The sequence below is a fragment of the Amblyomma mixtum genome, chromosome 4, assembly GCF_055824585.1.
Source record: "Amblyomma mixtum isolate Tamu chromosome 4, ASM5582458v1, whole genome shotgun sequence".
Classification (NCBI taxonomy): domain Eukaryota; kingdom Metazoa; phylum Arthropoda; class Arachnida; order Ixodida; family Ixodidae; genus Amblyomma; species Amblyomma mixtum.
In genome coordinates, this window is record NC_143015.1 from 15,188,159 (window position 1) to 15,260,247 (window position 72,089).

Here is a 72,089-nt window from a genome sequence, read left to right on the forward strand (position 1 = left end):
TTGTTAAGATCCCTTTCAGAAGCGATGTGTGATGGTAGATTATTCCAGTCGACTATAGTACGTGGTACGAAAGAGTTAGCAAAAGAAGAAGTGTGGCATGATATGCGTTTAACTTTCAGCGGGTGGTCGCGACGTGGAAAAAAAGATTCAGGTGATTGAAAAAAATCGTTATGGAGCGGAACATGATGGTAAAGTTTATGGAAAAGGGTCAAGCGTGATAGTTTGCGGCGATGTGATAACGTATCAAGTTCGGCGCGAGCCTTTAGTGCGGTGACGCTAGTATGACGAGAATAATCAGAAAAGATGAATCTAACGGCACGGTTTTGCAAAGATTCCAAGTCATCTATAAGGTATGCTTGATCCGGGTCCCAGATGGCCGACGCATATTCGATTTTAGGCCGTATTAAGGTAACGTATGCTAGATTTTTTAGGTGAAAAGGCGCTTGTTTAAAGTTACGTTTTAGAAGACCCAGAGAGCGGTTAGCAGCTGCAAGAATATGGCTAATATGGTAATTCCATGTTAAATTGGACTGAAGGTGTAGTCCCAAATACTTGTAGGAAGTAGAAAGTTCAACCGGGTTATTAAGGAGAGTGTAAGATGTCGGGATGCGGCAAGACTTGCGAGTGAAAGAGACAAGTTTAGTGCAAAATGCGAATGTGCAAAAGAAGTGTTCTCATAAGTATCAATCCGTTACCACAGAATCTTTCCATGTCATACTGCATCTAGCGCAAGAAGTTCGGAATGAAGGATTCCGCGAAAAGTGCTCATATTATGCACACGAAACCTACTAACGTACGTTCTATAGGTCCACAGCCGGAAATATGGAGGGGATCTTTTCAGCAGATTACACTACTAACAAAATATGAATACGGAAAATGCGGGACTGCGCACCAATAAAAAATTTTGAAGCCTGCATTTTTCTATACGTCACTATATTTTGAGCTTTTAGTGCAGTTTACGTAGCGCCTTTTTACACATTTTGCTAAAGTAAGGAATTTCAGCTTGAGATGATTTCGGTGTTCACAAGCAGCCGTCTTCTCAACATCAGAAAGCCTTAGGGCCTAATCATCAGTTCTGTGTGAAGTTAGTGACTGTAATCTTTTTTCAGCCCCACTAATGATCAACTCCAAAAGGAAAACGGCAGTAGAAGAAGCCAAAGACCCTGTGAAAGTCACAAAGAAAGCTTTCAACTCGGCAGTTTGGTTCACTTGAGGATAGGCATGTCCATAGTCACCGTTATCTGAAATGCACTCTCGGAGGCCCAAATTTGCCATTTCCAGCCGTGAGGCTTCGTCCACTCTCCGCAGAAACTCGTGGTATCCACGCCAAAAGGGATAATTCTTGCGGACGGGAGTTACAAACCAACTTGTGCTTAAATGTTCCCTCGACTGCACCATATCACATCCCCATTTAAGCACAAAGCACCTAGGCCACTTGAGTGCGAAGCATACATGGTCCTTGTGTTGAGCGCATGAGAGGCAGTCTCTTACATGTTGTGGGGATACACATGAATCCCCTGCCCCATTGTAACGGCCGCGCGTAATTATCACGCGATGCTATGCGCGCGCCGTTCGGTAGGTTTTGCGAGGGAGGGCACTCACGCCACCTCGGCTTCCTTTCGCTCCCCGCCACGACGCCGCCGCGCAGACTTTCCCTCTTCCCCCTCTTAGAACGGAGAGACCTCCTCTCCACAGCCCGGGAGGAGACGCGTTTCTCCCGAGGCTCGCTTGTCTTCTGGCGGGAGCCGTGCACACGCACGGATCAGAGATCTGCCACGGAGACCGCTGCCCTTATCGCCCGGCCACCGTGTGTGACTTGACCGCCGCGGGCCGTGAGCGAGGAGCCACGCGAGGTGAGCGGAACCGTCTTCCCCCACATTTTTGCGTGCGTTCTGCCCTTTGTGTTTTTCACCCCCGTACGCGAGCGGAACACTCTCCCTCGTTACGGCGGTTGTATTGTTGCTGCTGCATTGTATTGTTCGGGAGCAATAAACGCTCCTCCGAGTAGCATACTCGTGTTTGTCCCCTCTGGCCCGAACCCGCCGTGGTTGCGACCTACCGCACCGCGGGTTGGGGGTCACAGCTCTGACTGCTAGGGCTGGCACGCTGGTGCTAGAGAGCGACAACTGCTTCTAGCCCTTTGAGCGTTATCACAGGAATAACCCCCATATTCTTGGCGCCCAACGTGGGGCCAGAGGGGTGACAAACCGAGTGTCTGTGTGAGCGGCTGCCGACACACAGACTAGCCATGGCGGCGAGCGGGATTGACTTCCAGTCCCTGCTGTGGCTGTCCAATACGGCTTCTCAGCAGCAACATCTTGGCACGGCAGTAACTACTACTGCAGGTGTATTCCCAGAGGCTGACGCTAGCCCCTGTGATCTCATATCGTTTGAGCCGAGCGGTGATTCACACGACACACAGGCTCAGACGAGCGGCGACGCTAGGCACTTCTCGCCAAGCGCTATGCCGCCAGGTAGGGAGAGCATGGCGCGACATGTGCAATCTTGCTCACCCCACGCGGGCCCTCAGCCAGAACCACCTGGCCAGGCCCAAGAGGCTGTGTTGCGCAACGCCTTGCGCCTCATAGAGAGCCTCACGGGTATCGTGCAGAACAACCTGCAAACACCCGCTCCAGCGGCGAGTCCGAGGCTAAGGGTGGACCTTCCCAGCTACGGTGGCTACCATGATTTTGTCAGTGCCAACGAGTACCTTGAGCGCATGCTGACATACCAGCAGGCGACAGGGCTTTCCGATGGCGAGATTCTGGCGCGTGTCGTGCATCTCACTGACTGATCAGGCTGCCCGCTGGTTCCGCCTTACTGGCCATCGGTCTCGCACGATGGAGGAGTTCCGAGCGAGGTTTCGCGAGGAGTTCTTGCCCGCAGATTACGAGCGTCCTCTGCGGCGCGAGTTGGAGCTGTGTACTCAGCATCCGGACGAATCGTTGCTTGAGTACGTGAGGGCGATGGACGAACTCTATCGTTTTGCAGACCCCTGAGCTTCGAACGGCGAGAAGGTAGAGCGTGTCACGCGACAAGCTCACCCTACCTTCGAAGCCTACCTACGAGGCGTACCGTTCAGGGACTTGGAAGAACTCGCCTCGGCAGCCAAGCGCATACAGGCGGACACACTCGCCTCCCGCGCGTATCGGCCACCCCCGCCAGCGTCGCAGGCACTTCAGCCGCGATGCGCCTGGAACGGAGACACTTTTCGAAACCGTTCCCGGGGAGCCGAAATGGTTGCATTCAGTGACGGGCAACCGAGAAACGGTTAGGAACTGTCAGACCGAGCTCTCGACCCGTACACGTATGCTATGCGGTCAGCACACGCTGCGCGTGGCCAACGTATGCAGAATCGGGACCGACATACCGACCCGAGGACGCTAGACCAAAGGGCATCTGCGACGGTTCGCCCGGCAGGGAGGAACGGTCAGCCGGCGCGAGGCGACAACTGCCCCGCCCGGCAACGGCCGAATACCCTCTGCTACCGGTGCAACCAACGAGGGCACTACGCCCGGGAGTGCAGTCGCCCCGTGAACCGAGAGCACGCGCTTTCGGGAAACGAACGCAGCCGCCGGTGAGCAACCCTTCGCAGCCGGCAGCGTCAACAGCGGTGCTTAGTGAGTCACACGAACTCCTAGCCCCGCTGGCTTGTCGTTTGGAACCACCTAGCGACACGCCAGTACCGCTTATCGAGCTTACAGTGGCAAAACGTAAGCTCATGGCTTTGCTAGACACAGGAGCGAGCGCATCCATGTTTGGCGACGTGGTATGTGAGCATCTCCATCGAAACGGACTCCGACTGCGAGCGAGCAACCTCACGTTCCGATTAGCCAGCGGCACTGCGCACGCGAGCGGTGCCGCGCGGCTTGTGGTGCGGTGGGAGAAAATAGTGAGGCGCCAGCGCTTCGCTCACCTCCCCGGCCTATCGGTTCCAATTATTCTTGGTAGAGACTTCCTCGCCAAGACGGGCATTGTTATTGACGTCTGCAACGGAGGATATAGGGAGCGAGCATGTCGCGCCCTGAAACCTTTCGTTCAACCACAAAAAGCGTCGAAAGGACATTCGCTTTCCGATGCTTCGCGCGCAGACGTACGCAACGATCGCCCGAAAAAGAGCCTCGATAGGCCTTCGGCCCGGCTGAACTACCAGCCTGTCGACCGCGTCGAGAGGAAAAGCGCGGAAGGGAACCTCCCCCCTTCCGCGCGACCCCCTGTCCCCCCTGCGGTTGCACTCTGTGCCGCGGCGGCATGCTGGCCTCCCCACCCGCTGCTGGACAACTCAGACATATGTATTAGCAGCGCGAACACCACAAAGGAAGAAGAAGGAGAAGAAGGTAAAGAGCGCTGAACTTCCAACTTTTATTTGAGCAAAAATTGAACCCGCACTTTTATACACATACCAGGTAAAATCCCACCAGGGGGGTAATCAAGGCTTGCTATCGAATTGGGACCAACATGATGTCCAGGGCATAAAAATGATAACTACTATCGCACTATACAAAGACTTCCATGAAAAGCACGAATGACAAGCCGTAAAAACAAGACAATGTAAAAACAGGGCTGAGTGTGCGCAAATGGAAAAATGAAAAAACAGGGTTGAGGGTGCGAATTTTGCTAAAACCATGAGAAGGCAAGAACACGGTAAAAAGGTAAAAACAGGGTTGAGTGTGCGCAAATGGAAAAAATGGAAAAACAGGGTTGAGTGCGCGAATTTTGCTAAAAGAAAAAAAATTACCGACGATTACGTTACTTCCTAATGCGAAATTTGAGCGCAGCAAATAAGCTGTTTCACCTTTTCGATAGATTGAGGCAAAGAAATCGAGCAACACATGTATGCGCTATCACAGAATTTTTTTTTTTTCACACGTATTCGCAATTTCGGCTCCGGCGGTGCACATATACAGATCCGCCGCCACCGATCTGGCTCTCTGATTGCCACCGCACAGGGGTTGCATTGGAGGAGGAGCGAAGAAAGGAATTAAGTTCGAGCCGGCGCTTTGACAACCGGAGACTCGCAGGAAGAGGGGGGAGGGGGGCGGCGTGTACACCCAGCGGCAAACGATGGGGGCAGAAGCGCGCGCAGCAAGCGGACAACACGATAAAGGGAGGAGGGAAGAGATAGCAGCGACTGACTGATGCCGCTGACGCCGATAGCGCTGGGGGAATGAAAGGGGGGCAGCTGGTTACGAGGCCGACGACGACGCGAAACCCAGGAACGGACGCCAAAGAGCTGCGCTCTAAAAAAAACATGAGAAGGCGAGACACGGTAACAACGTAAGCGATGCGAAGGGATGAGCGCCAACAATTAACACGGCTAGAACTAAAATGCAGTGTGCCCCTAAAAACCAGGTAAAATCAGGTAAAACCAGAGAGAAAGGTGATTTCTTTTTCAGATAATGAGATAGAAGGGGTGCTTACGCAACCTTCTTTGAGCCATGAGATGTAGGTAGCTTCAATGATTTCGCGTGTTAATTGGTTTTTATGTTTCATTAAGACGGTTGCTTTCTTAAAATGAGGAATGCACTTCTTTTGGCTGTCACATACGCTGCAATGGGCAGGCAGGTTCCTCAACGGCGCCCCAGTTAGATCGTTCCTATGTTCCATTAACCTTGCGTTTAAGCATCTTCCTGTTTGGCCTATGTACGCCTTACCGCAAGCTAAAGCTATAGAGTATACAACACCCTCCGCACAAGGCACAAAAAGATCTCGGTGCCTGGTTGTACAGCCACTATTCTTTTTCTTTTTATTAACTTTGTTGCACAGGCTTGACAGGCGCAGAGGGGCTGAAAAGACTACGTCTACGCCTGCTTTTCTGCCAATTTTCTTCAGATTATGCGAGATTTGGTGCTGGTATGGCAGAACGGCGACCCTTTTGTTCCGCTGTCGCGTATCATCCGGGGCTTCACATTCATGCTTCATACTTATCAGGCCTTTTTTTGCAACAGACGAAAGGAGAGATTGCGGGTATCCTGATTGCGTCAGCCTCAGCACTTGGCTCGAAAAACTGCCCTGCAACCTGTGGTCACAAGAATTTGTGAGTGCTTTCTTAAAAGTTGACTTCACGATGTTCTTTTTTACAAGTTTTGAATGGGCTGAATCGTAGGGTAGGATGGGCTTATTGGCTCTTGGTTCAAATAACCAGCACACATGGTCCTCTCCGAAAAACAGCTTTAAATCTAGAAACCGCATCGCGTTTTGTTCTGGGAATTCATGAGTAACTTCAAGAGGTGATACAGTATTAGAAAAAATGTGGAGGACTTGAGTTGCTTCTGTTTTAAAGGCTTCAGTGTCGCAATCTAAGAGGACCAGGAAGTCATCGACGTACCGGAAAATTTTTAGAACGCTTGAAGACTCAAGCTTGTCCTTCAAGGATCTGTCATGCATAGCGAGGAAAAGGTCGCTCAAAATGGGGGCGATGCATGACCCTATACATATGCCTTGCTTTTGTATGAATCTCGAACCGTTCCACTCTGCCACTGTTGATTTTAGGTAAGCGCATAGCAATTCAATGAAGCCATCCGCAGAAACGCCACACTTATTTTGGAGGGCCACCACACCGTGTCTATCCATGGCGTCACGAACACATTGTATGAGGGCATCCTGAGGAATGGAATAAAACAGGTCCTTTATGTCAATGGAGAAGCCCTTGAACAACTTTGTTCTGTTTTCGTGCAAGAATCTGACAACTTCTTCGGTGTTTTTTGCAAGAAAGGGGTCATTGACTGGAAGTCGCTTGAGGTTGCTTTGGAGAAACTTGGCGACTTCTTTTTGCCAGGTTAACTTCTCCGACACAATCACACGCAAAGGACATCCAGTCTTATGCGGCTTCGCGGTAAAAACATTTCTAGACAGCCAGTCTTTTTCCTTTGTATTGTGCGTGAAAGGTTCTCTAAATTCAGTTGCTGGCACAGCTTCCTCGCATTACTCCTTAGTTTTGATTCGGATGTTGTGCATTTTACAAAATTTGCTTGAACTGCTTCCGCGGCCTTTGAATGAACACGCGTTTCGGAAGGACGGCAAAACCTCCCTCCTTGTCGGCGGTTAACAAGGACAAATTTTCCTTCATTAAAATGAGACAGTCTTCTTGATTGGGAACCAGTGCCTTTCGGCGCTACAACGCGTGACCAGGTCCACTCCGTCCGCGGTACATCGATCCGCCTCCGCCGCTGGGGCGAGGCTAGAAACTTGCCTGACCATGGCCAACATTTCCGGCGTTGTCCTCCTCGGTTCCACCGCGAACTTGGGTCCGTGACCAAGGAAACGCTGGACTTCCTCTGGGATGCTCCTGACACCTCCCACGAGGTGGACGGGGTTTCCAGTCTTTTTCTGCTTTGGAGGCACGAGAGCACGCAAGCACGGAAGTGCCTGCTGCCAGAGGCACTCTGTCGTTCGGATGACTTGTGTCGCAACTTCACGCCATTTCCTTGATGCTGCTGGCATTGGCGTCGATGTGAACACCATTAACCGCAGGTGTTCTCTGTGGAGGCTCGCCTGGTGCTGCCATTCCGAACGCAAGATTTTGCACAGGCGGTGGCATGGCCGACAGTGGCTGGATGCCGCCGAACAGCTTCAGAAGTTCAGGTGGGAGCACCTTGCGTCGAATGCAGAAGTCGAGAATTCTTCCCTGGCAGGAGGATGCCGCGGCGAGGTATACTACGTAGCCGGGATCAGTTTCAGAAGAAAGGAAAGGGCCCGTAGAACAAGAAGTGTACTTGAATAACACCATCTGTAGGGCTAGTTGGTTGCGATCCATGTGTATCAGCAGCGCGAACACCACACAGGAAGAAGAAGGAGAAGAAGGTAAAGAGCGCTGAACTTCCAACTTTTATTTGAGCAAAAATTGAACCCGCACTTTTATACACATACCAGGTAAAATCCCACCAGGGGGGTAATCAAGGCGTGCTATCGAATTGGGACCAACACGATGTCCAGGGCATCAAAATGATAACTACTATCGCACTATACAAAGACTTCCATGAAAAGCACGAATGACATGCGGAAAAAACAAGACAATGTAAAAACAGGGCTGAGTGTGCGCAAATGGAAAAATGGAAAAACAAGGTTGAGGGCGCGAATTTTGCTAAAACCATGAGAAGGCAAGAACACGGTAAAAAGGTAAAAACAGGGTTGAGTGTGCGCAAATGGGAAAAAAATGGAAAAACAGGGTTGAGGGCGCAAATTTTGCTAAAAGAAAAAAAAAACATGAGAAGGCGAGACACGGTAACAACGTAAGCGATGCGAAGGGATGAGCGCCAACAATTAACACGGCTAGAACTAAAATGCAGTGCGCCCCTAAAAACCAGGTAAAATCAGGTAAAACCAGAGAGAAAGGTGATTTCTTTTTCAGATAATGAGATGGAAGGGGTGCTTACGCAACCTTCTTTGAGCCCTGAGACGTAGGTAGCTTCAATGATTTCGCGTGTTAATTGGTTTTTATGTTTCTTTAAGACGGCTGCTCTCTTAAAATGAAGAATGCACTTCTTTTGGCTGTCACATACGCTGCAATGGGCACGCAGGCAAAGGCCGCGGAGCAGTTCAAGCAAATTTTGTAAAATGCACAACATCCGAATCGAAACTAAGGAGTAATGCGAAGAAGCTGTGCCAGCAACTGAATTTAGAGAACCTTTCACGCACAATACAAAGGAAAAAGACTGGCTGTCTAGAAATGTTTTTTACCGCGAAGACGCATAATACTGGATGCCCTTTGCGTGTGATTGTGTCGGAGAAGTTAACCTGGCAAAAAGAAGTCGCCAAGTTTCTCCAAAGCAACCTCAAGCGACTTCCAGTCAGTGACCCCTTTCTTGCAAAAAACACCGAAGAAGTTGTCAGATTCTTGCACGAAAACAGAACAAAGTTGTTCAAGGGCTTCTCCATTGACATAAAGGACCTGTTTTATTCCATTCCTCAGGATGCCCTGATACAATGTGTTCGTGACGCCATCGATAGACACGGTGTGGTGGCCCTCCAAAATAAGTGTGGCGTTTCTGCGGATGGCTTCATTGAATTGCTATGCGCTTACCTAAAATCAACAGTGGCAGAGTGGAACGGTTCGAGATTCATACAAAAGCAAGGCATATGTATAGGGTCATGCATCGCCCCCATTTTGAGCGACCTTTTCCTCGCTATGCATGACAGATCCTTGAAGGACAAAAGCGTTCTAAAAATTTTCCGGTACGTCGATGACTTCCTGGTCCTCTTAGATTGCGACACTGAAGCCTTTAAAACAGAAGCAACTCAAGTCGTCCACATTTTTTCTAATACTATATCACCTCTTGAAGTTACTCATGAATTCCCAGAACAAAACGCGATGCGGTTTCTAGAGTTACAGTTGTTTTTCGGAGAGGACCATGTGTGCTGGTTATTTGAACCAGGAGCCAATAAGCCCATCCTACGCTACGATTCAGCCCATTCAAAACTTGTAAAAAGGAACATCGTGAAGTCAACTTTTAAGAACGCACTCACAAATTCTTGTGACCACAGGTTGCAGGACAGTTTTTCGAGCCAAGTGCTGAGGCGGACGCAATCAGGATACCCGCAATCTCTCCTTTCGTCTGTTGCAAAAAAAGTCCTGATAAGTATGAAGCATGAATGTGAAGCCCCGGATGATACGCGACAGCGGAACAAAAGGGTCGCCGTTCTGCCATACCAGCACCAAATCTCGCATAATCTGAAGAAAATTGGCAGAAAAGCAGGCGTAGACGTAGTCTTTTCAGCCCCTCTGCGCCTGTCAAGCCTGTGCAACAATGTTAATAAAAAGAAAAAGAATAGTGGCTGTACAACCAGGCACCGAGATCCTTTTGTGCCTTGTGCGGAGGGTGTTTTATACTCTACACCTTTAGCTTGCGGTAAGGCGTACATAGGCCAAACAGGAAGATGCTTAAACGCAAGGTTAATGGAACATAGGAACGATCTAACTGGGGCGCCTTTGAGGAACCTGCCTGCCCATTGCAGCGTATGTGACAGCCAAAAGAAGTGCATTCCTCATTTTAAGAAAGCAACAGTCTTAAAGAAACATAAAAACCAATTAACACGCGAAATCATTGAAGCTACCTACATCTCAGGGCTCAAAGAAGGTTGCGTAAGCACCCCTTCCATCTCATTATCTGAAAAAGGAATCACCTTTCTCTCTGGTTTTACCTGATTTTACCTGGTTTTTAGGGGCACACTGCATTTTAGTTCTAGACGTGTTAATTGTTGGCGCTCATCCCTTCGCATCGCTTACGTTGTTACTTTGTCTCGCCTTCTCATGTTTTTTTTTTCTTTTAGCAAAATTCGCGCCTTCAGCCCTGTTTTTCCATTTTTTCCATTTGCGCACACTCAACCTTGTTTTTACCTTTTTATCGTGTTCTTGCCTTCTCATGGTTTTAGCAAAATTCGCGCCCTCAACCCTGTTTTTCCATTTTTCCATTTGCGCACATTCAGCCCTGTTTTTACATTGCCTTGTTTTTTCCGCATGTCATTCGTGCTTTTCATGGAAGTCTTTGTATAGTGCGATAGTAGTTATCATTTTGATGCCCTGGACATCGTGTTGGTCCCAATTCGATAGCACGCCTTGATTACCCCCCTGGTGGGATTTTACCTGGTATGTGTATAAAAGTGCGGGTTCAATTTTTGCTCAAATAAAAGTTGGAAGTTCAGCGCTCTTCACCTTCTTCTCCTTCTTCTTCCTGTGTGGTGTTCGCGCTGCTGATACATATGGATCGCAACCAACTAGCCCGACAGATGGTGTTATTCAAACTCATACAGCTTGTCGGGGGAGGAAAAAGCGCGTTTGTCTCTGCTCCTAAACGAGTACGACGCCGTATTCACGGCGCGGCCTGGCTGCACTACGCTGGTTAGGCACAAAATTGAGACAGGCGACGCTGTTCCATGGAAGTGCAATCCTCGGCCAGTCAGCTTGGCTAAGAGGAAAGCGCTCGATAACGCACTGGACGAGCTTCTCGATACAGGCGTTGTGGAACGATCAAACAGCCCCTGGGGGTTTCCAGTGGTGCTGGTGCCCAAAAAGGATGGAACAACCCTCCTTTGTGTGGACTATCGACGCCTGAACGAGGTGACACGGAAGGACGCATACCCACTTCCGAGCATTCCCTCGATAGTGTCCAATGTTGGTGGAGCGAAGTACTTCACTACGCTCGATGCTAGCAGAGGATACTTTCAGGTGGAGATGACCCCCAGTGACCGAGAGAAAACTGCCTTCACTTGTCACAGGGGACTTTTGCAGTTTACCCGAATGCCATTCGGCCTGGTCGGCGCGCCCGCGACGTACTAGCGTCTGATGGACCGTGTCCTAGGCGATGCAAGGTGGCACCACGCTCTTGCTTACCTGGATGACATTGTCGTGTATTCGGAAACCTTTGATGAGCACTTACGCCATCTCAGGGATGTACTGGAAAGGCTGAGGTCTGCGGGAATCACTCTGAACCCGAACAAGACCCAGATAGCGGCGACCCGAATAACACTGTTGGGGTTTACGCTAGACAAAGGACGCCTTCTGCCGTGCGAAGACAAGCTGCGGGCTATTTTGCAGTTCCCGTCGCCGGCAGATATAGGCGGACTAAGACGCTTTCTGGGGCTGGTGAACTTTTATCGACAGTTTATCCCAGATTGCGCAGCTCTGCAAGCCCCCTTAACAACACTGTTAAGGAAAGGTGTAAAGTGGCATTGGGGACCTGAGCAAGAGGCGGTACTACGCCATCTCACTTGCGCGCTCGCGGAAACCACAGAGCTAAGGCTGCCTGACCTGAACAGGGAATTTGTGATCCACACGGACGCTTGTGACCTGGGCTCAGGAGCAGTTCTGCTTCAAGAGCACGGAGGTAGCCTGAGACCGGTGGCGTTCGCCAGCCGCTCATTAACTCCCGCAGAGAGAAACTATTCCGTGACAGAAAAAGAATGTCTCGCGATTATCTTCGCTCTGCGGAAGTTCGACTACTATGTCGATGGAGTCGCTTTCGTGATTGAGACTGATCACATAGCACTCACTTGGCTGAGACGCCTAGGCGAGCCGTCCGGACGCCTAGCGCGATGGGCGCTACTCCTCCAGCGTTACGACTTTACCGTGCGCTACAGGAGGTGCAAGAACAACGTGGTGGCGCACGCACTTTCGCGCGCGCCCGTTGACAGCTTGGGAAGTAACAACACTGCCCACGCCGCCGCGCCCGACAGCCAGAGCAGCGCGACTGCCGCGCAGCTCACACAACGCCCCGAGGGAAGGGCCACCCCGCCTTCCCACGGCAAAAGCGTAAACCACTTTGAAGGCATCAGTTCAGTGGTGAGCGTTTTCAGCAGAAGGGAGCTATTGGAGGCACAGCGGGAGGATCCATTTTGCCGAAAAGTGTTCGACGGGCTCAGGGAGCCGGGCGGCGCGGCCGCGGCGCACATGGAGGCAACTGGTATTGTTGTCCGTGCGGGGCGCTCGAACACGGCTGGTAATGCTGTGAGCGCGATAGATTCCTATCTGCTCGACTCCGATGGCATCCTGCTGAGATATATCCCCTCCGAGAAGGATACACACGAGTCCTTCAAGGTGGTGATTCCACGCGCGCTGAGAGGAGCACTTTTACGCTACTTTCATGACACGTGCATCGCTGGGCATGCGAGTGGCCCTAAGACTTACCTCAAGTTGTGCCGCCTCGTTACCTGGCCTGGCATGAAGCGGGATGCGATACGCTACGCCCGCTCGTGCGACGTGTGTTAAAGGGTCAAGCCACGTGGTGGACGCCCACCTGGGCTCATGCAGCCGATCAATAGCCAGGGTCCTTGGCAAATTGCGGCTTGTGACGTCATGGGACCTTACCCCAGGACACCGAGTGGAAACCAATATCTGCTCGTTGTCACAGACCATTTCAGCAAATGGGTGGAACTGTTCCCACTTCGAAAGCTGACGGCACGCGTAATCATGGGGAAGCTGATCGAGGTGTTCACACGATTCGGCTACCCCGGGCAGTTGATAACGGACAATGCATCGTACTTCACTGCCAAACTTTTCGCGGACTCCTGTGCGGCCCTTGGCATTAAGCACAGGGGAACAACCACGTACCACGCCCAGGCGAATCCCACGGAACGCGTGAACCGCACCATCAAGCATATGCTCGTTGCATTTGCGGAGACGCACATCGACTGGGACACCTGTCTCCCCGAGATTGGGTTTGCTCTCAGGTCGACCGTGAACCGCTCGACTGGGTACACACCTGCCGCTCTCAACCTTGGCAGGGAGCTGCCGAATCCGTTAGAACTTACTCTACAGGTTCGCAGCGACAACCCGATTGCTTGGTCGGCACGCGCCGACTATGCGACCGGGCTGCGCGCGAGGATGACGGAGGCTTTGGACAAAGCACGCCGGAATCTGAGCACTGCTCGGGCCCAGCAGAAAGCGCAGTATGACCGCTCTCACCGGGAAGTTCACTACAAACCGGGTGACCTGGTGTTGAGGCGCAGTCACGTTCTGAGCGATGCCAGTAAGCGGGTTTCCGCTTCTCTGGCGCCGAAATGGACGGTACCATATGTAGTTAGGGAGAAACTTTCCTCTCTCGTCTACAGGCTGGCGGACTTGACGCTAAGACCGACCGGCGGGCCAGTGCATGTCTGTGATCTCAAACCCTACTTTGACAGAGGGAACGAGTGGCCTGTGGAGAACACCCTCCCCCGCCAGCAGGCAGCCGCACCGAGAGGCAAGGCTCGACAACAGAGCCGGGCGCCTCGTTACAACTTGCGCCCACGGCAGAAACAACTCTGACCAACGCGCAGGGAGTAATTTCTCCTCCTTAATATGGACGGAACACCCCTTCCATATTTCGCACCACGGCGTCCGGTGCAAGCACACGCTTTCTCGTCGGTAATGACCGAGCGAGGTTAGACTAGCTCAAAGAAAAAAAAAGTGTAAGCCGTTAAAGTAACTAGAAAGAAAAGACAGTTTTGCAGCCGCAGGCCAGCCTTCACAGCGTGCCCGGAGGAGAGCCAGCGGACGCCGCAACGACCGGTGCTGCTTCGAACATCGAGAGTTTGGAGGGCGGCCGCATTCCAAAACCAAGAGCCCGCTGTCACCATCGAGCAACCATGCCGAAAAACAGCTTCCGGTCGGCCACGGGACAAGCGGGCGGGAATTCGGAGAAACCGGGGCCTATGTCTACCATGGCGAAAACTGCAGCAGAGAAGCCGCCTTGGAGTTTCCCGTGTCCCCGCGGCAGGGGCTTCGCCCGCAAGATAAGCTTGGTGTCCCGCTGGGCCCGCCTCGCAAGTCCTCTGCGGCAGAGGGAAAATGGGTCGGTGCGCCTTTGTCACCCCCCAACGAGAGGAAAAGAGGGCGAGCCTAGAGCAAGCGGTTCATCCAGGTGAGTGGGGGCCTGCCGTACGCTACGACACGGTGCGTAATTGCCCTGAGCCTGCCTGCCGCCCGCGCGTCCCGGCAGGGCTGCCCTGGCCGACTCACGGGACCTGCGATCATCGACCCCCTTCAACCCTGGGCTCTACGGTCGTCCATTGCGGTCGTCTACACAGCCTTCCTGCCCTGGCGTCCACGGCCTTCGACGACGGCACTGCTGGCTGTGAGCTGAATCTTTTCTTCATTGGTTTTTAAAGTTCAACGGCGTTTCGCCGGCCCCACTCGGTATACCCTTTTGTGTGAACGCGGTCACTTCTCGGCCGTAGGGCAGTTTTAAGGAGGGGGGGATGTGGGGATACACATGAATCCCCTGCCCCATTGTAACGGCCGCGCGTAATTATCACGCGATGCTATGCGCGCGCTGTTCGCGAGGTTTTGCGAGGGAGGGCACTCACGCCACCCCCGCTTCCTTTCGCTCCCCGCCACGACGCCGCCGCAGAGACTTTCCCTCTTTCCCCTCTTAAAACGGAGAGCCCTCCTCTCCACAGCCCGGGAGGAGACGCGTTTCTCCCGAGGCTCGCTTGTCTTCTGGCGGGAGCCGTGCACACGCACGGATCAGAGATCTGCCACCGAGACCGCTGCCCTTATCGCCCGGCCACCGTGTGTGACTTGACCGCCGCGGGCTGTGAGCGAGGAGCCACGCGAGGTGAGCGGAACCTTCTTCCCCCACATTTTTGCGTGCGTTTTGCCCTTTGTGTTTTTCACCCCCGTACGCGAGCGGAACACTCTCCCTCGTTACGGCGGTTGTATTGTTGCTGCTGCATTGTATTGCTCGGGAGCAATAAACGCTCCTCCGAGTAGCATACTCGTGTTTGTCCCCTCTGGCCCGAACCCGCCGTGGTTGCGACCTACCACACCGCGGGTTGGGGGTCACAGCTCTGACTGCTAGGGCTGGCACGCTGGTGCTAGAGAGCGACAACTGCTTCTAGCCCTTTGAGCGTTATCAAAGGAATAACCCCCATAATGTGGAACCAAGAAAAGGTGTTTTTCTTTTCTTCCTTGATACGCTGACCGCAGCTTTGAGTAAAAGCTGCTTGTGTTGGTCTCCGCCTCAAAAATGAGGTGTGGGAAGGTGCCCGCCACGATGCACAGAGCAGGGTTGCCAGATTGGGCTATTAATAGCCAAATTGGGCTACTTGTTGTCCGAGTTGGCGTCAGAAATTTCGTTTTGGCTATGTGGCTACTTTTGGGCTACATCTTTTTCATGGGTGAAACAAAAGTTAAAGTAGCTATAATGTGCTCTGTTACAATTATACAGTGACAGAAATAAAAGGCATGCTGGAATCAATATGCACGCTATAGAAGGTTAAAGAAATTGAGCGCGTCTGCTACAAAATGACAATTTGTAACCGCTGTGTTCGAGAAAACTTGTATTTCAGGCGGTCAAGGATCATGGCCTTTTGATCTCTTTTATAAAGAGTTGACACTACGTGAAAGTTGCCCCCGCGGAAACACTTCACGGCCTATAGATTCCACTTAATCCACACCACCCGCGCGCGCGCGCGCCATTGAATATAGATTGTTCCCGTCTGCACATGTGAGCGTTCTCCCATTGACGGTGCACCTCGGGTGGCCATGACAACCATGGTACCAGAATAGAGAGAAAACATTAAGAGAACTTAAGTCTCCCTACGTTTTTTTTTGTTTTGTTTATGGGGTTTAACGTCCCAAAGCCACTAAGGCTATGAGAGACGCCGTAGTGGAGGGCTCCGGAAATTTCGACCGCCTGGGGTTCTTTAACGTGCACTGACATCGCACAGTACACGGGCCTCTAGAATTTCTCCTCCAAAGAAATTCAACCGCCGCGACCGGGATCAAACCCGCGTCTTTCGGGTCAGCAGGCGAGCACCATAACCACTGAGCCACCGCGGCGCTCCCTACGTGGTGCTAATGCGTAAGCATTAAATGCTACTATTTCGCTTCTGTTGCCTGGTTTCGTGATCCTCACGTGTTAACCGTTAACCATAGACGTGGCCTAGTGGTTTGGGCGTCCGCTTCGGCTGCGGTAGGTGGCTGTTTGGAAACCCACCGCCAGGCATGTTCTTTTCTTGTATTGCTCATTATAGTTCTGCAGACACATTCTGCTCAAGATTCGCGCATGAGGCAAGTAATGCTTACGCATTAATAAGGTATTTTTCTGTTTCTCCCTATTCTCGTGCTGTACACAGCAAGCGCGCCACTCGCAAGAGCCTACGCTTTTTCTGCAGCCTCAAGCGGCACACGTGCAGCCCTCGAGATTCATTGCAAGCGACGCGAGAGCGCCGTGTCAGTTGCGTAATCTGCGTGCACTCATGCGGAGCCGTGGAGCCATCCTTCGGCGCGGCGCGGAACGCACTGTAACTAACGAAGGCGGCGGAAGTTAGTGGCATGACATGGCATTAGATCCGTCGCTACGAGAACTTTCAGAATGGGCAAGTGGGCGATGTACATCCGGAACTACAAAAAGAAATGGAAAAAGGAGCCGGAATTCAAGGGTAATTGTTTTTCTCATTATTGCGAAGGTGCTGTTAGACTGAAGATAAAATCGACATAGATTATTATCTAATGGCATATATCCTTGATTTATTCTGAGCTCATGCATATCGTAGAATGTAGCTTCCAGAAGGCGCATGCTCGATGCTATGAGGTGACGCTCTCAGTGAGAATCTTCCTCTTAAAGTATGCAATTGAAAGTGAGGCTGCGTATGTATACAGTAAGGTATTTTCACTGTCGACGTGTCTAATCTGCGCGCGAACATTTAAAAGGTGAAATATTCCTAAACTAGATATAGCTCCGCCGTTCTTTTCCGCGTGCAGACTGGCTGGCGTCACCCGCCTCAGGTGATATGGCCTACTGCCGCGCCTGCAAAGTGGAACTGCGGCCCCATCTTTAGGACCTGGTTAGTGCACCTGTTAGCCGCACTGGTTAGCGCGCATGGCGGATGCGATACGTAACAACGGAAAGAACACGCCGTGCGCACCCCCTCAGACATCATCTGCGGGAAATAAATCTAATATGTAAATATTCTTGCCGAAAATTAATTCAATATGCTTAAGAAATGTCGTCAAAAAAGCAAATTTTTTTTGGCTACTTTTGGGCTACACAAAAATTTCGCTGTTGGCTACGTTTGGGCTACTACGGAGGCCAATTTGGCTACCTGAGGTCGGAGCCATCTGGCAACCCTGGCACAGAGTCATCCTTCCGCGCACCAGCGCCTCTTCAAGTTCTTCCACAGTGTCGATGATGTCAGGAAATGTCTGCAGACTAAGCCTTGAAACAAGCTCGCTGCGGGGAGTATCGCCATTAGCCATACGCCGAATACCATGCCTCTTGCCGGCACTGAACTTGGTGTCCGTGGAATTGGTAACGAGGTTGCGTAAAACGAGGCAAGATGCAGCATCAAAGCATCAGCGGCTGTGGTCCCTAGCCCACGATTTCCTTCCACGAGCTGAGCGACTGCTGCAAATGCAGAAGCAGCAAGCAATGCCGCAAAAAGGAGAAAAACCCCGAGCTTAGACTTCACAAGGATACCGAAGAAAGAGACCGGCTCAGGACGGCTCCTTTTCACGTAGAGTGTTTCTTGCCCGATTAGAACGCTAGCCGGAACTGCGAACCTCATCGCTAACCATTCGTTCGCAATGGTCATTTGTCCTGAAATGTCGTAATAGCTTTTCAACAGATCCTCGTGGTGAATTCTTCTGTCGTTGTAGAAGCTTCGATGCACTGTGACATTGTAGAGGCTAAGAGCGTTCAACAGGAATTCCGTTTTCCAAAAGTTCGAACAGGGGCCGGCGGCTTCAGACTGAAGGCATCCGACGCGGACGACACTGTCCCTTAGCTCGCTGCGCTTGTCCGACCTGACACCTTGGACACACGAACGCTCGGAAGAACCCCTTGAGTATCGAGACACGTAAGTATTTAAGCTAGGTCGTAGCGTTCCGCACTCGCTTGCGGCACTTTGTATTATTTCTTGATTGCCGCAAGAAAAGTTCCTGACCGTGGTCTGTGACACGAAGTGGTTAAGCGTGTCCCGTACCGCGCTGCTCCCTTCGATCACTAGCCAGTCAACTAAGTTTGTTGACTGCGACAAAGTCAAAGTCTGCTCCAGGCACGTTGAGTCATTTAATCCATGGCCTAGCAACAGGACGTTTGTCTTAATACTCATGCGTCTGTTGCCCTTCAAATATCGAAGCAGGAATTCACTCGGCAGCTTCCATAATGTTACTGGCCATGGTACCCGGCTAAGCAACAGGCGGTCTTCGTCGTCCCAGCGTCTTTTACAAGTTACCAGCACCGTGCGGTCGTCTCTCGATATGTGGGACTCAAGAGCACGTACGACATGGGAACATTTTTCTGCATGTCCTCGGCATCCTTCGATTAAACATTTCCTTTGTAATATAGCTTGAAAGAAAAAATAAACAATGAAGATTGTCGATTTTTTCTCCATTATCTCACTACAGCCGCGAAAGATCGGCGATTGTTTTCCTGCAAAGCAACCTAGCTTCCTTCTGAACTGCGTTCACCTTTATATAGAAAGACTAATGAGAAGTTAAAACAGTAAACACAGTTAAAGCAAAATAATTACTATATCTTTTTGAATGTGCGTGAAGTTCAACTCTGCGAAGCGTATTTTCTAAATGCTTTTGACTGCCATTGCCTTGTTTATTGCAGCGATGTGTTTAAACGATCAGTTCTAGACGGGACGACAGATAAGTTGCACATTGCTTCTGATCATTTAATGGTAAATACGAATCTAAACTGGCGTCCTAAAGGAAACTAAGAATATTTCGCTCAGAAACAAATTGTGTTTTTTGGTTCCACGTAATAGATACAACAGGTCCATGCAATGAGCACTTTGATCATCGTTCCTAATCTTCCTTCTCAATAATTATCTGGCAAACTTCACAGGCATCAGGGCTATTGTCTTGCCTTTCGTGTCGTGCTAAAAAGTCCTCTTGAATGGAGAGTTCATGTCAAGCCGCGTGCATAGAATGAGTTCACGAAGCTCCCACGTTCTTTTCACAGAGAAAGTGTCCCCTGTAAGCATTTCAAGCAGTGGGTACAATTCTTGCTAAACTTTGTTCATTCCACAAAAAGAGAAGTATTTTGACCAGTTTGAATGTTCTGAGCAATGGATTAGTTACCATGCGTCAACTCCGCTTAGGAAGTGCGCTACGAACTGACATCGGCAAGGTCTTGTTGGGGCTCGCTCGGCGCAACTAGTCCCTAGTCTCATTACATATCCCAATCGATCCCGTAAAGGAAGTAATGTTTTGAGCTCTGGTCCGTCCGTACCAAGAACACGATTGCACATTTCGCGATGCTGTCTACAACAACATTGAATATGTATAGATGCGAGTGCAAGATTTTCTCGTCTTACTGCAGGGAAAGCACACCTTGTTTTTGAAATCAATGTAGGAGGGATGTCCTGAGTGAGCGTCGCTAGATGTGTATAGGTCTTCCAAAAGTAGCCTGCGTAGCGTTTTAGAATGAACCCAAAACGATCTGAAGCTCATCGAAGATTGGTGCTCTTTGTGGATGATGGAACTGAATATTAGGATGTGCAGTTTTATGCAAATTTCTCGGAAACGCTCCAATATAACTTATGCTTACTCTTTATTTTCTGAGGACCTATTCCAAGTTGAATCTTGTCGTTACCTTGGCATCACAATCAGTAGCAAATTAACTTGGGTTGATCATATTACAAAAATCACGGCCGACGCTTCACGTACACTTGGTTTTATTTGAAGATTACTTCCCTGTTCCCCCGCTAACATACGTAAACTGGCATATGAAACTTTTGTCCGCAGCAGGCTGGAGTATGCATCCGCGATCTGGAGTACTCATCAGTCCTACGTAATTAACATGCTTGAAGCCGTCCAGAACCGTTCAGCACGCTTCATATCGTCAACAATTGCAGATTGCCAAAGTAACTGTTGTTCATAAGGGTGGTGACAAAAACGATATGTCAAATTATCGCCCAATTTCTATCCTCCCCATTTTCTCGAAGTGTTTTGAAAAAATACTATACAAGCGAATGTCCAGTTTCTGCGAGAAATGTAAAATAATAACATCTAGCCAGCACGGCTTCGGAAAAAACTTTTCTACAGAAACTGCGGTTCTAACCCAGAAAGAACTAATTTTAGAGTCCTTTGAACAAAAACTTTTCACTCTCGGCATTTTTATCGACTTTTCGAAAGCGTTTGATCGCATCAATCACAACACAGTGTTGGCGAAACTCGAGGACTATAGTTTTCGCGGAAAATTGCATCAAATAATCAGATCTTACCTTAGTTGCCGTGTCCAACAAGTAACGGTAAACAACGAGTCATCAAATTTGAAACATCTGTTTTCTGGCGTGCCGCAAGGCAGTATTCTAGGGCCGCTGCTTTTCCTCCTTTATGTTAACGACATAGTTTGCATCACTAAACTGCCAATTTTTGTGATCTACGCCGATGACACCACTCTGTTCTTCCGAGCGGCACATGTGCGTGATCTTGAACATCAAGCTGCAGATTGTTTGCACTAGCTTCACGAATGGTCTGAGTCGAATTCGCTGGTCATAAACACCGAAAAAAGCAAAGCTGTACTTTTTACACCTCGCAATAAGGATCCTGCTGTCTCACAAATTTCTCTGAAAATGGGGTCCTCATTCATTCAAATTGTTCCTACGGTCAAAAGTCTAGGAGTGCTTTTGAATGAAAATTTATCTTGGGATGAACACGTTTCAAAGGTCAGGGACAAGTTGTCCAAGGTTGCTGGTATCGTGTCCCGACTGCGATACCTTTTACAAAAACATATTAAGCCGATGCTGTACAATGCACTGTTTTCTCTGTTGTTAATTATTGTATTTTGGTATCGGGCACAACATCATTTATTAATATTAAACGGGTACATATACTTCAGAAGAAAATTGTTCGGAATATTGTTAATGCTTCACGATTTGAACACACCGAACAGATTTTTGCATCTCTTAGCATTACCCCCTCCCACAAGTTTTTGAAAGTATATTGTTAAGGCGGTGTAAAACAAGTATTAGACAAAACAATCCATTTATGATGAACCTGTCGAACTTAAAATGTAAAGAACAGAAGTACACATGCCGTACTGGTTTCACATGGTTCGTGCCAAAAACTCGAACGAATTACGGTCGCCAAATGCTTTGCTATACCCTTCAGTGCTCATTAAATAAGGCATCTAAATTGCTGTAACCTTAGGTACCGCCGGCACTTCGTGTCACCGAGATTTTTACTCATGATTTGTTCTTTTCTTTCCCTGTGTGCTCACTTGCGGTGGACAGTACAACATTCTGGTGCTGCTGTCAAGTTATTGTAGGGTGCGTCGACCTCTGTCAAGCCTTCTCTCTGTCTTTTTGTCGGCGCACCCAACATCCTCAAGATGTTGAATAAAACTGAATTGAATTGAATTGAACATACGACTTTCAATCCAGTGTAGCTCCATGAAATCATCACTTCACCTGACTTCCTTAGCTCTCAGACGAAAAGTTGCGCGCCTTTGTTTGTTCCACAAGTTATAATTCAATTTCCCCTATCTCTGTGGTTCCTGTATATCTCCTCCCTTTCGTACATCGCGCCGCCTTTTTAATTCAAATAACGTCCAACGACTTCATGGCTCCACCAATGCTTTTAACAAGTCCTTCTTTCAAACCGCAATTGAAGAATGGAACCTTCTGTCCGACTCACTAGCAAATGTGCACGATTCGACAAGGTTTAAGGCGATGTTGTTAGATCACCTGGGTTGACATGTCTTTCCTGTATTGAGTTTTGCTGCCCTAACCTTTCGCCGGCTTGTGTGGTGCTGGTGGCCTAAAGGCATTTGTTACCTGCACCGTTCTAACTATCGCGTTCTTTGCTTCTCTTTGTGTTCCTATATTGCATTGTTATATTTTTTTATATTCCATTGTTATATTGTTATATTGTTATATTTTTCTGAACTTTGTTTTCTGCATCAACCTTGTATACGCTCCCCCCTTATGTAATACCCCGACAGGGGCCTTTAAGGGACAATAAATGATGATGATGATGATGATGATGAATTGAAAGCAAACTGAAGTAAATAAAGTCTGGTTCCAGCGTTATAGTTATTCAGTTTGCCTTCAAATGCACCAATCCAGTTGTACGAACATTTTCTTTTCTTCGTCCCTTGCGTCGGCAACCGACTTGTATAACGCCTGAAGAGCTGACCTCCTACCGCACCTTGCTGCACACTAAACAGAAAAAAAGTGTATTTTATTTCACTCATAACAACCTCTCGGCAATATTGAAATGTAGAAAATCAAACCAGGCTATCGCCTTCATTTCGCAATTTCATTCCTCTTCCAGTTCGAAGGATATAAGGAGATCAGGCAACAGTACGCTGCTTCTCGAACCAAGGCCACCGCCTAGTGCCTGTAAGGTGCGGTTCTTTAGCGCTGATTCAAGGATACTTCCGGTCCTTAGTATAGCCTAATGAATGCCTTCACCACCACCACTGCCGGAGTCTAATCGAAAGACTGCCTTCCTCTCATAAATAATTTCTTAGTTGCGTCTTTTCTTTGCATTAGATGAGGCAGGGTGAGAAAATAACATGAGCCGTTCCTTTTAAGAAGGAGCGTCCCGCAAGTCGTACCTCATTTCTTTTCGCCGGAACGCTCACCAGCTGCTGCAAAAAGCGGGCGTTGATAAACAGTTTGAGCGTCTATGAACCCATCTCATGTATAGTTCTTATGTTAAACGCACATAAAAATACGGCAATTCTCCTGCCAGCCGTCTGAAACTAAACGTGATCTAAGGCTTAGTGAAAAGTTGATGTTTTAACAACAAACTCTGCATTTCCGCGGAGGAATTTTTCTGCATTCAAAACAAAAAGACAAAGATGCCTTTGAATTGTGAAGTTTGCAGCGAATCGTATTTCTACATGTCAAGAAATATATTTATACATAATTCCTTTTTTGAACTCGATATGTTCAAAGTGTTCCAGCAGCGCTCTAAATGTAACTACGGATGGGTATCCAAACACATCCTGGCTGATCTCTCTAATATGGATTTATAGGGTTAAATAAAAGTCTCATAACTTTATTGTACCAGACATAGCATAAGCCGATCATTGAGCCGAGCAGAATACCTCTATGCGGCAGCTGGGGTCCGGAAGCCTTGTGTCCAGAACATATTGCTACGGGTTGACTCATAGAAGATGAGGCGGACGAAGTGAGAGGGCGCTTGGCGCGTGTTGGGGCCTGTGCAGTGGCCAGTGTTTTGGCATCCGGTGCGCCCTGTGCTTGCGTTGTGATCGGCGCGAGTGTACCAGTGTTTTGCGTGGTGTGTACGCCTCCTGCACGTAACATCTTGGTGGAGGTGAGGACTTTCCCCTTCCCCTCGTTCTGGCCTATTACACCACGGAGCTTCGCAGCGGTCGCTACACCGGGACCGCTACAATGACGCAGCCTGGCGAATCGTCAAGTCCCACTGCCACTACATTCATGGTCATGGCTCATCCCCGTGACCCTGACATCTTTTCCGGTGCCTCAACTGAAAATGTCGACAGATGGATCTCGATGTACGAAGGTGTCAGCACCCATAACAGGTGGGACCCCACCGTCATGCTGGCAAACGTCATTTTCTATTTGTCTAGCACAGCAAAGCAATGGTACGACACCCATGAAGACGAATTAAAGAGTTGGGACATTTTCAAAGCAAAGCTTCGCGCTCTCTTCGGACCTCCAGATCCTTCGAACCTCGCAGCCCAAAAACACCTTGAGTCGCGTGCGGAGTTCTCTAGTGAAAGTTGCATCACGTACGTACAAGACGTGCTTGACTTATGTCACCAGGTTGACGCCGCCATGTCGGAATCCAAAAACGTGGGCCACATCCTAAAAATGATTGCGGACGACGCTTTCCATTCGCTTCTCTGCAAAGGGTGCGATACCGTGGATGCCCTTATTAAGGAGTGCCGTCTCTTCTAGCAAGTAAAGAGCCGGCGCATATTTCCACATTTCCAACGACTTCCCCATACTGCCGCCACATCTTCGTGTGTTTTGTAGCAACCACCAACTAGCACACCTCCCTCTTTGCCTCTCAACATCACCGACACAGTCACCCGGATCGTTCGCCGCGAAATGGAGGCCTGCGCCTCTTCGGCCCCCCAACCTACCATCCCCAGTAAACCCTTGCCTGATGTGTCCCTTATTCACGCCGTCATGCGAGAGGAACTTGCAAATTGGGATCTCTCCCCTGCTATCTGTTCCATCGGAAACTCCAGCGTCCGGCCACCAAGCAGGAATGTTTTCCGTCCCAGGGCTCCATACTTTCGTCGCTACCGAAATCTAGCAAAGTGGCGGACGCCCGATGATCGCCCAATATGTTTAAACTGTTCCTGTGTCGGCCACATTTCCCGCCACTGCCGCAATATATGGTTTCCGACTCCTCGCACCGAGGTTTCTTATGACAAACGTTCAGATATGCCCCGCCATTTCCCGCCCCGACCACCTCCTGGCCAATCAGATTCGGCCAACGATCTCGCCAGCTCCCGACCACGTCATTCTTCCCGTTCTCCATCTCCACGAGGCCGTCGTTTCCGTTCCCCGCAGCCCCCTCGATCCTGAGCTACAGCCTCGCACGACCGCTCCGACTTGGAAAACTAGCTGATGCAGCTCCCGGAGATGACTCTGCATCCACGACCAGGCCCACAAATCCTCTACAGACCTCGCACTTGAACCAACTAGACGTTTGTGTTGATGGTGTCCCCGTGAGTGCGCTTGTCGACACTGTAGCGCATATCTCTGTCATGAATGCGAACCTTCGTCGTCGTTTTCGTAAAGTTCTCACGCCGGCTCGGTCTCGGGTGCGTGTCGCGGACGTCGGAACAGTTAGTGTAAACGGACTCTGCACTGCACGCGTTAGTGTTGCTGGCCATGACCTTCCGGTGTTCAATGTTTTGAACCCTTGTGCTGATGACCTCATTCTCGACCTCGATTTCCTATCAGAACGCTCCGCCCTGATAGACTGCTCGCAAGGCGTCCTGCACCTCGATCTCCCAACCATCGATCCTGAACCCTTGCATTCTCCACGACTGTATTCGCCGGACCAAGTTTCTCTGCCTTCACTAGCCGCCTCATTCCTTGCCCTACGTCCTACCTCATCAGTCGCCGATGGTGACTACTTAGTTGTGAAGGTGTGGGTTGCGAAATCACGGGACGGACCACGAAGAAAAGACACAGAGACACACACAAGCGCTTGTGTGTGTCTCTGTGTCTTTTCTTTGTGGTCCCTCCTGTCGTTGCGCAACCCACACCTTCACAACATCATGTACCAACTAGGTCCAACCCAAGTTTTATTGAAGACTACTTAGTTGCCCCTATTTCAGATGTCTTGCTGCACCTCAGCATTGCACTGCCCCATACTGTCGCTACAATCAAGGGAAACAGTGTGTCACTACCGCTAATCAATTTCAACTATTCAGCCGAAGTGCTTCCACCTGGCATATGCGTGGCAGCGTTCTCACCTATTCGCTCCTGCCAAGTTGCCCCATTGGACACTGCCCATGCCTCAGCTCCTGCAGACCCTGTTCACGATTCTACTTCGACTGACGTGATCACGGCAATGATGCCCTCCGATTTGCTCCCTGCCCAATATTGTCTGGTGCGTGCGCTTCGCGAGTCCTATTCCGACATGTTCGACCTCCATAACAGCGCACTCGGCCAAGCTCTTACCGTTACGCACCGCATTGACACCGGCGACGCTCCTCCTATCCGCCGCCGACCATACCGCGTCTCCCATGCAGAACGACAGGAAATCCAGGCGGAAGTGGAAAAAATGCTGGAGAAGAACATCATTGCGCCCTCTCACAGTCCTTGGGCTTCGTCCGTCGTCTTGGTCAAGAAAAAAGATGGCTCGTGGCGCTTCTCTGTGGATTACCGTCACCTGAATTCGATCACTAAAAAAGGTGTCTATTCGCTTCCTGGAATCGATGAAGCCTTAGATTGCCTCTACGGAGGCAAATTCCTCTGTTCCATAGACCTACGGTCTGGCTATTATAAAATTGCTGTGGATTGCCAGGAGCGGGAGAAGACTGCGTTTGTTACTGGTGGTGGTTTATATCAGTTTAAGGTTATGCCTTTCGGCTTACGTAACGCCCCAGCCACTTTCAAGCGCATGATGGACTCTTTACTGCTAGGATTTATGTGGCCCACTTGTCTGTGATATTTATACGATGTAATTGTGTTTTCTCCCACTTTTTCGCTCCATATGGGCCACCTTTCACTTGCTCTTTCCCTCTTCCACCATGCCGGGCTACAGCTCAACTCTTCAAAATGCCGTTTCGCGCGTCGTCAGCTCAATATAATAGGCCACGTCGTCGATGCTACGGGGGTTTGCCCCGATCCTGACAAGATCCGAGCAGTAAAGGACTTCCCGGTACCCCGTTCGAGCAATAACGTCCGAAGTTTTTGTGTCTTTGCTCCTACTTTCGTAGATTCATTCAAGATTTTGCCGAAATTGCTCAGCCGCTCACAGATCTTAAAAAGGATGTCAGTTTTTTCTGGGGGTCCCCCAAGACCGAGCCTTTGCCCACCTTTTAAGAAAGCTTACCACTGCACCGGTCTTGGGACACTTTAATGTGTCAGCTCCTACGGAAGTCCGCACAGATGCTAGTGGCCATGGCATCGAGACAATCCTTTCCCAGCGTTAATCCGGCACACATCGTGTAATTGCCTATGCCAGCCGCCTCCTATCCCCTTCAGAGAAGAACTACTCTATTACCGAACGAGAGTGCTCAGCCCTCGTCTGAGCTGTTGGCAAATTTCGACCCTACCTGCATGGGTTAAAGATTTTCTCTTTTCCAGGGCTCAATTTGCAACTGTCAATAACCACAATTCATCTTTCAGCCAAGTACACTCTGGCGTCCCACAAGGAAGTGTGCTTGGCCCCTTACTTTTCCTAATATTTATCAACGATTTACCGGATTCCATTTCTTCCCATATCAGACTTTTTGCTGATGATTGTGTAATTTATCGCAAAATTTATTCTAACACCGATTGCCAATCCCTTCAATCTGACCTGGATTCAGTAACAGCATGGTGCTCAACCTGGCTTATGCAACTTAATCATTCAAAAACTAAATTGATGTCTTTTACTAACCGAATGTCTCGAATTCAAACAGCATACTCCTTAAATAATAGCTCACTCGAGCTAGTCACTACGTATAAGTACTTAGGACTTCACCTTCATTCAGACTTAGCATGGAACCACCATATTAACCTTATGCTTGCATCTGCTAATCGGTCATTAGGTCTCTTAAAACATAACCTAAAGCATGCTCCTCTTCACCTCCGTGCTCATGCCTATACCACTCTAATTCGACCTAAAATTGAATATGCCTCGGCTATTTGGGACCCTTACCAATCTCACCTAATAAATAACATTGAGTCATTGCAGAACCGCGCCGTTCGTTTTATTTACTCCGATTATTCACGTAACACCAGCATCACAGCCTTAAAGAAACGCGCAGGTCTCCAGGATTTATGTCTCCGCCGTAAAATTGCACGACTATCACTTTTTCATAAACTTTATCATCATCCATCACTTCATAACGACTTTTTTTCTTTGCCTCCTTCGATTTTTGACCGCCGCGATCATCCCTTTAAAGTTAGACGTTCCACGTGCCGAACATTTATCTATGCGCATTCATTCTTACCACGCACAATATCTGACTGGAACACTCTGCCTTCACATATCGCAACCACCACTGATCCTGATAAATATTTTAAACTTATATCTTCAATAACTACTGCTTAACTCTTCGCATACATTGTTATTTTATTTGTTCATGGCTTCCTTTTTTTTGCAGGGTTTGTTACTAAAAAGATTCATTGTACTAGTGTTCTGTTTGTATCATTTTAATACTGCAGTAATCTTCGTTCTTTGCCGCGCTGCCATTCTTTTGATTCTTTAGCTTACTTATGTTACTTATGTTTTTGATTGATTCTTTTGCTTACTTATGTCATCCAAAGTGTCTTATTTGTACTTTTGTTGTTTGTTTTATATTTGTGGTTTTGTTTTATTCTGTTGAATTGCCTGTGCCCCCCCCCCCCCCTATGTAATACCCTCTCGAGGGCTTTTAGGGGTATTCTGTATAAATAAATAAATAAATAAATAAATATGGCAGGCCATTCACAGTTCTGACATCATCACGCACTGTGCTGGCTTTCTTCTCTGAAGGATCCTATCGGCCGCCTCGGTCGTTGGTCGCTACGACTCCAAGAATATGACTACGCTGGGATCTACAAGTCCGTGAGTTGCTCCGCAGCTGCTGGGGACTGAGGGCCGAGGCTTATTTGGTTTGTTCATAGAAGGTTGCGGCCACGTACTACACCAGGGTGGCCAAATCCTGCTGTGGTGAGGAAGTGCGTTTTCGGTTCTAGTCACCGAGATCAGGCCGCACCTCAGGCCTGGTGGTACAGTTCCATCGACCCAAGGGGGGATGCAACTGCATCTGGAAATCAAATGTTTTAGGGGAATCCCCCAAGGTGGAGTAGATTTGTAATAAGGGAGTAATTCCTCACTGACACCCACCCGAGCGCAGCCATACGGCTACAAAGGAAAGCTATACAGCTTTCTCAGAAACTTCGCAGTTAAAGAAAAATTCGTACTGGTCCGGGGTTCGAACCCGGGACCACCGCTTCACCGGAGCAGTCGCTCTACCAACTGAGCTAACCGGGACGGCAAGCTTATGGTAGGGCGAGAGCGAATTGATCAATAACTCGAAGTGGGAACTGTGTTGGTCAAATGTTTTAGGGGAATCCCCCAAGGTGGAGTAGATTTGTAATAAGGGAGTAATTCCTCACTGACATCCACCCGAGCGCAGCCATACGGCTACAAAGGAAAGCTATACAGCTTTCTCAGAAACTTCGCAGTTAAAGAAAAATTGTCCGTGGGCTTTCGAGGAATTGGAGTTAACCGGTTTACAGCAAAAAGTCGTTGCCCTAGTGGCCGATTTGCGCGACTGTTGATAGTCCTGGGGGCTTTCGTGCTCTGGTGCAATCGCTGTGAGTGCTGTTGCCTCGAGTCGCCGCCGGAGTGTGCAATTTCAGATCATGGAGCGCATTCGTAGGGGGCTACTGTACTTGCTTACGTAAGAGCTTTTTCTTCCCTGGGCCATGCCTTCCATGGCCGTTGGTCATGCCCTTTCGTGTCCGTATTTGAGAGACATGTCGGGGTTATGCTAGGCCGACATAGTTCTTTTAACCTCATCACATGTTTAGAGCAAAATAAAGGGTAACCCCGCTCACTGTTTGCCGTTCTCTTAGTTTAATCATGTGTCAACAACAATACAAAGCTTCACAGCACATATATGCATAAATTTAAAAAAAAAACTTTATGCACGCCTCGGTTGTATATATGAATGTAATTTTATTTCATTATACATACATAAGAGCCCATTGTATATAATTTTATTTGTTATCTCATCTCTCCGCATTTCTATACAGGGATCCTTATTGTGCTGTACTAGTGTGTTCTCATAATTTCAGTTGTGATATGAATATCAAATAAACTTCTAAACAGTTAAGGGCACCTCTGAAGTCAGGCGATTCTCGACGTCTTCCAACCACAACTTAAGGCAGACAGGTTTTCCTCATCAAATCAGCTTACCATCCATAATCTAGCATCAGGAAGCTGGAACCTTCCGTAACGCTGCCAGTGCGTGAAAAATGGGACATATTTTAAGGAAAATAAAATAAATCAACTTGAAAGCAGAAGTTCTAAGCATAAAATTATTGTTGTGAGTTTGTTAACGAGGGAGCTAAGAGGGCTCCCGGAGCATCGTGCGTTTGACACAGCTGAAGGGAAAAAACTACAGCCATTCTCGAGGTTTTAATCCGCATTGTACCACTGCCTGCGATAACATTTGTTTTCAAAAGACGCTTAGAAAGATGCATAACTTTAAAACAAATGTGCATTCGATAGTGCATTACAGCGTGCATTTCGATGGGTGAAAACTGAAATGAATCTGAATCAATAACGCCAAAAGAAGATCGTGACCACGAAGCTTTCTAAGGGCACAGAAGGTTCACTTTCCCAGCATTTATTGGGGTTTACAATATAGAAATCCGTACGGATAGCCATATTATTTCCATTGCCATAAAACTAGTACCAGTCATAAAGAATTGAACTAGCGAAGTGAAATACTGATTGCCTGACTTAAATGTTTATAACAAACCAAGCAATGCTGGAGCCACAAATCGGGTGCTTTAAAGGCCGACTCAAGTGGTATAGTTTATAAATGAACATTAGCAGCAAGGACGTATTAAAAACAAGCAGTTGACGCAAAACATACCGGCAATGTTTACTACAATCGAAGCAGTGCGAAACCAGAGATTTGTGCGGCGTAGAAGACGATGAGCTTGCAGTACTGCGTGGCAGAGCACTCGCGCTAGGGCAGCGGCGTACAAACAACGCTACAGACAACGGACAAATTTGCTCGGGGTTAAAACCCGAGAAAAACCCCGGCGCACCAATCCCATGGGTGCTACTGCCCGGGGTGGTTAGCACCCATCGGATTAGTGCTCATATACTAATAAATTACACCACCATATAGCAACGCTCCTGTGATATTGGTCAGAGTTGGCTGTAAAACAGATAATAAAATTTGGGGGACACGAGCTCCGCGTTAAGGGTATGATGGAGTAGAATTAGGTAAAGCAGAAAGTTGGGCTAGTTGGGGTCCATTGAGCAATCAGGGTACTGTTTGCATGCCACTTCGAGGATCCGTACAATATAGGACAAGAGGCACATGTCTTCTAATAAGGCAACTAGAACGAACGTGCTGTGATGGCTCAGTGGTAACGTGTCTGGGTCGCTACCTATGGGTGAGGCGTTCCATTCCCATTGAATTACCCTATTTTAATTACCCTAATATTTACAGTTACTTTGCAATCAAGTTTCGAGCCCTTGTGCGGCCCCAGAAGCACTATTTAACAAATGTTTCTTCAGGTTTAGATTCTGCTGCTCAAAGTGTGACGCCACAGCCCTCTCGACAAATTTGGGATTGTCCGCTTCGTGGTAAACGAGCCGTAGATGTGCGCTGCGTTGTTCGCCGCACACCACCTGATTCCTTCGCACCCGCACAGCCCCACTGCCCCAGAATGACACGAGCGGGAGGCGCTGCAGGTGCGCGCTATCTGCTGGGGCAGTGGCGTCCATTGCGAGGAGCAGGAGGAGGGGTGGCTTTAGTGGGCGCCACCTGATGGCACTACGTGCGCGCCAAACGTAGAGGAAAAGTAGTGGAAACGTACTTTGCGAGTCTTTTAACTGCGACTCCAGCAATTTCCATGCTTATAATTACTTATATAGAGCATAGTATACGAGGTCTGTTAGAAAAGTATCCGACCTTTGGCCGTTGAAAAAAAACTTGCATAACTGGAGCGTTGCAAACCTAGTCATCTTTAAAGTAGTCTACTTGGGACTAGACACACTTCTCCCAGCGGTGCTGCCATTGTGGGAAGTATTCCGAAAAGGCCCTTTTCGGAATGGAGTTTAGCTCAGCTGTCGTTGCAGCCATAATGTTCTTCCTTGTCTGAAATCGCGCTCCTTTCAATGGCCTTTTGATTCTGGGAACCAGCCAGAAATCGCAGGGGCCATATCAGGACAGTAAGGAGTCTGTTGAACTACAGGAGTCGGGTTTTTCACCAAAAAATCTGATTCGAGTGCTAGGAATGTGCAGGAGCATTGTCGTGATGGGTGCGCCACTTTCCTGTTGACCTCAGCTCCGGGTTCTTGCGCCGCACAGCATCACGTAGGCAACGGAGGACATCCCTGTAGTACTCTTTGGTCATTGTTTGACCCTGTAGAGTGCGTACTGGTGGTCTGACACACAGAGGGTGTCAAAGAAAGCAGTCAGCATGACTTTCACATTGCTGCGCAATTGGCGGGCCTTCTTAAGTCTTGGTGACGTGGAATGCTTCCACTCTGACGACTGGGATCTGGTTTCCGGGTCGTACCTGTACACCCAAGACTCGTCACTAGTGATTATGATGTTGATGAAGTCGGGGTCACTGTTTGCGGAATCCAGCATGTCCTGTGAGACTTCAACACGAAGCTGCTTTTGCTCCACCGGGAGCAGCTTCGGCACGAATTTCGCCGCAACTCTCTCCATGGCCAAATCTTCGGTGATAATGGCATATGGGGAGAAATTGCTCATGTCCACCCCTTCCTCAATTTCTCGGATAGTCACGCGAAAGTCCCGCATCACCATAGCGTTCAGTTCGGCAATGACCTGGCCATTTTGGCATGTTGATGGCCGATTGGAGCGTGGCTCGTTCTCCACCGATGTGCGGCGATCTTTAAAACAATTGTAACACTGCTTAAACTGTGCGCTGCTCATAGCATCTTCACCGAAAGCCGTCTGAATATTTCGAATGGTTTCCACTCGGCTGTCGCCAAGTTTATGGCAAAATTTGTTGCAGTAGCGCTGCTCCTTCCACTCCGCCATTTTCCTTGCAATAAAAAACCGACGAGAGCACTGCACACTGCCTCACTCAAACGCTGTTTCCCAACGACTGACGCTATCGGCAGGCGGGAAACAATTAATGCATGCGCATGAAGGTTCAAGGTCACCTGATGCAAGCGCGCTTGTCTCATATCCATCAGGTGTTCGCAAAAAAAAATAAAGTCGGATACTTTTCTAACAGACCTCGTATGTCTCTAGAGCTCCATCCTAAGACAACATCGTATTCACTAGACGCGCCTTTGTTCATTCCAAACAATCGAGCTGTCAAGGCGGAGCGCACTCTGGCGGCCCTGTTTCTGTTCCCCAACCCGACCAATTTCCCACTCGGTTTTATTTATTAATGATTATGGGATTTTTTCCTCACGATCAACGCCGCCCACGATGACACGGGCTTTGCTGCGGCAGGGAGCCTTTAAAAGGCTCACCACCTACCAGCGGGTGGTGAGCCTTTGTCCGTGGTGATTGTCATCACCACGGAATTTATGAGGTCACCGTAAAAAACATGGCCACATTTGAAAACTTCTAGAACATTTGCATTTCTAATATGCATAGTCTATATACAGAAGACAACCTCTTGTATGCCTGAATGCCTTCAAAAATTACGGAGAAAACCGCTTTGCGGGAATATTCTGTTCATTCACCGTGATGGTATTTTCGCATTCGATGCCTCAGAAGCCGTGGCAGGGCATGAAAGCATTTCTTCAGCAATGCTTTTCACAGCACAGATAGGTTAGCTAGAGTTTGGTCAATTTCTATTTTTGTTTCCTCCAAAAGCACTCTCAAAATACTTGGTATAGACCAGGGTGTCGAACCGCCATTATTTCGGGTTCGGTTCAGGTTCGGGTTCACGCCTTTCGGGTTCAGTTCCGGGTTCGGCTCCAGAGGGCCATTCCGTTCCGGTTCGAACCGGTTCGGACCGTCTCGAACCGGTTCAAACGGGTTCAGGACAAAAAAAAAATTAGAACGTAAATGGGTTTCAGTCAACCTTGCTATGCGTTTTCTTTTTTCTTGCATATCGCTATACAAAATAAAAAAATTCAAAGATTTGTTCACGAGAACATAAAACTGGGCTAGTTGGTAAGGGTTCCCAAGCAGCGCAGGTAATCGGCCCAGTATTGGAGAGTGATGGCTTCACTGTGGTCCTTTGTAGGGCCGGCCTTCGCCAATACATTTCCAATATTGGGCCAGTTATCTGCGCTGCTTGGGGTCATGCTTAAGCAGCGCAGTAAACAGGACATAAGGAAGTCTGGAGACGACACAGACGCTGACTAACAACTAGTTATTACATTCTGGGAAAAGTATATGAAGGCGCAGGACACAGTGAACACTCCAAAAAACAGAAGAGCAAAGATTAAAACTAAAAAACCATACTGCGCATGCACATCATAGTCGAGCCATGACATCTTTTTGAACGAAATTCGAAGACTATATTCCATAGTAGACGGCACTCCCCTATCTCCTGGACCTTACGCAGTTGCCAAGAAAACCTGACTCCTTATCTACGAAATTGATGGATGGTGAAGCAACACGCTCATCTGCTTCCTTCCTGAACATAAAGGCCTCCACCATCTCCCTACAAATTCAATCAGCGTGATTAAACAGGAGACTTGTCTTTCTAAGTGGGGAAGCAATGAGTATTTGTTCGAACATCACAGATGGCTGAAAAAAGTAGCGGTGTCGTACAACTTGGCTTTGCATTGCAGCGAGTGCAACGATTGCTTCCCCCAGTAGGTAAGACAAGTGTCCTGGTTAATAACCCTGTTTGCATTTGTAGGGAGTTGGTCGAGGCTAATGGGATCAGGAAGGAAGCGGATGAGTGTGTTGCTTCACCATGTATCAGTTTGGTAGATAAGGAGTCAAGCTCTCTTGGCAGTGTGTGAGGTCCAGGAGATAGGGGAGTGCCGTCTACTATGGAAGATACTCTTCGAATTTCGTTGAAAAAGACGTCACGACTCGACTGTGATGTGCATGCGCAGTATGGTTATTACGTTTTAACCTTCGTTCTGCTTTTGGGGGTTGTTCCCTGTGTCCGGCGCCTTTATATACTTTTCCCAGAATGAAATAACTAGTTGTTAGTCAGCGCTCATGTCGTCTCCCGTCTTCCTTTTGTCGTGTTTACTGCTTTACTTGAGCATGAAAAAATTGTATAATGCGAGATGTTCTAACTTTACCCATTTTATTTATTGTCCGCAGCAAAAAGACGAATTTACCGCAAGAGCCGCAAAGTGAAATGAACTCAAAATGTAAAAAAAAATCGGCTATGTATATACGCTATAATCCACCTTATGAGGTGCAACACGAAAAGCAGATGGATTTTGCATCTACAAGACTCTCCTGCTTGAGCAGTTTGGGAGACCCCGTAACACAAGTAATAGGTCTCCCTTGAAGCTTTAGTCAGTTGGGATTTTCTCGTACGCAGTGTACTTACCGGGCCCCAAAATTGCCGCCGCACGCACCCTCTACGTTCCCGGGCACTACTGAGAAAAGAAGCTGTCATATATCAGCACGTATACATACAGACATATACCTTTCCGTCACCCCGAATCCGACTTGCAGTCCCCCGCCCCCCTCCTTTACTACATGGTAAGAAAATGTTCGAGAATCCCTCCACTGCCTGCCCCCACCCAGCGAGAGCCTCCTAGGAGCACTGGCTCTCCCTCACATCCAGAACTTATCAAACATATTTCATTGAAATCACCTATTCGACATCGCCTTTGTCACTCACGTTATATATCCCAAGCCCCTATCAGCTAATCGTGGCTTCTCACTACAATAAAGTAAGAAATTTGTTTGTGATAGAATGTTTGGGACTTTTCCTGGGGCGCTATCAAAGGCAACCTTTGCGTCAACAGAAGTTTTTGCGCCCTTGATAGAGTGATAAAGAGTGGTTAATCTGGCGTGCACCTTTTGTGCACCAACTTGTTTCAAGCATTTGTTTTCAAAACTACAAACAACCCCTTTCTGGCAGCTGTGCTTAATAGGTAGGTGACTAAGTGCGCGCCTGTCTTTTCTGGACGTGCTCGCGAGTGCTGACTCATTCGGTTTTCTCACTATTCCCTTTTAAGGCGAAAGCCTTTAATGTCTCATCGTTGTAAGCAGCAGTTGTCGACAGAAATGTCACGCTTTTCAATTGGTCGAAACGGTCGTGACGTCACAGTACGCGAATTTCACACGGGGCCAATTGTACTTTGGCTAGTAACCATGCAACCAATTGAAGGGATCGTATAGTGATGCTCCAAGTAAGTGGGACTGAGCTTAGTTAATTGCTTAATTACCCAATTAGCCTAATCAACTTTTCTAGTCAGGCCATATAAATAAATAAAACCGAGTAGGAAATTCGTCGAGCACGGGAATCGAACCCCGGTCTTCGGCGTGCGAGACGAGCATGCTATCCACTCCGCCATGCCAGCTCGCAGGATTGGAATGAACAAAGGCGCGTCTAGTGAATACGGTATCTTCGCTCACTCCCATCCTCCTCCCTTAGCTTCCGGCGAGGTTTAGGTGTCCACCGAGATATGAGAGACAGATACATTTCCTTTCCTCAAAAACCAATTTACCGACGAGCGAGGCGTAGAACCGAATGGGCGATGGCGTTCTATGGACTCCCTGGCAGCGTTGCAAGACGCTGTCGCGTTCCACTCTTAGAGTCGTAGCTTAACATCTTAACCACACATCAGTCACCACACTTTCGATCAAAAAAGTGCCCCCCCCCCCCCCCCCTGAATTTTGACGGGTGTCCACCGAGATATGGGAGAGAGTTACTGCGTAATTTAAGTTCCTCAAATACAATTTTCATTTTCTTCATTACGGGCCCTCTTTGTATCCTTTCACTCCCACTTCCTCCCTTCCTCTACGGTGCGGTTCAGGTCTCCACCGAGATGACAGAGAATTACTGCGCCATTTCCTTTCCTCAAAAAGCGTTGCGTTAAAAGGGCAAGGCATCGCGCCGAACGGGTGGTGGCGTTCCGTGGACTCCCTGGTAGCACTACAACACGCTGTCGCGTTCCACTCCTAAAGGCGAAGCTTAAGCGTCATTAATTAGCAGTTAATTAGTATTCAGGCATTAATAAGTAATTAAACAATAATTAGTGATTTGTCATCACTTAGTAATTAGTATTCAATTATATGTGACGCCACCAGTGCCACAGAAGCAGCGAAAGTGGTGCGGCGAACGCTTTCGCCTCTACGCACTTTATACAGTCAAAGTGCCCCCTGAATTTTTAGTTACCTGTACGGCCACTCCACAAGGCAGATGACAAATGTTGCGATCGGTCATTACTTCCTCTACCTGTACATCTACAGCCTTACCTGGACTTTCTGCATACTAGTGTATTAAAGCGGAGTCAGCGGATGTATTGTGGAGCCCACTTTAATGGCCGCAGATATAACGAACGCTCACTTATTACGACCGGGTGTGATGCCACCGCGAAAATATGCACAAGGGCAACGGAAATTCGTCGTAGATACAGCGAACTCTGGCCACATCACTCGGTTATAGCGAACGAGGTGGTGTGGTTGACTAACCTGAGGTTGTAGAGGTCGTTCTTCCGCTAAGCCCGCAGATGAAATAGCGCGTCTCATCCTCAGCCGCCGCGGTGGCTCAGTGGTTATGGTGCTCGACTGCTGACCCGAAAGACGCGGGTTCGATCCCGGCCGCGGCGGTTGAATTTCTATTGGGGCGAAATTCTAGAGGCCCGTGTACTGTGCGATGTCAGTGCACGTTAAAGAACCCCAGGTGCTCGAAATTTCCGGAGCCCTTCACTACGGCGTCTCTCATAGCCTCAGTCGCTTTGGGACGTTATACCCCATAAACAAAACCAAGCCTCTCAACCTTCAACACACCGCTTCGGAAAGAAGATGACAAACCAGAAATGGAATTAAAAGGCGGCGCTGCTGTGCGCAGCGCTAACTGGAAAGTCCGGCGTCCGGTAACATTGTAAGCGCTAAAGTGACCACGGTAACGATATGCTATAATTCTCTATTGAAATAGTAAGTAACCGCCGGGCAAACTCGCGTCGATGGCCAACGAGGGCAATCATTGCCTACGCGTTCGCCAGCTCGGCAAAGCATCCCGAGTAGAAGAAGCGCGGTGCGCGTGAGAAAGGGGCATCGTCAAAATCGAAGCTACTGGCCATGGTCGCGGATAAACTAACAGCAGGGATTAGATAATTCTGAAATCCATGCTGGCTATGCCATTCACGTGGTATGCATAGCCTACTCAGTCGTCTCCATCTTTTGCGCCGCTACCGACTGAACGCATTGTCATATAGCGGACAGTGCGACGGATGCGTTCTGCGCCACAAGCGCTGCGCTACTTCGTCGCTGGATCAGCCCAGGAACGACAGAAGAAGCTCGAAAACACGCGTGACCAGATGCTTGCAGATTTCTGGCAACGGTTCATTGATCCAAGGCCGACCGGATGTTTCCTCGGATAAATAAGTTCCTGCGGACCACAAAATCGCAGAAGCGCCTGTTCTGACGGAGAAGTTGAACAACAAGTGGGAGCTTTCCCTACTGCCAGGAATCTCATTTATGTGGCCGACCTGCCACCAGTTGCCATGCACTCTTCATCCATGATTAGTTATACCCCGTCCCTTAATTTGACAGTTGGCAGCAAGGTCTCGACGAGGATTAAATGGCCGCCCGATATAGCCTGGAAAGATCGCGATAAGCTCTGCTTTGCACAAGTACGCATAACGGAGCTTTATAAGAAATAATTGCCACTTTTAGCAGCCTTAGAATTTTGGCTGCTGTACGAAGAATCCACTTGCTACGAACATCACATATAACGAATGGAACTCGCGTGACCGTCAGGTTCGTTATAAGTGGACTCGACTGTAGTTTGAATCGGCCACAAAAACCTTTTTCACCCTTCCGACATGGACCTTACATGTTAGGACGTACCTTCGGGCCAAAGGGGCGTTTGTGCCGTGGTCAGTGCATTTCTACCTGTGCGAGCAACGAGAAACAATTTCAGCAGTAAAATGACATTTTTGTCGTGATGCTGTATTATTTTGGGACATACTTAAGCAGTCTCTTAAAAAAGCCGTTGACATCATACATTTCACTGTTAACATTTATGTCTGCGATGAAAAACTCCGGAATTCCGTGCGAACTCTTCGTGTTCATAGGAAGCGCAACCGCCGTGTTCCACGAGGTCGCTGTTAAGACAACAGTGCACTTTAACGCAGGAGGAATATGGTGCGCAAGTTCAACCTCCTGACTGGTTCCCCTTTCCTGACGTGTGCACCATATGGAATTTTCATGTGCGGGCGGAGGCAGGGAGTTATGGTGGCATCAGGCCTTATGCCGAAATAGCTGAATTCGACGCGGTCAAGTATGGCATGAGGAGGGTCAGAAAGGTTCCAAATATTCCATGCAACAACCAAAGAAAGAAGCCTACAAGATAGCCGAATAGCCTAAAGCATCTGTAAACAGAGTTTTCTGTTGCGCCGCCATTAGTACGAATCCTGCTCGGAGTCAGAGGTTACACTATGCATACTCTTTTAGTTGTTCTTTTTACTGCGCAGTATAGCGTGCTTTCCCAAAAATAACCGCGCTGCGTGTGTGCAGCCTCCATCCTTGATGCACACTCCGGTGGGCGCACATCAGGGCATTCGCTGGTAAAAACGCACCTTCAAAAACTTTCACACACCTCCCCACCCCCCATCACCCACCTGTACCCGATATAGCCGAGGCAGATTGTTGTGAAGGATCCACAGTCGCCCAAGCGTACTACGAAAAAAACGCCAACAATCATAAACCTGTCGTGTCAGACACTAAGAACGGGAAGTACGACTGTGAGAAGTAGATATAAGTCGCCAGACAGAGAATTCAAGATCGAGCAGTGCGAGAACAGCGGATGGAGCCGCGCGATGGAGCCGTGCGCTGGCGACTGGCATCAATTTTTTCTTAGAAGCAGAACGATTTCAGCGAATCGGCATAACGAAATCACTACATCGCAGTTACATTTCATCGCAGTAGCATCTTTCTGGGCGTAATCACTATCGCATGCCAGCGAGCGCATGCGTTTCCGCATTGCCCTTTTGTGTAACCGGTATTTAATTTTTTCTTATTAGTACATCTCCACCGTTGCCGTCAACCCTACTTTTGTTGCTTATTTCCGTCGCGCGCAAATAAGAATATGCGGATTCTAAAAAAAAATAGAAGCTGCACTAATTTGTACATCCTTCTTCTGGTAATACTAGTAGTAATATCTCGGGTTTAATGCGTCGAGTTGACATTGGTGCTATATGACAGACGGTGTAGTGGAGAGCTCCAGGTTAACGGAGACCAGCTGGGGATTTTCGACGAGCGACAGTGCACGCTGGTTTTTGCATTTTTGGAATCAGCAGGCGAGCTCCACAGCCATTGAGCCATTTTTTTTCTTTATTGCCCTACAGGCCCAACGTGAGGGGTTTTATTTAGAACTTCCTGTATAAGACAATGAGCACCTACAAAAGTAAATGTTGCACTACCCGCTGCAGTTGCTCAGTGGCTAGGGCGCTCGGTTACTTATTCGGTGTTCCCGGTTCGAACTCGGCCCCGGCGGCCACGTTTCGATGGAGGCGAAACGCAAAAGGCACCGTGTGCTGCGCGATGTCAGTGCACGTTAAAGGGCAACTGCAGCACTTTTTTTTTTTAATTTCGCGATACTCAAGGATTCAAATCTATATAGGCTGTAGGTAAAGCGTGCTAAGTTTTTTGCACTACCATTTAAAATAGTGACGTAATCGACGATTAAAGTTTGCACTTCTTCTCAAAGCAACAGAGGAGTGCGGGGAAGTTCAGTGTGATGTCACGGAAGGTATGATTTCAAATTACTGCTGCCGTCAGCCACGCCCTGCCGGGCCCCGTTGGACGCTGCCAAACAACGTTCGGCTTTGACTTCGGTGGCGTTGGTTTTTTTCCTTGAAAGCAGGCGCTTATGCAATGGAAATGTACGGATACTTTCGGTGACATCATAATGCGTCCCCCATTTAGAGTTTTGCGCTGCGGAGAAGCTTGAAGGCCGTCGCAATTTTAATTGGTGGTTACATCCCCGTTTCAAATGCTAGGCCACATTCGACCCTTCGACCCTTTCACATTCGACACATTCGACCCTTTTAAGCTCGTCGATTTCTAAAACCTATGCAGTTGCTCTTTAAGGATCCCCAGCCGGTAGAAATTATTCCGGAGCCCACCCCTACTGTGCCTGTTTCTCTTTTTTCTTTCACTCCCACCTTCCTCCCTCTCTTGCGGCGCGGTTCAGGTGTCCATCAAGAAGTGAGACAGACTGCGCCATTTCCTTTCCTCAAAAACTACCATCACAACATTGTTGGGTCCTGCGCTAATATTTCGTCTATTTGTGGGAAATGACGCAAAGAAAAGAAAGGCATTCTTGATCGGTACTAAAATGACTATAGACACCCAGTTTTATTGCGTGTTTTCTCCTTTCAAATGACGCCATAGATATTAGAATACATGGATCACCGTGTGGTATTCGCGTACTGCCACTCAATAATTTAGAAAATAATTTTTTCTCCCATTCTGTTTCGGTTTCATCAACCGAATGATGGCTGTGACGTGGGTTCAAGATTATGTCATGTGAGGCACGGGAAAACTAATACAAACGCTGATACGTTGTTTTGACTCACTGTAGCACTTAAATCCGCCGACTTCAAGACATATAATTACAACGAACGACGTATCTGCAGTTATATTGCCGTTTTATAGCACCTAACGCGACCTTATTTTCACTACACGTCACAGCCATCGTTAAGCTGGTGAAACCGAAGCAGGGTCAAGAAGAAATTGAAATATAAATTATTTATTACGTGTTGGTGACTACCACGCAGTGCCCCATGTACACCAACGCCTAACGCATTGTTTGAAAGAAGAAAGCGCGCAAGCAAAACTTGGCGTCTATATTACTATATTGAGTTATAGCAGTCCTAACATTTTGGTTAAAGATTTACGCAAATATATAAAAGGGAGGTGTAATAACTCAAGATTTCACATAAACCTGACGTACAAATGTTTATAATTGGCGGTAGTACATTACAGAAGCGTATATTAGGCTTCTTCCCAGGCACCAGACCTCCTGTAAGTTTGCTGTCGTATACTGGGTACCATTTTCGCACTTCGCAGCGCAAACAGCTACGGGTGGGTAAATCTATGCGACAGATCATCTCATTTTGCCGGAAAACAAGACGTATGCCGGGATGCAAAAAAAGTCGGGCTGAACCGGGTCGCGAACCGGTTCGGAACGGTTCCTTTGAATCGCTCCGGTTCGGGTTCAGTTCCAAGATGGCGAAAAAAATATGGGTTCGGTTCGGTTCCGGTTCCGGGCGAAGATTCGGGTTCGGGTTCAGTTCCGGTTCGACACCCTGGTATAGACAAGGCCCAGAATATGTGCACTTAGATCCAATATATCATATCAATCGATCGACAGTTAATATTACATTTCTAATGTTTTCCAAAGTTGTGATAATGTATGTGAAAACAAAAATTTCGCTCCAGGCACACTATAAATAGAAATAAAGAGTCGAGTTTCACATCTTGCAACTTTAGAACATTGGGAAATAAATGTTTAAGCTTGCCAATGCTGTTTTATTTTTGACTGATACAATGTTTGCATTGTTTGACAACCACGAAACGTCTTTAACGAGTTGGGGCCGCTTCGTGGAAGCGATTGGAAACAGCTTCGGAGATACCGCGGCAAAAAGGAAATGCACTGAACAGACCTCGCTACTGAGATCTTAAGTGCCTGGCGAGGCGAAGACGACATACTTTGGCGAGCTTTCGACACTGGAAAGGAGTGAATCCACAGATTTCGGACGAAAACAGTTCTCAGTCTTTATCAATGGCATTGAAGAGGATGTGCACAGTTTTCTGATCAGCAACAACAAGTTGGCCTGTGCGATGTTAGCCACCAAGAACTGCTGCACATTTCAAGCTCAAAAGCTACGTCGCATCCCCCACGAACATCGGGCAATTACCAAATGTCACCACCCTCGCTGCCCCGTTTTTCAGTGAACCTTCAATAATGATTCGCTTGGCGTCTTTCACCAAAAAGTCGGTGACGAAAACTCTCGTAATCAAGATCTTGTGAAACGCAATTACCATGCTTCATTGCAGCGCAGAAGCAGCTCCAGCGCAGGGCTCCTATCTATCGTGTTTCCCATACTTCCGAAACCCTGGACAACGTTAAACACGATCATGGACTGACCACCCTTCCTCTGGCCAGAACCTGGCTCCCGTCACTGAACGATCTCGATGCTCTCCTTCTCCCCGACGCCGTTCACTGTCGCAGGTAAACTAACGGGTGCCGCCGATATATGTGCAGTGCCAGGGTCAGCGATATTGCCAATGCTCTTACCAACCCGTTATTATGTTAAAGAACCGTCTTGAAGTGGTAGTGCAGAGTATTTTCGTTATGGGCTGAGTGGAAACCCGCGCCGCAGTGTCGCTGACGAGTTAAAGTATCTTATAGGTCGCAAAATATTGTTTGGAATCAGTACTTCTTTGATATTCCGTAACGTCCGGGTAGAATTATTGTTTCCGCTTCATATTTATTGCGCAGGTCTACTGGTCTCTGGACACGTGTTCAAGGCTGAATTCGCGGTGCTCCGTTGCTCTACGCATGTTATTGTCCTGGGTATTGAGTTTTTGCAAGAGCGTGGTGGAACTCTCGACATCCACAGACGAGGAATTTTACTGTTTTCGGTCAGTCCTCACCTACCACTCACCGTTGTATCTCAGCGCGTTTTCTCTCTTCGACGACAGTCGTTGCAGAGTGGCTCAAAACTTTCTTTCTACTTTTTTCTTTCAGCACGGATTACGGTGCCTTCGACACCATGGTGAAACATACATAACATACTTCACTTACCTGTGCTAAGACGAGTATCCTGGTGCCCCGCTGGATAATTCCAGTGAGGATGGGCCGCACAGCAGTGTCATCAGTAAACTACTCGGAAGAGCGAGCCATGTTACCTCGTGGCAAGAAACTTGTCCATACTTAGATAATGTACAAGGTTCAGCCACGCGACTGAGTAGCCATGTTCTTGAGGAGAGGACTCACACTGCTGCAGAATGATGTTCAGACTATTATTAACACGTATTATACTATAAACGACATTTCAGCAAAGTTTAATAGGGGGCTAGTTGCTCCATATTTACAAGGTGTAACTCTTTTTAGCACGAGACATAAATTTCACCTTGAAAATATGAACAAACAAGTCCCAAAACAAACACAGCTGAAATACCTTTTTTCTACAGTGGACTCCATTTCGTCCAATGCTTATAGCGCCGCTCTTGTATCTCTATGTGTTGCGCTGAAAAGAATTCCGCTGTCTTCATACGAGCGCCGTATTTTGGTGCAACTGCTTTCATACCATATGTGTTTATTGACTTCCCCAGGGACCATCGAGCACCAATAAAGCTTTTCGATTTCATCATGTGATCGACAGAGGATCCTCTCCTGCGATACTACAAAAGCGTTACCGCGTGTTCACGGCGTAGCTTATGCTAACTTACAAAGAACTTGCTTACACGCTACGCTGCGGCGTTATCTAGAAATGTTCAAGCCCTTTTTCGGCTCCAGTTACTCTTGTTAAAAAGAAAGATAACACCATAATATTCTCTGTAGACTGTAGTGGTCCAAAAGGTGCATGAAAAACAGTTGTGTACCCGCTACGACGCACAGACTATGGCAGCGACTGACTTCACTCAGCGTCATGCTTTTCCTTAATTTATTTCATATCACGTTACTATTATATACCACTGCAACCGACCGACAAAAAAGGCGACATTCAGAACGCCCGACCGACTTTATGGATTTAACCTCAGGATCTTCCGATTTTGAAAAGCGCCTGCCACATTTCGAAGATTCATGGACACAGTTTTGTGAGGCAAGAGCTGGGAGATTTGCTTGTGTTATCTGAATGATGCTGTGATATTTCGCAAGACATTTAGCGAGTATGATAGGCGCCTCACCATCGTTTTGACATCACTAGAACGACAGTCTTAGTACTTGAATGTAATAAGTGTGACATTGGTGATCGCCCGGCAATTGTTCTTGGTCACTTAGTTGATAAGGGCGGTGTCGAGACTGATACTCCGAAGATAGATCCTGTTGTAAGGAAGACGACGGGCATAGGCGCGAGCCGCAGGGCCACCGCCTGGTGCACGCTTCTGGCTGTACTAGCTGACCTCGGACTGCTGTTGGCCATGCTCCCGTTAAGAAGCTTCACCGAACACACCCACCTTATATTTGGTGGGGGTGCGGTGTAATATCCTCTCGCCCTGGAAGTCCGCAGCCGGACGCTACCCTCTACCACGATGCCTTCGAAACACCAAGCTGTACAAGTGAGCCGGCCCGCCGTCATCTGTGCTGGTTCTCTCCGCGAACGAGATCCCGCTATCTTCACCAGAACGGACGACCATGATGTTGAAGATTGGCTCACATCGTATGAATGGGTGAGCGAATACAATGAGTAGGACGGGGAAACCAAACTGAACAATGAGATTTTCTGTCTCACCTACGAGGCGAATCTGTTGTGTCGCAACCACTAGGCGGACATAACATCATGGTCCATTTTCAAAGCAAACTTCTCAGAGGTATTTGGCCGCCCCGCTGTCAGAAAACTCCGAGCCAAACAGCGCTTGTGTGCACGGTCACAGTAGGTAGGAGAGAACTTCACGAGCTATATCGAGGATTTCGTCGACCTGCGCAAGAGGGTGAACGCACAGATGTTCGAAGCCGACAAGATCAGACATATTCTCAAGGGCATTGATGACGACGCCTTTCACATGTTGGCAAGAGACCTGCGCACCGTCGCGGAAGTCGTCACCCTAGGTCAGAGCTTCGACGAACTACGCAAGCAGGGGGTTCTGACACGCTATCACACCTCGAGTATCGACTCGCTTGCTCGCCTGAACGATACAAGAGCCCAGTCATCGCTCCTGCCGAAAATCAAGAGCTTCATCCGTGAAGAAGTTGCTCGGAAGCTCTCGCTTATTTCAAGCCAGCAAGAGCCATCACCACAGATATCCCGAATCTGAGGCACATCATTCAAGAACATGTCGTTGAGGCTCTCCCGCAAGCTCCTCAGCCCACACCTCTCGCGGCCCCGCTGACATATGCGGAGGTTGTTGCGCGACCGCGACCACCTATGCTCCGCCTCCTGGTCCTTTTCGAGAGCCCGCTTCCTTTATTCCACTGCCTGATCATCTGCGAACCTCTTGGGGCACGCCAGATAACATTCGACCGTCAGCTCAACTGGGGAACTCCTGGCGCACGCCTAAAAACCGCCCGATCTGCTACCTCTGCGGCTTGCCAGGTCATGTAGCGCGTTTTTCCGTCGGCGCATGAATGTCTCACGAACACCTCCTGAAGACTCAGGTTACTGGCCCCAGCCACAGTATTCGCCTCCTGCTGAGCCGCCCCTAAGCCGCTCTCTGTCTCCTTAGCGAACCGCCTTCTCTGCAGGCCGTTCGCCTTCTCCACTTCGGCGCTCCATCTCTCCGATGCGACAGCGTCCCTCGACAATTCAAGAGGAAAACTAGGTGCCGCAGTTCCTGAGGCGAGAACTGCGTAGTCTTAGAAATTGTGAAAGGCCTCGTTTGTCTGCCACTCATTTCATTGAAGTTTTTCTAGAGGGCGTATCTGTGATGGCGCTTGTCGACACCGTTGCTGCGGTTTCTGTCACGGATGCAGCACTTTGCCGCTCTTGGAGGAAAATGAAGGCGCCCTTTCCTGGCCTGTCGTTACGAACTACAAGTGCGCACCTCATCCAGCCGTTAGCAGCGTATACTGCTCGAGTAGTCATAGAAGACGTTTTATATTTGGTCGACTTCATTGTTCTGCCGTCTTGTTCGCGTTCGATCATCTTAGGCTGGGAGTTCCTATCGCTCCACGACGCTGTCATCGACTATGCTCGGGCTCAAGCAGCGCTCTCTACTTTGGCGAATCCCGTACCAGATACTGAAATTTGTGGTGGGCCTGTTTCTGCGAAAGCTTTTGTCGCCGACAGTACCGATATTCCTGCGCGCAATTCCGTGATTGTGCCTCGCTCCTGTGAATGTGTTCGCGATGCCAGTGTCATCTTTACGCCGTCTTCTACTTTTCTACGACGCGTTTATCTGCCGCTGCCTTATGCCCTGCTCACTTTATGCGCCGGCCTCACCGCATTGGGGGTCTTGAAACCGTTTTCAAGCTCCTTCATTTAGCGCCGCGGGGAATGCGTCGGAACGAGCAGCTCTTCAATCCTGTTTTCAAACACCCTGACGCTGCCGTGGAACCACCGCTGGTCGCCATGGACGCCCTCAGTACACGTACTCCTGCGCCCGCCCTGTTGTCGACCGGCCTATTCATCCGCTCTATTGACGCCACTCTTCCTCCAACTCAGCGAACCCAGCTTCTTGTGCTCTTGAGGAATTTCGCTCCTGCTTCGATTGCCACCAACGCGTTTTGGGGCGCACGACGACTGTCGAACACCTCATTGATAACGGCGCCCATGCCCCTCTGCGACATCGCTCATATCGTGTTTCCGCCACTGAACGACGAGTTATTGAAGAACAAGTATAGACCATGCTTCAGAGCGGCGTTATTCAGCCTTCCACCAGCCCCTGGGCCTCACCAGTTGTCCTCGTCAAGAAGAAGGATGGCTCCGTTCGATTTTGCGTCGATTACCTCCGCATTAATAAGATCACACGCAAAGACGTCTACCCTCTGCCCCGTATTGGTGACACTCTGGACTGTCTGCAAGGCGCGGAGCTCTTTTCTTCCCTTGATTTTCGCTCTGGTTATTGGCAGGTCCTAATGGCAGCTGCAGATGGTGCCAAAACCGTGTTTGTGACCCCTGACGGCCTCTACGAGTTTACTGTCATACCTTTCGGCCTCTGTAACGCTCCTGCTACTTTCGAACGAATGATGGATACCGTTTTGCGTGGCCTCAAGTGGAAGACATGCCTGTGATACCTGGACGATATAGGTATCTTTTCGCCCGACTTTCAAACGCAGCTATGTCGCCTGAAGCACGTGTTGACATGCCTCAGAAACACATTCCGGCATCTGAACTTAAAAACATGCACCGTTGCTGCCCGCGAACTGACAATTTTACAGTCATGTTGTATCGGAAGACGGTGGACGCCCTGACCCCTCGAAATTTGAAGCCATGACTGAGTTTCCCAAACCGTCCACCACTAAGGAGCTTCGCAGCTTACTAGGGCTCTACTCTTATCTTAGGCTCTTCATTCGCAATTTTGCCTCAAATTCTGCCCCTTTGGCTCAGCTGCTATTCACAAATGTTGATTTTTCGGCTTGGTCACCCGCATGCGACGGCGCCTAAAACACGTTGCGTCGTCTCCTGACGGCACGACCCATCTTGCGCCATTTCGACTCGGCGGCGCCGACTGAAGTCCACATGGATGGCAGTGGTACTAATATCGGTGCAGTGCTCGCACAGCGCAAATCTGGCTTCGACGAATATGTCGTTGCCTATGGCAGCCGCACACTTACCAAGGCTGAGACTCGCTACTCTGTGACTGAAAAAGAGTGCCTCGCCATTGTGTGGGCCTTAGGGAAGTTTCGCCCTGACGTGTGCGGCCGTCCTTTCGACGTCATTACGGATCATCAGACCCTTTGCTGGCTTTTCTCACTGAAGGACCCTTCCGGCCGCCTGGCGAAATGGGCGCTGCGTCTTGAAGAATATAACATCCGAGTCGTGTACCGGTCGGGCCGCAAGCATCAGGACACCGACGCATATGCTCCCCGCTCCCCGCCGAACTTGCCAGCCTCTGCGAAATCGAGGCCCCTGCGCTATCTCCCACCATCAGGGATCTGCCTTCTGAGCAGCGCAAGGATCCCTGGATTCGTGCTCTTCTCGGCTTGCTCTCCGACCCGTCGGCGGTTACGCCATCCCGCGCCCTGCGCCGTCAAGCTTCAGATCTTCAGATCAGAGATAACCTGCTTTATCACCGTAATTATTACTCTTATGGACGAAAATGGCTTCTCGTCATCCCTCGCCATCTCCGATCCTCTATCTGCTCATGTTTTTAAGCTGACTTACAATGCGGTGACGCAGGCCTTTTCAGGACTTACAAGCGCCTCTGCCTCCGCAACTACTGGCGTGCCATGCAGAATTTCGTTTTGAAATACGTACGCTCGTGCCTTGACTGCGAAAGCCGCAAGACGCCCACCAACCGTACTGGTGGCGAGTTGCAGCCGCTGTCTTGTCCGTCTCGCCCTTTCGACCGCGTTGGCATTGATTTATATGGGCCCCTCCCGTATACTGCTTCTGGCAAACGATGGGTCACTGTTGCCGTCGATCACCTCACGAGGTTTGCTGAACCCGCCGCGCTCTCTGCTGCCACTGCACAGAATGTGGTATCCTTTCTTCTGCGTCGGTTCATCCTTCGACACGGTGCCCTTCGTGAACTCCTCAGTGCCAGAGGCCGCGTCTTCCTATCTGACGTCACAAAAGCTCTGCTCCGTGAGTGCAACTTCATCCATCGGACTTGCACCGCTTATCACCCTCACACAAACGGCCTCACTGAACGCTTTAACTGCACTCTGGGGGAGATGCTGGCTATGATCATCGTTTTTAACCACACGGCAAAGCACGGGCCTGGTTCTCGTGTATATTACGTTCGCGTACAACACTGCTGCGCCATCTACAACAGGGTTTTCTCCTTTCTTCCTCCTTTATAGCTGACATTCCTTCGTTTCTACTGATACTGTTTTTTTATTTTTGTTATTTAGGAATACTGCAGACTCCTTCTGGAGTCCAAGCAGTAGTGGGAAACACATGAATAATACCAAAAATGCTAAACAAGGTCAAAGAAAAAAGTCATACATTCAAACTTTTCAAAGCAGCATTGAATTCCACTTCGTCAGGAGAATCAACAACATTCTGAGGCAGCCTATTTCAGTCGGACACAGTCGTAGGAAAATAGGAATATTTAAATGAATCGATACAAGCCCGGCATTCTTTTAAGATTTTCCCGTGGTTAAAGCGTGTGTTAGCTCGAGATGCAGCGGTAAGGTGGAGAGTCTTGTTTATCTGCGTCTTATTATTATACAGGAGGCACAAGAACTTAAGCCTGTACTCTGTGCGTCTGGTTTGGAGGGTCTGAAGATCCAAGAGATTAACCATCTGTGTTACGCTATCTGTTCGTCTGTAACGGTTGCAAATGAAACGGACGGCCATTCTCTGTACTTTTTTCAACTTATCTATATTTGTTTTGGTGTAGGGGTTCCATATGCATGACGCATACTCCAAAATCGGTCTAACCAGGGATTTGTATGCAGTGAGCTTCAGCTGTGTTCGGGTGGTCGCCAATTTTCTTCGAATCCCCCATAAAGCCTTACGTGCGGTTCAACATACGTTATCAATATGTTTGTTCCAGGTAAAAGTTGATGTTATTGTGACTCCTAGATATTTTACAGCTGATACTTCTTTAATTACATCCCCGCCAATATTGTATGTGTGAGCTAATGTTTGCTTCTTGTTTGAGACACGAAGAACAGAGCATTTTTTTATGCTCAGAGCCATTTCCCACTTTTCGCACCAGGTGTGAATATTGCCGCGTTAAGGAGTTCTTGATCGTGTGGCGACCTGACCGTTGTGTACACAACACAATCGTCCGCAAAAAGTTTAACTACTATTCCATGATCTACCTCGGTAACAATATCATTGATATAAATAAGGAACAAGACCGGGCCCAGGACAGAACCCTGGCGTACACCTGATGTCACTGGAAGGCTATCTGAAGAACTATTATTTACGTTAACATACTGTGCACTGTTGTCAAGATAGGCTTTTATAAAGTAGTAGTAGTAGTAGTAGTAGTCAATAAGTATTCTGTTTATTCCAAAGTTATAAAGCTTTTGTATCAGTTTATTGTGTGGTACCTTATCAAAAGCCTTGGCAAAGTCCAGGAACATTGCATCGATTTGGCCTCTGTCATTAATTACAAGAAAAGGGGAGGAAGAAGAAGACGATGATTAGTGGGCCGGCTGTCTGACACCGGTCCGTAATTTTCGGCTTTATTTTCTCACTTCAGAGGTTTTTCACTTTTTGTGGCGTGTGTTCTCGACGTGCGACGACCTGGGGGTCCCTGGCCGCCGGCAAAAGCACGTCAAGCGACCTCCTCGGCGCTGTGCGCCGTATCAACGCCGACACGGAACATCACCACCAGCTGAACTCCATGCTGCACTGATGGCAGCAGCGGCAGCGGCGGGTCCAGCGGCCCCTGTAGTTGCGGCTACAGGCCAGAGCCCGGCAAACAAGAGGCTGCGTGACGACCAAGCCAGCAACGAGCCTCTGACCGACCATCCAGAGGACATGGACCAAGCATCGTTCACAGTTGTCTCGTACAAGAAAAAGAGAGCTACCGGTGTTCCTGTAGTCTTCAGGCCCACCAAGGAAGGAGGAAGCCTTTGGAAAGCCAACCCCAACACTGTGGCTTCGGCGGTTGTAGCATCGGCACAAGAAAAAGTCCTCAGCCATCGCATTCACAAGGATGGGAGCCAGATGGTTACAGTATCGACGCTGCCCGCCGCCAACCGTCTGCTCACGGTAACTAAGCTGGCTGGAGTGGCCGTAGAGATCCGAATCCCATACTCTTACATGGCAAGCTATGGCAAAATACAAGATGTACCTGTCACCTACACAGACGAAGATCTGAAGGAATATCTACGTGACCAAGGTGTCCTTTCAGCAAGGAGGCTAACCGCCTACACTCCTGAGGATGGTGGAAAGATCAAAGAGGTACGCCGTCGCGCAGTTATATTGGAATTCGCAAAAGATGCGCCGCTACCAAAAAGAGTAACGCTTGGGTTCTGTAGTTACCCTGTAACTGAATACGTCGGAGCAGCAACTCAGTGCTATAAATGTCAAAGGCATGGCCAGATATCAAGATATTGTAACGGCCCCGTGCGCTGCAAAGTGTGTGCTGGCCCCCACTCGCACAAAGAATGCACTTCGAGAGCACAACCTAAATGCGCTAACTGCGGTGGCCCTCACCCTGCTTCATATGGAGGGTGTTATAAAAAGAAAGCAGCCACAGTTGCTCGCACGGCACAGCAGACACAAGGGAAACCCCCTAAGCGCCATGAACCACCACCTAACCCCGACGTGGTTTTCACGACTACGGCAGCTCTTTCCGAGAATCAGTCAACACAGCGTGGGAAAGCACCTGACAAGACCTACGCAGATGCAGTAAAAAAGAAGCGTGGGAAGTCCGCTGGTTCTTCTCCTTCATCAAAGCTGCTGCAGCGCACTGCACAAGACCCGACAAACGGCGTCGCTCGCTCTGAGCCTAAGGCGCCACAACATGACAGGAAGATCAGCGACAGGCAGCAAACCGGAAACTCTAAACAAGATATCACAAGCCTACTCATTCCGATGCTGTTTGCAGCCATCAAGGCTCTAATCCGTGCAAACCCCTCGTCAGGAGGACTCCCAGAAGTAGAAGCTGTCCTTGCAATGGAGCCGTTGGTGTCGGTCTCCTACGCTCCGCAGGGGCATAATACCACACTTCAGTAATCATGGCTTCAACAGCGAGAACTTCGCCGCAGCTGACAATCCACAACATCTTTCGTACATGCACCATTTTCCAGTGGAACGCTCGCGGGCTACGCTCTAAACTCTCAGATTTCCGACAGCTCGTGCGAGCGTACCGCTTCCCCTTCATAGTCATCTGTGAATCACGCGTCGAGGAAACTTTCCGACTCCACGGATACTATTTCCATCATTCACAACGACCAGATAACGTCAGCAGATTGCTGATAGGCTTTCGCAAGGATATCCCGGCCTCATCGGTTGATGTCCCGCCTCACAGCGACAATGAATACGTGTGCGCTGTCACAGTTATTGTCGGACAACAGTACACTCTGATTGGAGTATATCTTGAGCCAGGCACGTCATTTGATGCTATGAGACTTGATAACTTGATAGCAAGGACGCCCTCACCGCATATTAGTTGCGGAGACTTCAATGCTCATAATGAATGTGCCCGAGGTGCCAAGCTTGCAAAACTTCTCTCCAAGCATTCAGTTCAGCCATTAAATGATGGCAGCATCACCTACCTCCGAGGCCCGACGACTACCAGCAGCATCGACGTGACATTTGTCACAAGTTCATTCGCCCACAACTTTGGCTGGTGCACTGATTTGGAGACACGTGGAAGCGACCATTACCCAATCCTCATATCGGCTTTCCATGCGCAGAGGAACCCAAAGAAATTCCTTACAAAATCTACAGACTGGGACGCATACAAGGGCGCTATAAGCAGAGGAATTACAGCGGCAACTCGCAATGAGGAATTAGCATTAACAATGGCGTATTGCCTGAGAGCGAGTACACAAATTACAACTAGAAATGATAGCCTACCTACAAATGATGACACATTTCAAAGGCTGTGCGCTATACGCAGGCGAGCTGAAAGGAAAGCTCTGCGCACAAAAAGCCTCGATGACCTACGTGCATGCCGACGGGCACAACGTCACATTCGACGCTATATGGATAAACTCAGTCGGCAAAAGTGGCGTGACTTTTGTTCTATGCTGGATGTGCGCCAACCAGTAACAAATATTTGGCGGATAGTTAGAGGTATGCGCACGCCACCTCAACAACTCCACCCCTTCGCTGCACTCTCCCTTCACGAACAAAACTCTATAAAATAAGTCTCAGAAGAATACTGCAGGCTACTGTCGGCAGGGTCAGGGCATTCGACACTCTCCGCAAATGGTCAATCAGGCATCCCAAAGGCGGCAGTGCCCGCGTTAGACCTGCCTTTCACAATGGAAGAACTATCCACAGCTATCGCGGAGACAAACAGGCACACGTCTACGGGTAATGATGAGGTGACCTATGACGCCATTGCAAAGCTACCCCACACCTCCCGTCTTCGACTCCTGGAGTATTACAATTCTTCCTGGATGACTGGTGAGGTCCCCACGGAATGGAAGCTGGCGAAAATTGTGCCTGTTTTGAAGCCCTGTAAGCAGCCAAGAAGCTACGCATCATTCCGGCCCATTGCCCTACTGAGCTGCGTTGGTAAGCTCATGGAGCGCATGATCTGCAAACGCATAACTTGGTTCCTAGAAAGCCGAAATGAGTTCCCCAAAGAAATGAACGGGTTCCGTCAAAACAGGTCTGCGACTGACAATATCATCTCCCTCGTCTCATCAATTGAGGAGTACCTTCATTCTGGATACATCCCGACAGCCGTTTTCCTAGACATCAAGGCCGCCTTTGACTCTGTCTTTCACCATGCAATTCTCGCCGCCTTTGCCAGTCTTGGCCTTGGAGGAAAGCTGTACAAATGGATTGGGCATTATTTGAAAGAACGGCAAATTTTTATGACCACTCCAAACGGTCCAACACGCTTTCACGCAGTAGAGAGGGGCGTACCACAGGGAGCGGTGCTCAGCCCTCACCTGTTCAATATTGCCCTTATACACATAAGAAGAAGCCTTCCGCGAGGGGTCCGTATAACAATTTATGCTGATGATATCTGCATCTGGACCGCATCACGCTCGCGCTATATCACCCAGCAACGTCTACAGAAAGCGCTATTGCACATTTCGATGTACCTGGCTTCTAGAGGTCTTCGTCTCTCGCCCGAAAAGAGTGTTGCAATGGCGTTTACAAGAAAAACGATGACCCGATATCCGCTGCTCCTAGGCGGACGATCGCTACCATATGTACAATCTCAGCGATTCCTGGTTGTTGTAATTGACTATAATCTGTCATGGACACCTCAGATCAAAAACCTCCGCGAGAGGATCACTGCAGCATCGCAAGTGTTTAGGTTCATGGCGGGAACAACGTGGGGTAGCAGCTGCCGATCAATGCTCCTGCTTGAAAAAGCGTACGTTGAAGGAACCTTGCGCTACTGTCTACCAGTGTTTCAGAGATTATCTACATCAAGCAATAAGTCTCTCGTTGCCGCACGGAACAACTGCCTGCGAATATGCCTTGGCCTCCCAAAGGGTTCCTATGCATCAGGAACAGTAGCGGAGGCAGGATGTCGTCTCCCACTAGAGGTGATTGCCGCCCAGGAAACTATGCGTACTCATCTCCGCCATGCTCTTCAAGGGAAGAAGCACTTCCTCTACCGTGTCCACCTAACTCACAGCAACTCTAGCTTTGGCCAGGCAGTGCAGCTCCTGCCCATCCCTACTATTAATCAGCCACAGAAACTACTACCTCTGGCCTTTCCTCCATGGACACTCTCTCCTCTGAAGGTGAAGAAGTTTGTTCCAGGTGTGAATGCAAAGAGCCGCACGCCACAGGCAGCGCTTCTGCAAACTACTCTCGCCTACTTAACGGAGGAATATAGGCAGCACACCCATATCTTCACCGATGGTTCAACTACTAAAGGAACCTTATGTGCCCTCAACAGGCCATGCCCTTTCTTACCGGCTTCAGTGGAGGACATCCTCTACTACAGCTGAGCTTCACGGCATTAAGGAAGCTGTTTCTTACATCCTGTGCCGAACCGCCGACCGTTGGGTTATCTTCACCGATTCGAAAGCATCTCTCCAGATCCTGGCCAACCTGCTGAAGAAAACGAATCACCAGCCAGTTTCCCTGGACATCGGATATCTACATCATTTAGCTATTGCTGCAGGCCACTGCATAACATTTCAGTGGGTACCTGCTCACTGTGGCATTCCGCCTAATGAAAAAGCAGATGAAGCGGCCCGTAAGGGCCATCAACATCGGAGATACATTAGAACTTTTTTTACGAAATCTGATGCGTCCCAGGTGGCCAAAAGTTTTGCTTCCGAAGAAATGTATCGGCTTTGGAGTTTGCCGACATATCAGTACCAATTTCTTCACTCAATCGACCCACATCTTAGATCAAGACTCTCACCCAGAATTCCTCGATATCTGGAAACACTTTATCGTCGACTTCGTCTTAATGCTGCATATACAAACGGCTTACGATACCGTTTTAGACAAATGGACAGTCCTCACTGTGACAACTGTGCCGCAAAAAGGAACTGTGAAGCATATTGTCACGACCTGAGGAGCCGTGAAGGTAGACGTCGGGAAGAACCCAAGACCGGGAGCCTTCTTTTAATTATGGAGCCAGCTTCCACGACACAGAACAGAACAGCGCGCCACGAGAGCCCACCGCCGCTTCGTCGTCGTCTTCGACTCAGCGCGGAGGCCGCGCGGCGCGTTGGGCGCGTGGCATTATTCCCCCCCCGCGAAAGCAAACATCGTCTCGATGTGGAATGGGGTATGTACAGTGAGGGGAGGAGGAACAAAAAAAAAAAAGACTGGGGGTGAGGTGAACTATACAGCGCGCGCTAGATGAACATGCAGGGAGAGTCAAGTTCACACGTGGGGTAAGGGGAAAAGGTACGAAACAGCGTGAACACAGCGCTCAGTCACGCGAAAAGTACGGCTTTAAGCGCACTACATGCACGATTTCAGGCCGTTGACGCTGAGGGCCGGCGACCACAGTTCCATGGGGGACAACTTCGTAGTTGACGCTGTTCAGGCGGCGCAGGACTCTGTACGGGCCAAAATGTCTATTTAAAAGCTTTTCGCACAATCCCTTGCGGCGCACTGGTGTCCACACCCACACGTGGTCGCCCGGCTCGTAGTGCACGTCCCTGTGCCGAAGATTATAGTGTCGGGCATCGGCGGATTGCTGGACCTTGATGTGCAAGCGGGCCAGCTGACGGGCCTGCTCTGCTTGCTCCACGAAGTGGCCAGCTTCAGGGGGAAGCTCTGCGTCGCCGTACGGCAGCATGGCGTCTAGCATCATGCGGACCTCTCTGCCATACACGAGACGGAACGGGGTGAACTGGGTGGTTTCCTGCGTCGCGGTATTATATGCGAAGGTGACGTACGGCAAGACCTCATCCCAGGTTTTGTGTTCAACGTCGACGTACTACATCGAGATCATGTCCGCCAATGTTTTGTTGAGCCGTTCCGTTAGACCATTGGTTTGGGGATGATACGCTGTTGTTGGTCGATGAGCAGTATGGCTAAGCTCTAAGATGTCACGTAGGAGTCGGGCTGTAAACGCCTTGCCTCGGTCAGTAATGATGGCCGATGGGGCGCCGTGTCTAAGCACGATGTCGTGCATAAAGAAGTGGGCAACTTCGGCGGCAGTACCTCGCGCAAGGGCCTTCGTTTCAGCGTAGCGGGTCAAGTAGTCTGTGGCGACTACGATCCACTTGTGGCCGGACGACGAGAGAGCAAATGGCCCCAGAAGGTCCATGCCGACTTTGTCGAATGGTATTTGTGGCGGCTCGATGCACTGAAGCAGTCCAGAAGGCTTGAGCGCGGGTTTTTTCCGCCGCTGGCATTGCCGGCATGTCCGGACATAATGCCTGACACTTGAAGTTAGGTTGGGCCAGTAATAGTTCTGCCGGATTCGGGATAAGGTGCGGGTAACTCCAAGGTGGCCGGAAGTCGGTTCATCATGGCAGGCAAGGAGGACTTCATCCCGCAGATCAGACGGTATGACGAGCAGGTAAGTTGTCGGACTTGAAGTAGAGTTCTTTTTATAAAGCACCCCTCTCCGCAGGCAGAACGAGATAGTCCACGAGCTAGGTTTCGTGGTATTTCAGGGCACCCACCTTCGAGATGTTCGATGAGCAGACGGAGCTCGGCGTCGGCACGCTGTCTGGAAACGAGCTCAGATGTGCTGACCGCTCCAAGGAAGCTATCATCGTCGGTGGTGTCTTGCGGAGGAGGTTCGACGGGAGCGCGTGACAAGGTATCAGCGTCGGTGTGTTTCCGGCCTGACTTGTAGGTGACAGTGAAATCGAATTCCTGCAGGCGTAATGCCCAACGTGCTAGGCGGCCGCACGGGTCCTTTAAATTTTTCAGCCAGCACAGCGAGTGGTGGTCGGTGACGATACGAAACGGTCTGCCATAGAGGTATGGGCGGAACTTGGCGGCGGCCCAGACTACCGCTAAACATTCTTTTTCCGTGGTAGAGTAGTTCAACTCAGCACGCGACAGTGCGCGGCTGGCGTAGGCAATTACTTTGTCGGCACCGTTTTGCCGCTGAACTAGAACGGCGCCAAGACCGACGTTGCTCGCATCCGTGTGCACCTCCGTATCGGCATCTTCGTCGAAATTGGCCAGGATGGGCGGTGATTGGAGTAGGCGTCGTAACTCGTCGAAGGCACTCTGTTGTTCGTTGCCCCAGGAAAATGACGTGTCATCACGGGTTAGGAGCGTCAGAGGGCTGGCGAGCTGGGCGAAGTTTCTAATGAAGCGGCGATAATAGGAGCACAGGCCCAGAAAACGTCGGACTGCTTTTTGTGGGAGGGGACCGGAAAGGCAGCAACGGCAGCAAGCTTCTCTGGGTCAGCGCGGATTCCGTCAGCACTAATGACGTGCCCGAGGAACTTCAATTCGGTGAACCCAAAGTGGCATTTTTCTGGTTTGAGGGAGAGGTTGGCGGATCGAACGGCTTTGAGGACAGTCCTGAGGCGGTGCAGATGTTCCGTGAACGTTGCGGAAAAAAATGATGACATCGTCAAGATAAACAAGACAGGTCTGCCACTTCAAACCGGTGAGAACGGTGTCCATCATTCTTTGGAACGTGGCAGGAGCACAGCAGAGCCCGAATGGGAGGACGCGAAATTCATACAGCCCGTCTGGTGTAATGAAGGCGGTTTTCTCACGGTCCCTCTCATCAACTTCTATCTGCCAATAACCACTTCTGAGGTCGACCGAAGAGAAGTACTTGGCTTGACGAAGTCGGTCGAGGGAGTCGTCGATACGCGGGAGCGGGTACACGTCTTTCTTGGTCACACTGTTCAGCTTCCTGTAGTCGACGCAGAACCGTAGTGTCCCGTCTTTCTTTTTCACGAGGACGACAGGAGACGACCACGGACTGCTTGACGGTTGGATGACGCCGTCTGTGAGCATCTCTTCGACCTGTGTTTGAATAGCATCTCGCTCACGAGGGGACACACGATAGGGCTGCTGATGGATTGGTCGGGCTCCTTCATGCGTGATAATGCGGTGTTTAACTATCGACGTTTGGCGCACTTTGGACGACGACGTGAAACACGCACCAAACTCCCGCAAGAGGTCCTGGAGTTGCCTCTTTTCAGTGGGTGGAAGGCCAGGATTTATGTCTACGCTGGTGACCGCTTCGGCGTCAGCTCCAGGTGTGTCCTCCGCACAAGCAAAGCATTCGGCCACTTCCTGAACATGGTCGACGTAAGCGATGGCTGTGCCACGGAACAGATGTCGATGTTCGTTGCAGAAGTTGGTGACAAGGACCTCTGTACAACCGTCATGAAAGGATCCAAGGCCCCGTGCCACCGCAACCCCCTTAGTGAGTACGAGGGAGACATTAGGCTCGACAACCCGGAGTCCCCTATGTGGCTCGTCGCAGGTAACTCTCGTGAGAATGCTGGCACGTGGTGGCACCGTAACGTTATCGTCGGCGACTCGCAGGGCGGACCGAGAACCCTGGTGCGCAGGCTCTTCTGTGGCCATTGCGGTAGAAAACGTCACCAAGCGGTTCGGGAGGTCTATGATCGCACCGTGCTCGCGAAGAAAGTCGATGCCAAGGATGACATCGCGAGAACATTCGCGGAGAACGAGAAAAGTGGCAACGAATGTGCAGCCTCGAACCGTAACCCGGGCCGCACACATGCCGAGTGGTGCGACAAGGTGTCCGCCTGCCGTGCGTATGTCGGGACCGTCCCAGGGTGTCGTCACTTTTTTCAGGGCCGTCGCAAGCCGTCCGCTAAGGATAGAGTAATCTGCGCCCGTATCAACCAACGCGCTGACCTTTGTGTCGACGAGAACAGGGATATCCAAAGAGACCCTGCCTTCAGCACGGCCCGTCGATGGCTGTTGTGGAGGATTCAGTCGGTGCGGCGGCGGAACCTGGTCGGCGACTGGGGTTGCGCTGTCGGAGCGATTCAAGCGGCTCGTTTGGGGAAACTCTTCGGCGATGCGGCGTTCGGCGTCGGGGCGATTGGGTCGGTGCGGCGGCGGAAGCGGGTCGGCGATTGGGGTTGCGGCATCGCGGCGATACGAAAGGCGCGTCGGGGAAAACTGTGCAGCGATGCGGCGTGCGACGTCGGGGCGATTCAGTTGCTGCGGCGGTGGAAGCTTTGCGTCGGAACGGCGTTCGGCGGCCTCGCCTCCAAAGGCCGCCGGAGCTAGTTTTCCCGACGAGGGCTCGAGGAACCACGTTGTCCCGAGGCGAAACGGGACCCAGAGGGCGAAGACCGGCGTGGAGAGGGCGATCGCGACTCGCGGCGCGGAGGAGATGGTGAACTACGCTGGCGGGTGACATACTCAGCGATGTCTTGAGGGCGCTCTCCAGGGCGTGGACGGGGGCTGTCGACAGGAAAACCGCGTAGTCCAATTTCGCGATAGGGGCACCGCCGGTAGAGATGGCCGGCCTCACCACAGTGGTAGCAGAGCGGGCGTTGATCCGGAGTGCGCCAGAGGTCAGTCTTCCGCGGTGCCTGGCGCCTATCCGCCCAGTAAGGAGTAGGCTGGGCAGAGTGCACCGCGACCAATGGTGCGGTGTAAGGCGAAGGCCCAGGAGATGGGGCCGCGCGGCGCACGACGTCCGCGTACGTGACTGGCTGGACAGGAGTCGGGTACGGCGCGGGATCGTATGGGGTCGGTTGCGGCGCCGGCACAGCTGCAGCGTCTTGTGCCCTGAGTGCCTGTCGGACTTCCTCGCGGATGACGCTGGTGACGGAATCGACGCGAGGGGCAAAGGTGGCTTGAAGGTGCTGCAGCTCCTCGCGGACCACGGAACGGATGAGTTCGCGAAGGGAGTCCGGATTCGTCCTGGGATCATGGTCGAACCGGTCCAACGTTGATAGAGTCGACGTTTGGCGCAGTTCCCGGTCGTACTGATGGGATCTTTCCCGCAGCAATTTCTCCATGTGCACGGCGTCGGCCAGGAACTCCGCGACGGTGTTGGGCGGGTTCCGCACGAGGCCGGAAAAGAGCTGGTCTTTTACGCCGCGCATCAGGTGCCGCAGCTTTTTTTCTTCAGGCATGGCCGGATCGGCGCGATCGCAAAGACGCTTCACATCCTCGACGTACATGGCAATACCCTCATTGGGAAGCTGAATTCGAGAGGACAGTGCACGCTCTGCGCTCTCCCGGCGGTCGCTGTTGGCGTACGTACTCAGGAGCTGACGTCGAAAGTCCGGCCACGTAGAGAAAGTAGTCTCATGGTTTTCGAACCACGTTCGTGCAGAGTCTTCAAGGCTGAAATAAACGTTACGCAGCTTTGTAGCGTCGTCCCAGCAGTTAAAGGTCGCGACCCGTTCGTATTGAGCCAACCAGTCTTCGGCATCTTCAAACAGGTCGCCGTGAAAGGGCTTAGGCGTGCGTGGAGTCTGAAGGGTGAGATAGGTGGGGCTGGCTGCAAGGACAGTCGTAGGCAGGGCGGGCAGTGGCGTCGCCATGAGTGGAGTGGTAGTTGAAGGCGCGTTGACAATAGGAAGGGCCTCGGGGGACAGGCCGCGGATCCTCCGGCTGGCACGATGGACAGGGGTGGTCACAAGAGGCGGACGCGTCGAGTCGTCCTCAGGAGTAGGGAGCATCGGCCGCACCTCCACCAGTGTCACAACCAGAGGAGCCGTGAAGGTAGACGTCGGGAAGAACCCAAGACCGGGAGCCTTCTTTTAATTATGGAGCCAGCTTCCACGACACAGAACAGAACAGCGCGCCACGAGAGCCCACCGCCGCTTCGTCGTCGTCTTCGACTCAGCGCGGAGGCCGCGCGGCGCGTTGGGCGCGTGGCAATATCTTGCTTGAGTGCCCTGCATATGCTAACGAGCGTGCGTACTATGAACATTGCATGCAGAAGCTCTGCTCAGTGCCCCTTACAATGGACAAAGTTTTAGGTCCCTTAGCCTGCCTTAGGCAACAGAGACTTGCAATGACTTTTCTATTCACATATTTAAAAGACATTGGACATCTCGATAAGCTTTAAATTCACTTGCACGTTACCTTCATGCATTCTTCATGCAGTGAACTTCGTCAGCCCATTTGACGGACTATGCACTCCATCACTCCATAGGTTGCATCAATACTCGCCATTGCATCCTTAGTACCCATTTCATGGCCGCATTTTATCTTCGTTTTTTTTTTACCTCTTCCACTCTGCTCTCCTGTCTTTATCTCCCAAATTCCCCTCCCTACGCAGAGTAGCATGCCAGCGATCTTTAAACGCCGGCTAAATTCTCTGCTCTTCATTAAAGAGTCTCTCTCTCTCTCTACAAGAAAAAAGTCACGGCAGGTAGCAATTAACTGTGTGGCGGTGGAGAGCCCGCGAAGAAACCCATGCTGGGCATCTAACAATAAGCGGTTTTCTTCCAAATATTGAACTAGTTCTCCGCAAATTATGTGGTCCAATGGCTTCGAACTTACTGAAGTTAAAGAAATGGGGCCGTTCTCCCCTACCACCCTGACACATTTGATTGCACCACCGTTTTCGAAGCCGCCACGTACGCCAAGATTGCCGCTAGATCGCCCGGTCGCTCACAAGAGCTACCGAGCCCCTTCAGAAAACCCCCCAGTCCCTTCAGAAAACCCGCCACGGTGTAGATCAACCTCCCCAGCATTTCTCGCCCGGCTCTCTTGTTTCGCTGTGGATACCTCCCCGCACTCCGGGCCTCTGCAAGAAACTGCTCGCTAAATATCACGGGTCCTATCGCATCGTGCAGCAAACATCTTTATTCAACTATATTATTGAGCCCCTCACCTCGTCAGCAGATCTCCGACGCCGCGGCCTTAAGAATGTCCATATCCACCGCCTCAATGCATAGTGCGACCTCACTGTCTTGTCCGCCCCTTAGTTGCCAGGATGGCTCCTCTTCTGTCCGGGGGTACTGTAAGGAAGACGACGGGCGCATGGCTATCGCCTGGTGCACGCTCCTGGCTGTACTAGCTGACCACGGACTGCTTTTGGCCCTGCTTCCAGAAGCTTCTGCGAATAAACCCCACCTTACACTAGCAATATTTAACGCTAAAACCTTATCCAGTAGTACTTTTAGTAGTACTAGTACTGTTAGACGAACTAGCGGGCATGAAATGGAATGTCGTAAGGCTTAGTGAGGAATGGAAGATAGAGGAGGCGTGTACAGTTCTAAAGGGCTGTCGTGGATTAGGGAACAGACCATAACTAGGTGCGGGATTCCTCATGAATCAGAATACAGTTCGCAACATAGAGGAGAGTATCAGCAAGCGGACGGCACGGATCCCAATTAAGCTTAGTAAGAGGTACAAGCTGAAGGTGGTACAGATATACGTGCTTAGATCTAGCTATAATGACCAGATTGTCGAAAGCTTCCATGAAGACGTGAAATCGGCACTGTGGGAAGTAAAAACACATAAACTATACTGATGAGCGACTTCAGTGCCAAGGTAGGCAAGTAGCAGCCTGGAGACAATGCCGCGGGCGACTATGGCATAAGATCATAGTGAAGCAGGGGGTAGTTCTTAGTAAAGATCGCAACAAATAACTTCCGGATAACAAACACATTCTTTCGAAAACGAGAGAACAGGGAATGGACGTTGAAGAGCGCCAATGAAGGAACTAAAGTGAAATAGATTTCGATTTTCGTGCTCACCCTGGCAAGTGTGCAGGTTGAGAAGATCCTCGGAAAGGTAGGTTGTTGCGACCAGGAGATGACGAGGTCTCGAATTAGCCTAGACTCGACGAACGAAAGAAACTATGTGGAGCAGAAGCCCATACACGAGTTAGCGGTGAGAGGGAGAGGAATGCAGAATATCACTGAAGGACACATATTCAACTCGAATTGAGGGCGGCGACCGTGATGTTCAAGTAATACACGATAATCCACTGCTCTGATTGCGGTCTGTGCAGTAAAATTAGGTGGCAGAATGGTTAGACAGGATACCGGCAAGCTCTGTAAGACGACGAAATATCTTTTGAAGAAACGCGCAACCATAAAAGCCAGTTACCCCGCTGAGATATTACAACTTGCACAGCTCTCAAAGTTAATAAACAAGTGCAAAGTAGCCGACATAAGGAGAGAGTTGAGCGTGCTCTAAAAGCGGCGTTAACATAAAAACGGTAGGAAGAAAACTATGTGAACGCAGAAATGAGATGTCCGCATTCAGAGACTATGATGGCAACGTCAGTAGCACGAAGGATAATTGCATCCGGTCTGCCGTTACCGCTCGATAGGACAGGAGCCCTTGTCAGGCTAGGCTTTTCGCTCCTACTTTATTCCGCGTTTGTTCCCTGCATAACATAAGCACAGGTAGAGCACCGGACGCGTAATTCGGAGGTCGTGGGTTCGGATCCCACCGGCGGCATGTGGATGTTTTTTCTTCTGCTTTTCTAATGAATTATCTTTAAGCGATAACATATTCAGTAATATTCTAAATTGATCAACACCACAAAATAAATAAATTAAATGAAAAAAAATCCCCTGTGCCCCTTGGTTTCTGTCGCTGTTGGCTTCTGTCATATTTATAACGAGCCCCTCATTACCCTTCCCTTGTTTGCTTATAAGCAATGAATAAACTTCAAATTTCAAAGTACCCGAAGAATATTTTCCAAACCTATGAGGTGGTTTATTTAATCAGGACATTAATGAGAGAGGCAATATTCCACAGGATAGGGACATCGTTTCTATCGAAAGAGGAAGTAAAGAAAGCCTTAGCGGCAATAAAAGGGAAAACGAAGCAGGTGATGATCAGGTGAGGATCAGGGAAAATAAATTTTGAAGGACGACAGGGAGACTGTTTTAGAAAAAAAGGAAAAAGTACCCATCTTCTTTGCCCAATGCCTTAGGACCTCTACCTAACCGAACTTTTGAAATAACACTAACATCATCTCAATCCATATGGAAGGTGACGTCAAGGACATGGAAATTATTGACCGATCAACTTATTCTCCTTTGCCTACAAGGTGTTCACTAAAGTTATCGCTAATAGATTCTGGACTACCTAGAGTTAAGTCAGCCAAATGATCAGGCAGGCTTTCGTAAACGGCGATGGTGATCTCTTGTACAGCCCCTCCTTTTGCGTCTTTCTCCATACTCATTGATTCATGGCAAACACGCCAAAGAGAAATATCTTAACAGCGAAAGCACCTCCATACATCACCGAACTGTCCTAGAGAAATGATTCACGCCACAGCAAATGATATAAAGTGCGCTCGATCGGCACCTCTCCGCCCTGAAATGAAAAGGTAGTCCCGGTCCGCCCTGCTTCGATGCGCCTGCTTATATCTGCTGCGGTGAGTGAGTTAGTCAATGGCAGAGGCGTTGACAGAACATGGCCATGAGCGGTACTCTTAATACTGCATCAGATTAGGATACTAGTACGTTGATCCACATTCCCTCTGGCTTCTTGAGAACTTCCACTTCAACCATTCCTTCTTTTGAGCACAGAAGTGTGATATGCCTACTCGACAACTGCACAGAAGGCGCAAACGATAAAGTTTCGCACTTTCAGATAAGTACCGTGCTCAATCTTCAGACATATTCACAACGTCAGGAATATAATGATTTCAGTGCGCAACCGAATGTGTCTGTAATTGTGAGCCACAGCCTATACTCCTATGCTTGACGCCAACTTAAGTGCAGTCTCTAATTATCAATGTAATTATGTGTACTATCTAATCGATGGCATGGTCTTCCCTAAGGAGTTTATGCATTCTAAGAATGGTAATTCGCTTTGAACTTGGCGCTCAACAATGCCATACTCTTCTTTTTTCCTTGTAGAATCAGCGTCTTTGATTTCATACCCACCCACCTATATGAAAATGTATTTTACAATTTGCAAATGATCCATAAATACCGCCTGTTATAGAGGCGTTATCTCAGCAATAATAAAACGATCCAATTTGGCAAGAATAGTCGTGCGAGGCACTGCATCGGTACAAACCAGAAAAAATAGCTATTCTTAAACTAAATAGTGCGATGAACAAGAAGTAACTGTCTTAATGCGAAAAGTTGGGTGATTTCGTCTGACTTGATGCTAAAAATCTCGGAAAGCGAAAAGGCGAAAACAAAAGGGCCGTTGAGCGTATCCCGTCTTCGCATTAACCTTCGTCCTTGTTTCTTTGCAGGGTTTTCGTCACGGATTTTAAAGGCCTCTTCGCCAACACCTAGAGCGCTTTCTGTTAAATTACTGATCAGGAGAAAGGATATCATCAGTCTAGATCACCTGCATTTCGGCGTCTTCCTGAGACACTGTGCCTTTCACAGCTTGGTGTGCTCTTCCCGTCGGATCTTTTTGTAAAAACGTTTTGATCTTGAGGGTCACGTTTTACAGGCCTACGAGACCAAGCAGAGTGCTCCGACGGTCCAATACGGGCTTGCAGCATACAGCATCGACTACGGCAGCTAACCAACAGCGTGCCCCGAGCTCACAATCACTGGCTCCTATGAGCGCGTAAAGCTGCTGCGCAAGCTGCACGACGACTTCGTCGCAGGCTAGAACACAGCAGCGCAAAAGAGCGCTTGCACAGTGCTTACCTTTTACGCCTCATGGTGGCGTAGATTCGGGAAGAGATCAATAACGGTCACGATTGAACAGTAAAATTTTGTGCGCTCAATTGGCTCATTGCATCTTCTTTCACCTCAGTTATAACTTCGCTGTTACACAGTGAGTCCATGGACTGATGTGCGCGAGGCTAACCTGAAAGGAGCAGGACGACGTTGCTTGATGTTAGCGTAAGACCGTGATTTATGGCTGTCTCGGTCGTTTTCTGTTGAAACAGGCATTTAAAAAGCAACCTCAATATTTTTTTTATTTGCAAGGGAAGAATTAGGCATAAAGCTCTCCTCCTAGCTAATGCAAATCGAAGCACAGCAAAATCAATTGCTATACTCGTTGTTAAACGATTAGGTTCCACAAGAATACAGTTCTTAAGGTTAAATATGCAGACTGTCTATGAACCACTGTTTTTTTTTTCATCTTGGGTGCTGATGTCTGCCAGATAATTCTGTTTCAGCGCTTTTAATATTGGAGTGCAGCTCGTAAGCCTGCTTATTTGAGTTATAGGGGTCTCCACACTTTTCTTCGTATGTCAAGGAATTTTGATTATTCAGGCACACTTGTAACATTGCCACAGGCGGCCATCTCTATGCGCATTGCAAAAAAAATTGCTACGCGGAACCGCCTTGCCATCAATAAGACGATAAGACGACCACTTGGTAGCGACACCGCAAAGATCGGACAAAGAAAATCGTGGAAGCTTTGGAGATTGCTCGGGCAGGGGATAAATGTGTCAATAGGCCGCCAGTGGCATTATCAACAATATATTCTGATTTGGCTGTTTGTCAGCAACTTTCACGTGGTCTTGTGTTGTTTTTTTTCCTTCCGCTCATTCAGAAGAGTATATATACTCTTTTCCGCGTTAAAAGCTGTGTTGAAAGCTACCGCTTGTCCCGTCTCGTCATCGTCTTTTTGTTCCTGCGTTATGTTTCTTTAATTACACTTGTAAAAAGTAACCGTAGATTGCGGCTTTCTCGAGCAAACTCTAAAGAGACTGCCATCTTGAATGTGCAGGGCCGACGTCGTCCTTCCTGTCAAGCTGATATCCTCCTTGAGCATGGTACATCGTCCATCCTTGCGGGAAGTAACGTACTCAGGTCCTAACGATACTCAATTCTCACTTTAAGAGTATATTTTTTCGCCCTCGTGTGCCCCTAAAAGCGGCGCCCCTGTCCCTGCAAACAGCCCTGGGTACAGAAGCTCTTTTGTTCATCTGTCTAAAGCAATGTAAACTAGGAGCTCCATGGATGTTTTCCTGGATCCAGAGATCTTCACGTCCAAAACGTCCGCCGTGTAGGCGCTTTTGTAAACAATGAGCTCGCGCGCCACGAAAGACTGGAAAAAAAAATCATACTGGACGGCCGTAAAAGTGGATGCGAAAAAACTGCGATAGCGGTTCGGTTGGATATATTCGCTCAGTTAATTTGCTGCTGCATAGGTATGGGACCTCCAGACTGGATAAAATTCACGTGGCCTCTCACGTGAGCTTGCAGCACACTTGTCAACACAGATGGTTTTGGCATGGCACTGAGTCTCGCACGCAGCAATCAGCGACAGCTACGGCGACAGCGATAAGGCCTTTCGTTGTTTGCTTGAAGAAGTGGTTAAGGTCCCTACCCCGCCGCTGAGCCACTTTTGAAATTGAAAAGATTTATTTGAGCAGAGCAGTTACAGCATCTGCTGCAGGGGCAGAGGCTAAAGGCTGTGGCGCCTGACGAAGCCTCTGTCCCTCTGCAGTCGACGGAAGCGCAATACAAATTTCAGCATAACAAGAAAGTAAGTCACATAATTAAAACAAGTATGGGTAAAATATGCCATTATAATCACAACATTAACACAGTATGATAAGTCCAAAAATATGCAAGGATATTATACAGAGATTTTGTTCAGTATACAATACATTGAAGGACACTTATAACAAAAATAAAGTGAAAAACCATGGTACAAGAGAAGGATACATCCTGTGTATCCATGTCATAGGCACTCGTCACTCCCCGTACAAAACACCTGATATTATTAGGACATTTTTAATGTGCTTTTTGAATGTGCTAATATTAGATGCGAAATTCAAGTTACCTTCAAGTTTATTAAGAATTGAAGCGATTTGATAAGGAACTGTTTGTTTACCGTAATTGGTTCTAGTTTTTGGCATGCGTCTTTTATTGTGTCGGAAAGGATATGTAGAGTTTTCTTCCCTGTCGCAAATGTGCAGCTTCCGGAGTTGTACGAACTGAAGTAGTTTATAGTAGTATAGCTGGTCGGCCCTCATCATTTTATATTTTAAGAACAAAGGAGAAGTTTGTAGGAGCTGGTAACGTCCATAATAATTTTCATAACAACGTAATATCTTTTTCTGCAGTATTATGAACTTATTGTAATTACCTTTTGTTGTGGTTCCCCACACCATCATCCCATATATTAGTATATTCCCACACCATCATCCCATATATTAGGTAGCCCACGTTAACGTGTGACTACGGCGGCCGGTGGCCGACAAATGCCCCCTTTTTTCCTCCATTGAAGGACGTCCATGGCAAATAGAAAAAACGGTTCCTTCCCAAGGAATCACAATGCGGCATAAAGGCGATGATATGTCCGGGTTTCCTTGAAGTCGTGCTTGGTTACAGAGCGGATTGGTTCGGGCCTGGCACGCCTTCTCTATTGCAAGTCCTCTAGCGCCACCTGAAGGGCTGTGCCACTGCTACCAACTGCGACAAATGCGTCATCCCTACCTGAAGAACTGTACGTCGGCACTGGAATGGCTGAAGCGCCTCCTGCGCTGAGCCGTTCCTCAAGGCGACACGTGTGTCAAGATGAGTGGCCCTTAATTAATGAGCTACATTAAATAGCCTTATTGCGTGTGTCCTACTGCTTGCTTCTTTTCATTCTGACGTGAACTCACGTGCTTGCATTTCCATTGCCCACTTCCTATCACTATGTAAAATTTACCTCTACTTTGCTTCACTCCTAGAAGCCCGTGCCTCCTTGTTGCCACACAGGACCAGCATTTCGAGCGGGAAACTTTTGACCACGACCGGTTTCAGTCTTCCTTGGCAAATTAAGACCCCCACGTATAGTAATACTTTAATAAATGCTTTCACTCTTCACGCACACGACAGATTTCTTTTTTTAAAGGTGGAGAAGGCTGGGACATTGGCGGTGCTTGAAAAGGTAAAAGTTGGGCGAGCAGGTGGGAAATCTCCTAGCTCGGGATATTGCATGTGCGGTGGTGGCTAATGCGCAGTTCGTCTGTAAAGTACTTGGCTTTCCTTTGTTTCTTTGAATTGTCCTTCGTGATCGGATTTTAGTTCCGCTGCGGAGTGGGCTTCTATTGGGTGGAAGCCCTGTAGAGGATGGAAGAAGGTGGATTGGTAGTTGCAGACGCTTTTGAATGGTGGCGGCTTTACTCGCAGAGCCTCCACACGGGAGACGCCGCCATTTTCGCAGGTTTACATTGGTACTAATAGCCACCCCTTTTTCTTAGACCGTCTTATTGTGAAGAAGGGCCCCGTATAGGACCCTAACCGTCATCTTAGCTTGTTTTGGAGGCGGTCAGTGACCTAGTGTTCACCGCCTTAGAAGCGCGCATTTGTGGTTACTTGAGAGCAGCGGAAAGAGAAGCAAAATGCGACGGGGTTAATTTGGAGAAGAAATCAGTTTTATATCCTGCACTGCGCAAAAGGAATATCTGGGGTTATAAATGTGTCCTCCGCTGTGGGCGATCGCTGCAGCCACTGTCTTAGAATATTCGCCTCTTGGATTTTCCCGCAGGGCGAGGATATGGAAGCTGAAGAGGAACATAGAGAACGGAACTCATCAAGAGGTCCTGCAGTAATCCTGCCGAAGACTCTCCTGGGCGCCCGCGAGAAAGTAAGCCGAGATGAGTGTTGAGAGTGGGCTGTATTCTGGCCTGCCTGTCTCTCTGAAGTCTATGTGCGTGTAGGCGCGTGTTACGGTCTCGACAACCATCGCAGTTTTCCCTTCACAGTAAATTTTTTTTTGCAAACGTAATGCCAAGAAATTTGATTTATTTTTATAGGTAGCTCGGTTTTATTTAGCTGTAAGGTGGGGTCGGACTCTAGGCCTAGTTTCAGTGAGAACAGAACACACAGATTTCTCTGTGGAGAACTAGAATACATTTTTGTGTGCCCATGTCTTGTTGTGCTTTTGCCCACATTCCGCTGGACTCTCTGGAAACCAGCGCCAAGCGCCCGCCGTGGCGCACAGCAAGCCCACACTCTCATCGGATATGTCGCGACTTGCAGCGTGAATCATCTCGCCTCGCCGGCGCGGACCGTTCCTCCTCCTCCTCCTCGCCGTCGGTTCGAACTCGTACGACGCTTCGCCGGCCGCCCTTTCCAGTCTGCAAGCCTTCAATGGCCGAGCCCATCTCGACCATTCGTCTAATCTGAACGGTGGCCAGTGCCGTGAACTGATTGGAGGATTTGAACGGCTGGCTGCCGCAACGGACACCGGCGGCTATAAAACGGAGCCGCGCTGAGCCCGAGCAGCAGACGGGCAGCAGAAGAGCCATCACGCCGGAGCTACGCTTGCCCGTGGCCACCCTTCTTCTTTGTGCTAGCCCGTGGTGCTCTTGGCCCTTGTATCATGTAAAAGCCCTTGTAGTACATATTGTACATAAACGTCCTTTGACTCACCGTCGCCTCGACCGTTTCTTGGCTCGGAAACCCAGTTCCAACAGTCTCTAGTTCCTTTATTGTATTCGTCTTTGCGTGAGTGTGAGGAACTCGAAATTACAATAAAGTGCTCTAATAATATCTCTGCCTGTTCTCTAATTTTTTTTGTTTGCCAAATTTTGTCAAAAAGACGTATTGTGAACAAGGAGGAGATGCCATTTAATTTTTTAAACCTGTTCCCACATAGTTTTCCATGCGAACTGGCTGTTTATAGATGAGATGCAGCTTTATGATGCTCACTTGACGCTACAACGGACTTACTAAGCTTCAGCTCTTGCTTTTTACAAGTTATCAGGTTTTCCTGTGTCGGGTACCTTCGAAATATACCCCAAGCTTTATTTTGTCGTTTTTTTTTCCTTCCATGCAGTGCTCTGTTGACCGCACATGGTGGGTTTGTCGCACTATTGCAGAATAATTTGATGTCCTATGCGGCAGCTGTAGTAGAATTTATAAGCTTTTAAATTATCTCGCGATGCTAAGATTATCTAAAGCTATTTTTTCTAAAGTGACCTCTGCTCTAAAAAGGTTACAGCCCGCTAAATATAGCTTCCGATGTCGCGGTTTTGTTGGGAAGATTTGTGGTGCAAATTTTAAACTGATCATTACAACGAGGTGATTTGCCATGTGGCTTGTCAATGAAATCACATTTAAATTCGCTCAATATACACGGTCAACTAAAAGATAAACCAAGACAGCTCATTTTGCCTGAGGTTGGGAAACAGTCGGTAGTTGAAATTGTTCAACAAACAAATACTTCTGCATCGAATAAAATCCCTTATAATCTGACGTCTGGTATCTCTTTTCTCACTTACTCAGAAAGAAGAATGCTTTAAAATCTCTAATACCAGTTGAGGCTCTGGTAGTTGCTCTAAAAGGTTCTTTAACTCATTCATACTCACTTTTAGGTGTGACGCGAGGTATGCGGAGCAGACTGTAAGAGCTTTATATGTAAGTACAGCGGCTGCTAAAGCGTCTAGTCTAGTTTGAAGCTTCACTTCGTAAGCTGCAGTACCACTTTCCAC

General features: G+C 49.1%; 1 pseudogene; it reads left to right on the top strand.

The window, feature by feature from the left end:
- Positions 1 to 2,840: 2,840 nt before the first annotated feature.
- Positions 2,841 to 45,911, top strand: LOC149345746 (uncharacterized; annotated as a pseudogene).
- Positions 45,912 to 72,089: the final 26,178 nt, after the last annotated feature.